Source organism: Schistocerca serialis, chromosome 3 (assembly GCF_023864345.2).
Source record: "Schistocerca serialis cubense isolate TAMUIC-IGC-003099 chromosome 3, iqSchSeri2.2, whole genome shotgun sequence".
NCBI classification, from domain to species: domain Eukaryota; kingdom Metazoa; phylum Arthropoda; class Insecta; order Orthoptera; family Acrididae; genus Schistocerca; species Schistocerca serialis.
Genome location: NC_064640.1, coordinates 181,696,460 through 181,768,548, shown reverse-complemented (window position 1 = coordinate 181,768,548; position 72,089 = coordinate 181,696,460).

The following is a 72,089-nucleotide window of genomic DNA, read 5'->3' as shown; positions in this document are numbered from 1 at the left end:
GTAGCGCCTAGAACCGCGCGTCCACTCCGGCCGGCGCGTATGGTATGACTGAGTACATTAGTTTTGACAAGATGAGTTTTACTTTAAAGTTTCGGTTAAATCTGGGAGTGGGTTCGCAGGTCAGTAAATAGATTCAGTTATAATATTGTGCTCAGACTTGATACTGTGTGTTGCCTGAATAATCTGGCATGAAGCTTCAAGTTTTATCTAAGTGATTCCAAGTTTTTTCTCTCTTGCGATAAATACTCTACTTCCATTTCCTGACTACTATGCTTTCAATATACAGATTCATTTACCACAAAAATTGTCAGCCCAGTCAGTTTCAATTTGTACGTCAATTTTTTCACCTTGTATCGTGTGGACACCACATCTTGTTACGATTGCTTCCAAAAATTATACGTTGCTTCGGTAGCTAATCAGGGTGAAGAGGATGCAAAGTCAACAAGGCTAACAAACTTTTATGAGTGAGTCAGGGAAGTTAGGTCTCAAATATGAAAATTTTTTGAAGTTATTATGTTGCTTTAAAATTCTTTGGTTTTGCTCTACGTTACTCCAGAAGAACACGTCTGTAAATTTGAAAGTAAGCAAACAATTATAAGAACGCTGCTCCAGAGCAGTAATGTCCATAGATAAACAGCTTCCAAATGGGAAGCAAACACAGATTATTCCACGAGCCACTACTTTTTGAAAAATGGGAATATTAATGCTAGCTATTAGCAGCTCTGAACGTTGCTTCAGAACAACAATACTTCAAGACAAATAGTGCAGAAATTTGAACCAAAAGCATACTTTGAGCCACCCCTCAATTTTTGGAAAAATAACCAAAAATCACGCAATTACAATGATACTGAATCATGTGGTAACTAAAGACCATTTAATGTAGGAGTTAAAAGGAAAAAATATTTTAGAGAACTACAGTCCTTGTTTAGATTATTCTAAAAAGGCAACTATCTGAATTATATCCTATCCGAAAACTAAGTGGAAGATATCATGTGCTTTCGATCAAAAAAAAAAAAAAAAAAGTTCAAATGTGTGTGAAATCTTATGGGACTTAACTGCTAAGGTCATCAGTCCCTAAGCTTACACACTACTTAACCATGCCCGAGGGAGGACTCGAACCTCCGCCGGGACCTATCGTTCAATTGACGTAAGTTACTCTCTCACTGACGTGGGTAAATTATCAATGTAAGAGCATGCGGGTATTACTACGTGCAGGTTATCAATTATCTATCATTATGTTTAATTTTTTACAGCTTTATATCATTTTTAATTCACTCATTTTTTAAATTGTTGTTTCTTCCTGTTTTCATAACTTAACAATTTTTTTCCTACTTCTTTGGCTTGATCATTTTAATTACGTATACTGTCAATCATTGTACAGTCCAGTCAGTTTCTTTCTTTAAGTTTTTTACATTTCTTCACATGATGACTATTTTCATCATTTGTATGTTTATGGATATACATTCCTCACTGGAATGGAATGATCATCATATGTGTAATGTTAAACGAAAAATGAAGAGTTTCCATTGTATACATTTTATCCCTTTGAAGAACTATGCAAATGAGTGCAGTAAAATGGCAACGACTGACTTCAGCTTGGAAAATACAACACACAATTAATGTTACTATAATCATTTACTTGCATCATAACTTCTAATTTTTATATTTTTGTCTGTTATTGGTAATGTTTTCTGAAAACCGTATCGTTTCCTTAATGCGTCTGTTTTAGCAAAACAAGAATTGTGGTGTCATGTTGGTGCACTGCTGTATTTACGCCCTGACGTAAAGACAAAAGACAGGATTGATCAAGTGACCTTCAATTACACGTGCTGGTTTCACATTGTTATAGTTAAATTCAAACCATTCATCACCAAATTTGATAATGGTGATATAATGCGCTAGTGAACTTACATTACAGCCCCCTCAATAATTTACTACACCCACCAAAGTGTACGTAGATCATATGAGAGTCTTACTGTGCGGGGAAGCTTTGACGCTCACTGTGACTTTAGTATCTCCTATGCACTCGACAAACATATACAGGCAGTATTTGAGGCTTACGCCGTCTTGTCCATTACAAGTGTGACGTATTGTTTACCTCTCTGTAGTACTGCTGAGCTTCTTGTTTTCCATATTAGCATTTGTTAATCGTATCAAAGTGTAATGATTTTAGTAGGTTGCCTTGGTACTATCTCCCTTACATCTGACACATTTTTGTCTTAGACACCCACATCACTCATCTTTAAAAATCTATTCAAACAAATTACAAATATTTTAATTGGCGTCATTGGTAGCTACCCTCGATATATTTCCTTTCTTAACTGGGCTTCAAATGTTAGCTAAGAGTCGTGCTCGTTCAGTGTCAACCTGTTTGCATGATCCCACTTTCACAAAAGGCTATACCAGCTTCATTGCATCTGACTGTGTGGTTTGAACTGTGTTCTGAAAGCTATCATAAGTACATACGGTGGTCTGTGACTGCACAATACTGTCAAATCCACAAGTATTAGTCGCAACAATTCATCGGTCTCTGTCCCTAATACACTCCAAAATATAATCATTCAGTGGAGCACAGGTACCGACCTTTATAGTTTTACAAGATGTGGCCATTCGTAAGTCAGGGCGAGGATGTAATTACGTAGGCTTCATTTTTTGGGGGACATTTTTATTGAGCCATTTGTGTTCAAGTGTTAACTCATGCGAGTTATCTATCAATGATTCTACTCCATCTTTAGTAACCGAGTTTCCAGGGTCTTCTGTTATCACCTCCGATGTCGTCACTTCAGTGTCCGCTCATTTTTTTCAACTGGTTCTGCAGCATTAAACGTTTGACAGGTCTGTACATTCAATAAAATTCTATGTGACGTTTCCACTATATGCAGTTTACATTATCCAGTAGTGGAATGCTCTGCGTTTGTTGAATCATTGTACACTTCTGTGGCCCAAGGTGGCTTGGAACGTCCTGAGAGAGATATCAAAGGACAGAGATCGTTAAATTCCCTCTCTACAGCGGACGAGGTGGCATTTGTAGTCCTAAATCAAAATTAGTAGGTGAACCTAATTCTTCGCCCTATAGCTGGTGCATAATAATGACTGACATCATCCTCCGTCTATGCCAAGTGCCCACATTCAGCTACTCTTAAGGATGAATTAACCGACGCAGTTGCCCATTCAACAATTCCGGATTCGCAATCGTTGTCGTTGTTATCATCTAAACACTCAAGTGTTTGAATCTCTTCATTTTTCATCGGTTCTTCTTTGATTTCCACTATTCTGGAGATTGCCAGTTCTCCTCTAGTTGCGTGGCGCAGTATCTTGAATGCTTTCTCAGCCAAACAGGGCAAGTCGTCTTTGTGAATACCATACACTTTGGCTGTTAGAAACTATGACAGCATATTTCATATATCTTGAAAATCATATGAACGTAATGAGAGAAATTCATTCGTAGAAAACACGATAGCAGTGCATTGGACGAGCCGAATAAACAACTCACACATAGTGATAAATAAGATTTTAGATCTCGACTGTCTCTAGACGCGAGCGGTTCTAGGCGCTACAGTCTGGAGCCGCGCGACCGCTACGGTCGCAGTTTCGAATCCTGCCTCGGGCATGGATGTGTGTGGTGTCCTTAGGTTAGTTAGGTTTAAGTAGTTCTAAGTTCAAGGGGACTGATGACCACAGTAGTTAAGTCCCATAGTGCCCAGAGCCATTTTGAACCATTTGTCTCCAAACGCCATTACAGTAGCAGCCAATTGTGCAGTGTCGAAATCGCAGATAGCGTGTTTTGTACTGGAAATTTTGTAATGTGCTTTCTACCGAAGTGAATAATTTCATGAGGCCAGTATTGCAGGGAATTTGTGATTTAAGACTCGCTCAACATTTGAAAGACGGTCAGTCAGGAAACTGGGTTATCTGTGACGATTTGACAAAGGTAGATGTGCGAACTGATTCCTCTGGTTACTTTCTTCGATGTTTTTACAAATGAACCTCTTCCCTCTATACAGATGTACTGCGAATACTTTATAAACACAGCAATTTGTTCTTGCGTACAATAATGGACATGAATTGAATGTAGAGTGATCGAGTGAATTTCACCGGCGTGACGTTCAATCTTCATGACTGTGAGGTTTTCAATCGGATTTCATCCAGTCACTCCAAAAATTGTATTTTGGAGCTCTTGTCTGGCCTTATGTGAAACTTAATTTTTTGGTAATTTTTGAAACTCAGGGTCTCCTAATTTCGTTAGTGTATTTTCCTCGATTTTGGGCAAGATACGAGGTAAGATACTGCGGTCTACCATTTTTGTTGGAACATCAGTTCTTCGTTTTTCTTTTAGTTGACGCTTCTTACTATACATAAAGGATCAATCGAAACAACAACTGCCGAAAAATTGCTTCCGCATGCTTCGCATATATCGTTGATCTTAAGTTACAGTCCAAACTCCAACGTTTTGTATCTCTTATTAGCGATAGGTCATAGTATCTCTCACAATTTCTCATACAGGGTATCTGCCCAGACTTTTAGCAATAGAACACTGGATTTTAATTTCGATGACTTGGAATTCAATAACTTTGGATTAGGTATTATTATAATTTTTGCAGAATTGTGTAAATATTTTTAGGGCTTATAAAAGTATTCCTACGGTAATTGCTCATTACAGCATTGATATTCAGGTTGTGGCTGAAATTACACATAGCGACGTATTACAATCTGCAAGAGACATTCCGGTTTCTTTCTCTTCGTATCATGCACAACTCGTAAACCGTTCGATTCAATAAGCTGGGTGCAGCTGCAAGACACAAGGAACATTGCGAAATGTTGGAACGACCTTCTATCAGTGCTAACTCGCAGGGAATCCAGAGGGAACAAACTAAACATACCACTAAACTTAGATACATTTGCTCAGCACTTCCTTACAGGAATTTCCTTCCCGAAAGTAATTAGTGGAACGAAATGTCGTCACTCATCTCCAACATTTGTGATGCTTTAAAATACTATTTTGGAAGAATACAGAGATAGACAGAAACTTTCGAACCACCACATACATGTTATTATCTATAGAGGAGAAAACCTTAACCTCTTTCACACATTATTAGTATTATTCTTAACAATTCAAAAATGCCCTTCAGGAGGCTGTTGAGAACTAGAGTAAGTCAGAAAAAACTTAGAAACTATAATTCTTCACAAAAAGGATAACCTAGTAAGAACAGCTAGATAGACACACAGCAAAGAGGAAAAGACAAAAGTGTAAAAATGGCAGTTGATAAAAAACAGTTTAATTTCTATTTCAGTACTATTCCTTTGCGGGATAGTACTTCTGGAGCAATGTTCCGAATGCATAGAGTAACTACAGGCACACTTTAAAACATCATATTTTCAAAAAGATAGGTCTGAGACAAAAATTTCTGTTGGTTACCAATTGTAAATTACTACCAAGCTGCCACGAAGTAACATTCAGTGTACAAAAAACCAACTTTCAATAAGAGTGTTCTGGTGGATGTTGTTCTAAAGTAACGTTCAGAGCAACTGGAGCAACTCAGAGGAGCCGAAAAACCAACTTTTACAAAATGGGGATGGTGGCGGAAAATATGTTTTAGCTTTCCATTTGAAACCTTTCTATGTGTGGACATTGTTTTCTGTAGAAATGCTACGGTCTAAACTAACGGAGGCTAGTGAGTATCCCACCGACCATCAGCTAGATGGATTGGACTCCTGATTGTATTCTACCACAAACTCAAAACAACAGATACAGAATGACTTACGTAGTAGATAGCAGGGATTACTATGTATGAAAACATCCATATCTTCACGGGAGTAAACGCTATCTCAAATTACTTTCATTGTATCCGTAATAAAATAATCTTCCTCACGTTATACATTCAGGCCATTACTACACAGAATATTGCCTCAGCTCCGAGAAATTATGATTTGCATCATCATTAAACCGAAACGCTCTCCTGACCGTCTACAATTTACCACTTCGTAGTTTCAGCTCCCTTTTCCATTGATCAGTTGCCTCGAATTAAAAAACTGCACCCATCTTTCTATGGAACATGTTTGCACCCAGACATGTATCTCTTCTTCCGGAGCAGATCGGCACTGATGAACATCTGCCTTCAGGATTCAGAAAATACGGAAATCACAAAGGGAGAGGTCGAGGTTGTAGGGAGGACGTGAAAGCGCACTAGAAATAACCTTGGCAACAAAACTCCCGTCCACATTCTGCTAGGCCTGTTACGAATACACCACGTAAATTTCTCTGGAAGATATTACACAACCTCCATACGATCACAATATCTCCCCACGTGATTTCCATGTTTTGGGAGGACAGAAGAAAGGCATTAGTGGCCATAGCTTTCCTTGGGACAAAGACGCGCACGACTTATTACAATCATGATACCATAGGCAACCGCAAACATTTTTCCATAAGGGCATTGACAGACTTGTCCAACAGCAGGATAAATGTTTTCACAGCTATGGCGATTACTCTTGAAATATCAAACAGTCTAATTACGTTTTTCCCAACTGTCTCGATTTCACTTCTGCCTCTTATACAAACGGCAGATTATTACTGATACCATTTTGAGTATAAACATCCTCAGGGAGGTCTGGTCCATTTATTGCTATTAGATACAATATATTTCCATCTCGAGTGGGCTTGCGAACCATTTAAGGTACGTACCTTGTAGAAAAGGTATTTAGCAATGATAAACGAGGTGTCTTACCACGAGCAACACTAAGAAACGTATAATTATTCCTGTTCATATCTGTATCATTAGACGCTTCTCCATTGACGACAGTATGAACGGCGGAAAATTTTTAGCGAGAGGAGTGTGCGTTTAATATTTTCGGTCACATCTCGGAGTGAGTCCGTTGGTTAATAGATAGTACTGCGCCATTGAGACATTTACTGAGACCCTACAGCTTTCGAAAATACAGCGCATAACTATGAACTCCCACCCCTGTCCAGCTTGTCAAACAATCCTCGTAGTCTCTGGTTCACGTTACCCACTGGTCTCAGAGCAAGAGGTCCCCTATCTGTTCTGCAGAGAATGTTGTACATTGTAAGCTTTGTTGAAATTCCGCGAATAATGGCGTGGCATAAGACCTCTGGAGCACTTACTTATCAGATAATTTTATTCAGTTTAGCTTCCTACTCGGCACGACACTCACTACTCCACAAACGACATGCGCATTTTTCATGGTAAACCGCTGTCAGTTGTGTTTGTTGCTTATGATTCCGTCAGTGTATGGTAGTCGCTGTATGAATTTACTGACCTTCACTTTGAGTTGGAATGCAGGGTTAAAATGTCGTTCATCGTACATGACATGAGCTTGTCGATGACCAACAGCCGTTGGCTAAACCGTAGGAGAATACTATATCATCAAATTCCCGTGTGAAATAATAGGACTTCATTTCACCGTCCTCTTAGTTCACACTTCACAGCAATCACGAATAGTGCTCTGATCCCATCACAAACGCAAAATGGGAAAGAGGGAATGGCTTATGTAGCAGGCAGCAGAAACGTGTTCAAAGGAATAAACTCAAAGATAAGCCGATATGATGTGAGTAATGAATGACAACACCACTGACTATATATTGTTCTCGACACAACAAATGTTTTGCATTTTTTAAAACAATGATAATTTAACATGCAGTCGAAATACATAACACTGATAAACTATTAATAATGGAATACTCGCTGCACTAGAGCTGAACCTCCGTTTAATATTACTGGATATAGGTCACTGTCAATGAACACTCACGAAATGCCTCCACCAACCCTGCCACTGTTTCCCCAAAGTAATTCAATACTACACAAACACTTTCATATAACCCGCATGCGGCTTGCCTCACTTCTTTTCTTGACTATGACAGATGACTTGATTCCACACACCCATGTACACACACAACCACACAAAACAGTTACAAATATAGAATCGTTGTAGTATTGTATCCATTAAGATAGATAAATAACTCATCTGTTTAGACGACTTTTCATAAGGAGAGCATAGAATTTATAAATTAATACGAAATATTAAAAAAAAATGAGCAATATGATTTAGAATGACAATGACAATGGAACTTGGGTCATGAAACGTTTATCGAAAGTTAAAATCTGCAGAGTATGGAACCATCTTATTTAAGACCAGTTTCGATGATACAGTATGATGTGAAGTGATAAAATAAACGAATTTCAATAAACAAACTTATATTTGCAAATTTCTAATGGCAGTTGATAGAGACAGTAATGAGTCATTTTACACTTTGCACTTTGCTCTCATCTATGCATATTTCATTGCTTCACTTAAATAGTAGAGTAAAGCATTTGTCTGCGATAAATGTATGCAAATTTGTGAAAAAGCAAGTTTATTTGAATTTATCCTTTGTCACTGATACCAATTTGAGAATAAACTTTCTCAAACACGTATAGTCAATTTATTGCCATTGAATCCAATACATTACCATCACGAGTGGGATTCCGAACTATCTACAGTAGGTACTTTATAGAAAAGGCACTTAGCAATGTTTTGTTAGGTCTCTTACCATTACCAACACCAAAGGTTTAATTATTCTTATCGGTATCTGTACGAATAAAATCTTCTTCAATGTGGACAGTATGAATGCTGAACATACATTTTAGTGAGATAAGTTCGTCTTTAAAGTTTTCGATTACATCTAGGTGGGAGTCCGTGGTTAATAGTTAGATCCTGTTCTAACATTATGCATTCACTTGATACTGAGTTTTGCCCAAATAATCTGGCATGCAGCTTCAATTTGTACCTCAGCTGGCTCGAATTTGCTGTCTCTTGGGATAAATATAAAAGTTTCATCTCCTAAACGCTTTCACTTTGGATATACTTTTTCATTTTAAAAAAATTCTCATGTATGTCATTTTCGATTATTACCTAAATTTCCTTAGCGTGTATAATGTGAACACCACTACTTTTACGAGCGCTTCCAATCATTGTAAGTTGCTGTCCGTGCTTCGGCAGCTAATCTGGGTGAAGTGGATGAAAAGTCGTCTAGACTAAAAAACCCTCGTAAGTATCCAACACAGCATCACCTGGATGGCTCGGATCTCGGTTTGTAGAGTGCTAGTGACCCATTTATGGACACCCTACAGTATTCGACCCTACAGCGCTAATCTCGGCACTCCCAGTCCTGTCCAGCTAGTCGCGAACTTTTCGAAGTCGCTCGTTCATGCCACCTACTCGTCTCAGAACAAGGGGTAAGCGATCATATCTGTGGAGAATTGTGCATATTGTGAGCTTCGATGGGATTCCGTGAGCAAGGGCGTGAATTAAGGCTTCGATTGCTCCTATTCATCAAATACTTTTTTTGAATTTCGACCTCTACTCGGTACAACCTTCACTGCTCCATAAACGACATGCTCTTTCTGCGAGATAAAACGAAATCACTTGTGATTGTTGCTTATGATTCCGTAAGTGTCTGCAAGTCTCTGGATGAACCACTCTGAGATGCTATGTGGGGTTTAAGTGTCGTTAGTCGTTCATGAGACGTGCTTGTCGATAAATGTCGTTGGCTAAACTGTAGGAAAATTGTATGTCATGAAATTCCCGTGCAAAATAATAGGACTTCATTTCACCATTCACTTGGTTCAAAGTCCACAGCAATCACAAATTCTGTTCTGATTTCATCATGACTCAAGACGACAAATAAGAAATGGTGTACCCAGGAAGCTGCAGTAACTGCTATGTATGGGGACAGAAAGATGTTCAGAGGAATAAACTCAAAACTAATCCGATAAGATGTGAGCACTGAACGTCTACATCACAGAATATAGACCGTTCTCGACATAACTAAAACATTACACACCTTAAAACAGTAACAATTTAACATGTTGTATGAATACTCAACACTGCCAAAATTATTAATACTGGAACCCTCGGTGTAGTTCTACTGGTGCACACTTCAATTTTGCTAACATACACGTGGCTAGGCTCCCTTCTGTTCTCGACTGTGCCACATGACTCAGTTCGACCCACGCATATGCACGCATAATCATATAATGCAGGTACAAATATAGAATCGCAGTAGTATTTATGTACCTATTTAGATAGATGAATAATTTCTCTTTTTCGACGACTGAAGTGCTGTGTACAACACAGTATGCTTCATTTTTCATAAGGAAAGCTAAGAATTTATAAATTAATACGAAATATTCAAGAATATTGAGCAATCTAATTTAAAATAACAATCATAAAGTAACTTGGGGCGTGAAATGATTATTGAAAGTTACAACTGCCGAGTCTGGAATAATGTCAGGTGAGTTTACGTTAATAATACAGTTCGATGTGAAGTGATAAAATAAACTAATTTTACAAAACAACCTTAAATTCCCCAAATTCTTATTGCAGCGGATGGAATCTGTAAAGATTCATTGTACACTTCCATCTCTAGTAGGCATGATTTTGCTGCTTCACCGAAATACTCGGATAAAGCACTTTACTGTGAGAAAATTTTGCGTCTTAGCGAAAAATCATATTTATATGGGGTTCTTGTTCTTGTTTTCAAGCAAGTGATTCAGTTTAATTAATCTTTATTGTCATTTATCTCTACGTGAAGTTTGCTACATAATGTTTTCCTCGAATGTAAATAGCCACTGATGTGTCGAAAATAATGGCTGCCAGTATGGAAATGTATGTGGTCCCTCAACTGAGATGTATCTTCTGCAGCAGCTGAGTATTGCAGGAGTCTTAGTAAATAATATGTCCACGGGAGGACGATAAGTTGACAGTGGGTCGTATCGATAATCAAGTAATACAACAACAAAAAAATGCTGTTAATTCACGCTGTTGCTCTTGTGTATCGTCGGGCTTTGTAAAGTTCGCTGATAAGAATTGTATTTCTGTCAACCTTCTGTTTCTATAGTTAAGATAACGTTTTTATCTGTTGAGTTCGCAGTCTCTGTTCGGGCAGCGTATATTCTCGTTTCGTGGTGACGATTCATACCTTCTCACACTTTCGAGTTCTGGAAACATCGACAGAAGGAACAGAAGATTGTCTGGACGACCTTCTGCTCCATCTTCAGTTAGTGAAACCTGTTTCATAAGTCTGCTTTACTGGTATCTTCTCTTCTCCGTTGAGAATTTGGTAAAAATCGTGTCTGTCCTTAAAATGCGCTATTTCAATGCGATGGCGCTGCTGTGATATTTAGCTGGACAGTTCTTCTTTTCACCCGTCACTGCACTATCAACCTTCTTCTTTTGTCATCGTACTGCATTTCTCTTCATCACGTTACGCATTCCAACTACGCACTGTACGGATTATTCACTCCCACAAAATCATCTATTTCCTAACTGGTAAACCGACACCCACGTCTGCCCGTCTTTAAATTGGTACATCCCAACTTAAAGTGCGTTTTTAGTTCATAACTTGCCTCGTAATAAAAAATTGGATAGATTTGTCTAAGAGTCGCGTTTTTACCCACGCCTGCATCTCTTCGTCCGGAGTATATCGACGGACACGAATATCTTCCTTAAGGGCTCCGAAGATTTGGAAAACGCAAGGTGAAAGATTGGGCTTAACGATAAAATTCTTCAGCATATTGAAAGAAGCTTGGAATAAAATGCCCATCCATTTAATGCCAAGTATGTCGTTTGAGGACTGAAGGAAGACATTCGTGATCATCGATTTGCTTCGGACGAAGAGGAGCACGCCTTGGTACAATCATGGTACCATAGGCAACCGCAAACATTTATCTCTAAGGACATTGACAGGCTTATCCCACAGCAGGGTAAAAGATTTACTAGTTATGCTAATTTCTCTTGGAATAATAAACAATTAACTTACGTTTTTCATAACGGCGTCGTTTTCACGGGCTGCCTCTAATACAACTGCCATTAGATGACTGATATCAGTTTGAGTATGAACGTCCTCAGAGAAATCTGTTCTGTTTATTTCCAATACATGTAATATATTTCCACCACGAGCTGGCTTCCGATCTATCTGATCTAGGTACATCTTAGAGAAGGTAGTTAGCTATGTTCAGCAAGGTTTCTTACAATGAACACATACAAAAAGGTAATTATTCCTATCGATATCAGTATGATTAAAATGTTCTCCAATGTTGACAGTGTGATTTGGGAACACACATTTTTGCGGGATCAGATTTTCGTTAGAGTTTTTCTTTGCACATGAGCGTGCGTTCGTGTGTCAATAGATAGCACCAGTTATAAGATTATGCCCACGCTTGATACTGAGTGTTGCCCGAATAATCTATCATGCAGCTTCAATTTGTGGGTCAGTGGATCCGAGTTTGTTGTCTCTTGCGACAAATACTCCACTGTCATTTCACATGCGCTTATGTTTCGAGATACCCTTTCATAGACAAAAATTCTCACCGAGGTCCATTCTGATTTTTACCTATATTTCTGTACCCTGAATTGTGTGAACTTAACATTTTTTTTACGAATGCTTCGAATTCCTATACGATGTTGTGAATGCTTCGGTAGCTGATCAGAGTGATGTGGACGGAATGTCGCTTAGGCTAAAGACCTATCCTGAGTGCCTCAGGGAAGTTAGGCACCAACATTGAAAACTTTCTGAAGTTCTGTTGTGTCTTTGGTTTTTATGGGCTTCCGCTACGTTGCTCCAGAAGCACACACCTATAAATCTGAATGCAAGCAATGAATTATGATGAAGGTGCTCAGGAACAACAATGTCCTCTCACAAACCGTTTCCGAACAGGAAGCAAAAAGAGATTATCCGGTGAGCCACCACTTTTCGAAAAACCGGAAGAGCTATGGATGCTCTCAGTTTCTGTAATTTGTCTGAACCACACTTAATGACAACAATACTTGCGGACTAATAGTGTTTAAATGGGAACCAAATCCCTATTTTCCATCAGCCCTCAAATTTGGAAAATTAGCCATAGCATGTGTTCAGATTTGCTTCAATTGCTGTGGACAACAACATCAGGAAATGAATGATACTGACTGAGGAGGTGACAAAAGTAAGAGAATTAATGTTTGAGTTAAACGGGAAGAGTACTTGAGAAAGCTACAATCGTGGTTTCGATTATTCGAAAAAGGAAACTTTCTAAATTAAATAGTAACCGATAAGTAGCTGGGAGATGTAGTGAGCTTTCATTCACTTAACATGGGAATATTATCAGAGTAAGAACATGTAGGAAGGACTACGTGCAGGTTGTGAATTACCTTCCTCTCTTTGTAATTTTTTACAGCTCTATCCTTTCTTTCAGTGTATATTTCTATTTGTTTCCTTTCATTATGTTCTTTACATTTTTTCACATGTTGAAAATTTTCACCTTTTTGTGTTTGTAGGGATACATATTTCCCTTGAATACAGTCATCACCATATCTTTAAGGTTAAACAAAAAGGGAGGCTTTCCAGTTTGTGCATTTTATGCTTTTGAAATACTGTTCAAATTAGTTTAAGAAAAATGTAATGATTGACTTCAGTTGCTATATTATAATCTACAATTAATGTTTCTATAATTATTTACCTACATCGCCATTGTTAGTCTCCATACTTTTTTCTGTTGTTGGTAATGTTTTCTGAAAGGCGTATTGCTTTCTTAATGTGACGGTTTTACTAAAACAAGAATTACCGCATAATGTGTTATACTGTTTTTTAGTCCTGACGTAAAGACAAAATACCGGATTGACCAAGTGTTCTTCAACTATACGTGTCGGTTTCACATTGTTATCGTTAATTTCAAACGCTTCAACAGTAATTTTAGTAATGGTGATATAATCCGCTTCGGGCCTTACATTACGGTCTCCGTAATGATTAAAGATATGTACCAAAGAGTACGAAGATATTATTAGAGTCATAGCCTGGGGGCAATGTTTTGATGCTCACTGTGACGCTAGTACCTCGTATACCCTCGACAAATAATTGCGGGAGGTATTTGTCGTTAACTTCGATCTGTCCTCTACAAATGGGACATAATTTTGGCCTCACTGTAGTATCGCTGAGCTCGATAGCCAGCATTTCATATTCGTGCTTGTTAATCGCGTCAAAATCCAACGAGACTAGTAGTTTGCCCTTACCTCTCTCTCTCTCTCTCTCTCTCTCTTATATCTCACACTTTTTTCTCCCACATCCCCATTGCACTCATCTTTAAAAACCCATTGTAATAAATTACAAATATTTTAATTGGCATCATTGGTAGTTACCCCCGATGTATTTCCTTGCCTGACTAGGCTTGAAATGCTAATTAAAAGTCGTGCTCGTTGAGTGTAAACCTGTTTGCGTGATCCCATTTTCACAAAAAACTTTACAATATTGACAGCATCTGACGATGCGGTTTGGAATGTATTTTGAAATCTATCATAAGTAAATGCGGTGGCCGTTAACTGTACAGTACCGCCATATTCACAAGCATTGGTCACAACAATTCATCGGTCTTTGACCCTGATACACTCCAAAATATTATCATTCAGTAGAACACTGGTACCGACCTTTCTAGTTTTACTAGATCTGGCCATCTGTAACTCTCGACGTAGATGTAATTATGTACACCTCACTTTTTGGGGGCCATTTTTATTGAGCAATTTGTGTTCAAGTGTTAACTCATGCGAGTTATCTGTCGAAGGATCTACTCCACCTTCAGAAACACGGTTTCCTGAGTGTATTGTTATCACCTCCGACTTCTTCACTTCTGTGTCCGCTCAATATTTCCACGGATTCTGCAGCAATAAACTTCTGACAGTTCTCTACATTCGATAAAATACTGTCTGACGTTTCTTCTTCATGCTCTTTAAAGGTGACCAGTAGCGGAATGTTCAGCGTTTATTGAATCACTTTTGACTTCTTCGGCCCAAGCTAGTTAGTGACGTCCTGATAAACACGAAAAATGATTAGTTACGAATCTGTCAACTTACACTGGCAGAATCGCATTTCATAACTAGCGATGTTTCAAATCGTTAATGTCCCCTCTAGTGCCCATTTCTGGCATTTCAAGTTCCAAATCCCAATATGTGAACCATTACAACTGAATAAAGGGGAAAGTAGCGCAACATTGCTTTGATGCGTCGGCCTACAGCTGGTGGTTAATAATGATTGATGTCATCCTCTGTCTGTGCTAAGTGTCGACATTCTGCTTCGCTTAAGGTCTCATGAACTGAGGTAGCTGCCCATGCAACAATTCTGGATTCGCCATCATTCCTGTTGTCTTTACGACCGAAACACTCATTTTTCGCCGGCCGTTGTGACCGAGCGGTTCTAGGGTCTTCAGTCTGGAACCGCGTGACCGCTACGGTCGCAGGTTCGAATCCTGCCTCGGGCATGAATGTGTGTGATGTCCTTAGGTTAGTTAGGTTTACGTAGTTCTAAGTTCTAGGGGGCTGATGACCTCAGATGTTAAGTCCCATAGTGCTCAGAGCCATTTCAGCCCTCATTTTTCATTTTACTTTCTTCGGTTTCCACTGTTTTGGAGACGTCCTATTCTCCTCTCGTTATGCGGCGCAGTTTTTTAAACGCTTCCTCAGCCAAAATTGCGACAGTCGTCTTTGGGGTTACCACACGTTTGGCTGTTACTGTATTATATTTTGCGTAAGGATTAGTGTATAATTTATCTCCCAGAACTAGTTATCTTAGATTCTAATGAGTGCTCTAACGTCTTTGAAACGTCAGTTATAGCACTGAAGATCCGTTTACAAGCGTTGGGGGCTCTCCCCTGTGTCATTGTGAACATATTGCTTGACATTGATACACGTTTCCCCACACATTTAAAGCAATGTATTGCTGTTGTCATGTTATCTTTCATATGTGTTCCTAGATTTTGTGTATATTTGGCGTTCACACAACTTGTGGGGCGGCGGGTTAGTGGTAATAATAATAATATATAATCCGTAACAAATAATACGAGAAAATATTTGAAATATTAGAATATTGTTGAATTGCTTTAAATATTGGAAAATTGTTCGCCTGGAAACTATTTCTGTGGTCACCCACTAAGTGATGGAGAACATACTGACCGTAGTTCCCAGTCTGCTAGTCCACATTCTTGTCCAGCCCACTGAAAGAAATGTTTCTGTTCTCTATTATAAACACTGATCTAAGGTATATTAACACTTAGCTGAAGAGGATGCTCCAGACACCCGCAGAACCTCACATAAGTATTGTTCCAGTTGATGCTGCTCATAGGTCGGGATACACTAGACATGGCCTGCATCTAAATATGAAGGGGAGAGATAAGTTAGCTTCTCTATTACCAGATATCGTAAGGCGGGCCACAGTCACACAAGCGATGATCCGTGTGGTTAACGGGACCAGGCCGACAGGTTTTTTGGGTTAAAGCCAAACCTCAGGCAGACAACAATCAAAACAAATAGTATAAATGTATCTTCGTGTACAATAAATAGGGATAAAGCTATAGGTAATAAGATTTTGCGTCATAAAAATATCAGGGCAATAAAAAATTAAGTAGATGAGCTGTTAGTGTGTTTAGATGATGTCAAAAATAAAAATGAGATTAATATGTGCACAAGATATGTCGCCTCTGTTGGGTGATTTTCTCTTTTGTGGGGTGTGCTTGATCCTTCTCAGTTACTGCAGACTGTGTTTTTCCAAATCTCATATAGTGTTTTATACAGCGCGGTATGGATAGGAAACGTGCTTGTCGTGTGCGGACGCAAGGAAATTGGCCACTGTCCATAAACACCTGGAAGTTGTGTTGGCCACAGTTAGCTGGCTTCTGGCTACTGCTCATAGATGGGGTGACATCGCAGCTCTTGAGACGCGGCCTGTGATACATTTGGTGATGCTGGAATCCACTTGCGGCACAGTTGTCGTTGCGAACTCGGATAAGCAACACCTGAAGAGGCTGTCTTCTATCAAGAGTGAGTGACGGTCAGTGGTAAGTTTCTGCGTCTCAGGGCGGAAGGCGAAATTGGAAACGGGCAGCACGGCTGACTGCTTACGTCTTAGCAATGTATACGAGGTGCTACCTAGTGTTAATAAAACATCTCAGCCACAACAGGACATCCCTTCTGTTGGACCTTCGCCGTTTTTCCTACCCAGTCAAGGCAGGAGCATGGGCAGATATGCCAGTCATCGCAGCTCCAGTATTAGGCAGGTAATGGAACCCCTCAGACAAATAGCATGCGGGGCGAGAAAGAATGCCATTGTGCACTCAGTATGTTTGAAAGAGGTCTCATACGAGACATGGAAGGGGTGCTGTCGGTGGCTATGAAGAGCTCCATTTGCTACTAACTGCAAATCGTGAAGCCTGCCGTTCCGGATCTGAAGACATCCTCAGGTTCTAAAGACGGATGGCTGGTTTGGTCATGCCAGATAACATCACACTTGGGGTGAAGGTTAAAATCACTAGTTATAACATGGTACACAGAGTGATGTTCTAAACCTGTAACTCAGACGATACTGCGACGATATTGGATGCAAGTTCTTCGACGTCCATTATCGGATGGAGAGTTGTAGGGTTCCCCTTAATAGGTCAGAAGTGCAGTAAATGCAGGCTTCGGTACAGGCTACGTGCAGCGTCCACATGGACACTTTTTTAAGATAGAGGAACCCTCCTCTCCCTTGGGATGACGATTCATTGCCTACCGAAGTAGTGGAAACATCAGCCACACTCACTTCAGAGAATGGTTGTCCCCACAGATTGGAGGCAGAGTAGGTTAAAATGATACCAGCAACCTGCAGGATCATCTATAGTAAAGATTCAGAATTAATACGGCTTATTAAAAGCAATAATGTCTAGACAGTATTAGGAACAGAAATTTGGTTGAAACCGCAGGAAAATAGAATCGAAATCCCAAATACAGACTGCAATGTTGATAATAAAGACAGGTCAGACGCTAAAGAGGACGGTCTACTTAGTGTTGTAAATAATTCGGGAACATCTGGCGACGTTGTTACTGATTCAGAATGTGTATTAACTGCATGAAGTTAAGCATCAATGGTAGGTTTAAATGGTAATCGGATGCTTTTACTAACACCTACGTCAGGAAATGTACAGGTCGACTGAATTGCAGAATTTCATGAATAAGATTCCTAATCAAGCTATAGAAACAGGGCGTGATGACGGCTTGCGAGGATTAATATAAGAGGGTCGTGGAATAAAAACAGATGCCACTTGCCGATAGAATATTGTTTCGTGGTGCTGTTATCACTGTGCAGCCGTCAGTCTGTCTCTGACAGGTATGCAATGATCATACATTAAGTTCGTCAGTACAGCTCTGTGTATCTGGTATGTGTTCTGTATTTCTTAACTGTCGATATCTGCGTGATGCGCCACACCAGCGCTTCTGCTTTTACCAAATGACTATATGTCTTCTGTTTTACAGATGTCTTTCACTGTGATACCCGGAAATGTCTAATGTTGAAGTCATTCACTAACCAGCTAATAACGTTATATTAATTGACCTATTCAGCATTTGCGAGGTTCTGTTGCAGTTATTCTGAACGTCATTTCCGAAAATTACATAGAGCAGACCGTTAGAGATCCAACTCGCCTTAGACCTCCTAGCAACAAATGGACCTGAATGGCTTCAATGTGGAGATGCGTAGCATAGGGAGGGATCAGGCTGTATCTGTTGATAATAAATTAATGGTACTATAATTACGTTAATTCACATCATTCGAAGTCCATTTGTTAATAAGAAAATAAATTTAGTTGATCTTCGTAATTCGAGTCACTAAATGAGATCACATTCGGACAGATATTTAGTACCCTCATTTTTCACTATTTTACGTATTTTTTCATGTTTTTCGTTTATGTTCATGTTTACTACAATTTGCGTAAAACAGAGATTTTCGTAACTTTCCCAAATTTTAAATAGTTTTATCCAAATTTTGGGTTGTGGCTCACTGCAACTGACGTGACGTCAACATCGCGTCGCATGGACGTTATGATGATGCTCTCAGCCAAACACAATAAATCAGTCTGTGTCCAAAAGTATCCGAATATTATTTATCACTTCAAATCCACCATCAAATTACTAGATTGTGTGTGTGGCGTCATAGTGTATGTGTTACAAAAGAACACATATCCCCCATTGGCAGAAATAATGACGTCTGAACGTATTAATGACATCATAGCAAAAACCATAAGTACTGTTATTTTACTGATTCCCAACCAAAAGATTGCATATATAATAGATATACCACACCACAATAGATAAAGCCTTGTGAAGCCACCACTATATTACTCTTTTGTAATGTAATACTTTATGTTTTAGAAAGAGCGTGTTGTTAACAAAAATATAATAATAATATTACTAATGTAACGAAAAATACTGTGTATATAGCAAATAGCACAGCGTTACAAAATGCCCACCTGGAGGGGTGACCAATATCTCCAGCAAAAGGTATCATGCCTTTACGTTTGGCAACATCTCCAAGGTCGGCGTGTGGAGTACAGCTGCGACATCGAACACTATCTTAGCAATGACGGAGAAATTTGTAATATTATTTTAAGTGCGATCGTTTCCGACCTGGCTGCTGATGGAAACAGTACTATTACGAAGTCAGGCAGAGCCATCAAGCCCACGGCAAGCAGATTCCAAGACTTCACTGGAAATATGTAGACTATACTGCAAATAGCCCCAGGCCTCAACCTCCCTCCGTTCTCCCTGGACGACTGGGAATGATGCTTTCAAAACTAGCGTTTATGTGTGGACTACGTCAGTCTCGGTCAGCCAGCTACCAGGTAGAAGGAAAAACCGTGTAACCCGCAATAAATTATAACGTTATTAGAAGAGCGTGTTTGACATGTACTCGTACCTAATACCGAAAAACATATACTTAAGAGAGATACCTATCCTCCCGTGCCCATCATATTGGTAAGTACAATCTAGAGTTTCCTTCAAACGTCGGTGGACAAATTTTACTCCGTAATGGAGAATAAATCGGGAAGGAGATGAGATACAGCAAAATGTCTTAGATAAAAGTTGTAGGTGGCAAAGAGGGTCACGAATTGCTACTAATGACCGTGGACTAGAACGTGATTTTCACGGTGTTTTGGAGCTTAAAGTGATTCTTATAAAATGGGGATCCTATTTTTTGATTTAAGATTTGAAAATAGCGTCAAATTTTGCGTATAAAATGATACATATTCAAGATCATGGCTAGTTCAGTGAAGTTCAAATAAGCAAAAGTAGTTTTACTTCAACAGTGGAGGGATGAAGCCTGGAAATGCCGGATGATTGTTGACTGTCTATTCAGGCAATGCACGCCTGAAAACCAGAAGTTTCAGCACTTCCACGACTGTATAGGAGACCAGTGGATTGATAACGAGCATATGACAAGAGATATGTGGAACTGCAATTGAAGACGCCATTGCACTAACTACATCCTTGAAGGAGAAATACATGAATATGGAAAACTGATCCAAACGTTTACTGATAACTAAATAAATCTGGAGAATACGCGGAATATCACGGCCATCAGTTTGACTTTTTAGTGTCAAATCTCCGTGGGAAAAGAATTCAGCAATTAAGAGTGACGAGACTATTAAAAATACTTTAGAAGGACCTCAAATTCGCGGCAACTCAGAATCATTTCTTACTTGTGTGGCCTACAAAGACAAGTCACAGTAAAAGAGTAACGTCACACACGTTTGAAATTATGTAAATATCGAAACGTAATTTAAGTTACTACGTATTCATCTCTACTACACTACCTCTTTGTGGGGATCTCAAGAAGCGACATAAGGTTTGCTAAATCTCTCATCCAATTTGTGAAATACGCGCTAATGAAGACCGACATGAGTACCTCAAAGACAGTGCGTTTTCTAGGGAATCATTGCGACATTTCCACAGAGAGATTCTTGTAATCAAAACCTGTATCGATCGACGCTGAATATCAAATTGTTAACAGCGGAAACGCAGCAAACAACATGGAGCTAAATTCATTTATTCTCCCTCTCAAAAGTGTAACTTGTTTTACCAAATGAAATACATCTATTAAATATTTCTTTATTCATGCTGATAGATGTTTCAGTCATTCACATATGTGATTGCTGTTGTTGTAGTTGTTTCTGTTGTAAGCTGAAATTGACAAGAATTCTATTTCACCAAGTTCCTGTCTGAAATAAAACGAATCCATTTCACTGTCCACTTGGTTCACACTCCACTGCAATCATGAATCCTGTTCTAATTCGATCGCAAACTCAAAGCGACAAGTACGGAATGGCTTATGTAGGATCCAGCAGTAACTGCTATGTATGAAGGCAGAAACATGTTCAGACGAATAAACTCGGAGGTAACCCGATAAGATGTGAGCAATGAAGGTCAACACCGCTGAGTATAGACCGTTCTCGACACAACTACTTTAGTGAGTACTAATTTAACACGATGCAAATATTAAATTATTATAATGCTACTGGAGCACACTTTAATGTTACTGATAGATCTCACTGTCAATGCTCACTCGCGAAATTGTGCCACCAAACCGGTTTCTTTTTCGTCAAAATAATTCAGTACTTAACAAATACTTTCGCATTCTTAGACGTAGTTTGCCTCCCTTGTGCTCTTGCATATGAGGTATGACTTCATTCGACACACGCATATACACACGTAATCACATAAAGCAGGCACAGATATAGATTCGTAATAGTATTTATGTAGCTATTTAGATAGATAAAAAATTTCTCTGTTTCAATGACTGAAGTGCTGTGTGTCGCCACATTTTGCTTTATTTTTCATAACGAGAGATAAGAATGTATAAATTAATACAGATTATTTGCAAGATAAAATTAATTATTGATAAATATTGAGCAATCTGATTTCAAACGACAATCAAGATGACTTTTGCGATATGAACGGTTCATCGAAAGTTTATGGCTGCAGACTATGAAATCGTGTTAGTTAAGTTCAGTTCTGACAATAAAATTTGGCTTGAAGTGATAATATTAACGAATTTTGCAATACAAACTTAAATATCCAATTAGCTTATGTCAGCTGATGGAAACAGTAATGATTCATTTCACACTTAGCTTTCAAGTAAGCATGATTTCACTGCTTCATTTAAACAGTGCGAAAAATTATTTGACTGCTTAAAAGTGTGCATCTTAATGAATAAACGACTTTATTTGAATTTATTGCTCTTGTTCTGATACAACTTATCCGGTTTCATTATTGTTCACTGTCATTTAACTCTACGTGAGATCTGCTACGTAACGCTTCCTCGAATGTAAATAGTCACAGATGTAGCCAAGTTAATGGCCTCCAGTAGGGAATCGTAGTAGCTCCCTCAAATGGGTTGCATATTCTGCAGCAGCTGAATGTCGCGGGAACCATAATAAATCAGATATCCACGAGAGGACGATAAGTTGACGATGGGGCGTACCGAAAAGGAAAAAAAAAACAATTCAGAAATGAGGTATGTGGTGAAATTGCGGGCTAAAGGAATATCGTCTCAGTTATGTGACCGGATCTGTAGTTTCATGTCATAGAGGTCACCGTTCATAGTCGCTGACGGAAAGTCAATGTAGCGTTATACTGCCTCAGCTGATCCTTATCTATCTGAACGACTTATGAAACAATGTGACCAGCCGTCATAGATTGTTTGCAGATGACGCTGTTGCTAATCGTCTAGTAAACTCATCAAAGGATAAAAACAATTTGCAAAACGATTTGGAAAGGATATCTGAATAGTGCGAAAATTGGCAATTGAAAAGATAATGTCATCTAGTTGAGTGCTAAAAGCAATCAATTAAAGTATGGTTACACGATGAATCAGTCAGAACTACAGCCGTGAATTCGGCAACTTACCAAGGAACTAAAATTACGGACTATTTAAATAGAAGAGATCACAAGTTAAAGACTACCATTTATTGCGTGAACTCATAGAAAATGTAACAGATGTACTAAAGAAACTATATACACTACGCGTGTTCGTCCTCTTTTCTAGTACTGCTGCTCTATCTGGGATCATTACCAGACAGCATTAACGGAGTGCACCGAGAAAGTTCAAAGAAGAGCAGCACTTTCAGTTTTATTGAGAAATATGGGACCCAGTATCACAGAGATGATGCAGGATTTGGGATGGACACAATTAAATAACAGGCGTTTATTTGCAGCGACAGATTATTCACACGAAAAATCGTTCACCATCTTTCTCCTCCGAGAGCGAAAATTTTTTGTTGACTCTAACCTACACATGGAGAAACAATCATCGTAATAAAATATGGGAAATCAGAGTCCACACGGAAAGATATAAGTGTTCGTTTTTTCCGTGCGCTCTTCGAGAGTGGAATTATAGAGAACTGTTGTGAAGGTAGTTCGATGAGCCCTCTGCCAACAATTAAGTGTGATTTAAAGAGTATCCATGTAGATGTAGCTGTAGACAAATGCTATTAATACACATTGTTGCTCTTGTGCATTATCTGCCTTTGTAAAGTTCGCTGGTAATAATTATAGTTTCGTCAACTTCCTGTTTCCATAGTTAGATTAACGTGTTTATCTGTTTCGTACTTCGTATAGAGTCTCTGTTGGTGCAGCGTGTATTCTGATTTTGCGATGACGATTGGTCCCTTCTCGCACTGTCGATGTCTGGAATGTTCGACGCAGGAAACAAAAGAATATCGAAACCATGTTCTCCTGAATCTTCAATCTCCTCTCTTACGTCTGCTTACTCTGATGTGATCTCTTCTGTGGTGATAATTCTGAAAAAAATTGAGTTTCTTCGTAACATTGGCTATTTCAGTCACGATGATAATTATCTGGAAACTTGTTTGTTTTACCCGTCTCTATATACTCAAACTACTTTCATTGTGATCGTACTGCGTTTCCCTTCTCCACATTACATATTCCTGCAATTTACTACGCAGAGTACTACGTGATTTCTTCAAAATTACCGCTTTCTTCACTAATAAACTGACATATCCCTCTGCCCGGCTTCAATCTTCCACGTACCACCTTCAAATGGCATTTTCATTTATCACTTGCCTCGTAATAAAAAAAAATGCACAGACGTGCCTAAGGAGTCACGCTTGATCCCAAGCCCGTATCTCCACGTACGGAGCAACTGTACGACAGCAAATATCGTTCTTCAGGGCCCCAAATATACACTACTGGCCATTAAAATTGCAACACCACGAAGATGACGTGCTATAGATGCGAAAGAAGGAAGACAGGTGTTGTGATATGCAAATGATTAGCTTTTCAGAGCATTCACTCAAGGTTGGCGCCGGTGGCAACACCAATAACGTGCTGACATGAGGAAAGTTTCCAACCGATTTCTCATACACAAACAGCAGTTGACCGGCGTTGCCTGGTGAAACGTTGTTGTCATTCCTCGTGTAAGGAGTAGAAATGCGTACCATCACGACTGCGACTTCGATAAAGGTCGGATTGTAGCTTATCGCGATTGCGGTTTATCGTATCGCGACTTTGCTGCTCGCGTTGGCCGAGATCTAATGACTGTTAGCAGAATATGGAATCTGTGGGTTCAGGAGGGCAATACGGAACGCCGTGCTGGATCCCAACGGCATCGTATCACTAGCAGTCGAGATGACAGGCATCTTATCCGCATGGCTGTATCGGATCGTGGAGCCACGTCTCGATCCCTGAGTCAACAGATGGGGACGTTTGCAAGACAACAGCCATCTGCACGAACAGTTCGACGACGTTTGCAGCAGCATGAAATATCATCTCTGAGACCATGGCTGCGGTTACCCTTGATGCTGCATCACAGACAGGAGCGCCTGCGATGGTGTACTCAACGACGAACCTGGGTGCACGAATGGCAAAACGTCATTTTTTCGGATGAATCCAGGTTATGTTTACAGCATCATGATGGTCGTACCCGTGTTTGGCGACATCGCGGTGAACGCATATTGGAAGCGTGTATTCGTCATCGTCATACTGGCGTATCACCAGGTGTAATGGTATGGGGTGATATTGGTTATGCGTCTGGCTCACCTCTTGTTCGCATTGACGGCAGTTTGAACAGTGGACGTTACATTTCAGATGTGTTACTGCCCGTGGCTATACCCTTCATTCGATCCCTACGAAACCCTACATTTCAGCAGGATAATGCACGACTGCATGTTGCAGGTCCTGTACGGGCCTTTCTGGATACAGACAAACGTTCGACTGCTGCCCTGTCCACCATTCTCCAGATCTCTCACCAATTGAAAACGTCTGGACAATTGTGGCCGAGCAGCTGGCTCGTCACAATACGCCAGTCACTACTCTTGATGAACTGTGGTATCGTGTTGAAGCTGCATGGGCAGCTAGCCCTGTATACGCCATCCACGCTCTGTTTGACTCAATGCCCAGGCGTATCAAGGCCGTTATTACGTCCAGTGGTGGTTGTTCTGGGTACTGATTGCACCAAAATTGCGTGAAAAGGTAATCACATAGCAGTTCTAGGATAATATATTTGCCCAATGAATACCCGTTTATCATCTGCGTTTCTTCTTGGAGTAGCAACTTTAATGGCCAGTAGTGTATGAAGAGCGCAATGGCAGAGTTCGGGGAGATGTGGGACATGTGTAAGGGCGTACAAAGATATTTCTTCAGCGCACTCTTATTACTACAACCGAAAAGTTGATAATACAATACTCTACTACGGTTTAGATAACGACAGATATCAACACGCACTAGTCATGGAGGATAAAAGATATTTTATCGCACGCGTTCCATCTCAAAGTAAAGTTCAGCAGGTTCATTCAGCAATTTGCCTACAACAACTAAACATAAACAACAAACATAAGTGACAGCTTTTTACCTCCAAGAATGGGCATGTCATTTATGGAACAGTGAGGGTTGTGTCGTGTAGAATACCAAATTGAAAAAAAGAATATTTGATGAATGTGAGATGCAGAAGTCTTAATCCACCCACTTGCTCATGGGGTTTCTACGAAGTTTAAAATATGCAGCATTTTCCGAAGAAGTGATAGCGAAAGCCATGTTCTGAGACGAGTAGTGTATTTATCGCAAGAGACAACAAACTCTTATCAGCTGAGATATAAATTGAAGCTGCATGCCATGTCATTTCGGCAACACTCAGTACACAGTATGGGCAAAATTTAATAACTGCAATGATCTATTTATCACCGGACTCACGAAAAATTGTAACCGGAAACTTCAAAGAGAAACTGAATTCGCTACAATGCATGCTCCTCATTCACACTGTCATGACTGTAGATCATTTTAATCACAAAGATATGGATAGGAATTGTTAAACATTTGTGAGAGTAGATCACGGTAAGACACCACGCTCAAAATTACCAGATGTCTTTTCTAAAAAGTACATAGTTTAGTTAGTTCGTGAGCCTACTTGTGATGAATAATTATTGGATCTCATGGCAATAAATGGATAGACTGTCTGGGGGATGTTGGTAGTCAGAATGGTATCAGTGACTCTGCGGCGGTTGTAAGAGAGATTGCCCAGGAAAGCAAGGATGTTGCGGAAACTGTTTCTAATCTCCTTATTATTTCAAGAGTATTTGGCATAACGGTTAACACATGCCTCCTACTGTGAGATGAGACTTTCAACGCCAGTATGGACAAATGATTGTGGTGTCAATCGTACTATTATTGTAGCAAGGCGTATTCCGTATCGTGAAAAGCAAATCAGTGGCCACCAATTTCTCTCTTTAGTACTCCAAAAACATGGCAATCGCGTCGGGAGCGATCGGGATCGTATTTAGAGTGTGCAAGGGCTTCCAGCAAAACTTCTGCAGCGTATTCAAGAAAGCTCAGCAATATGTGGACGGGCATTTAGTTGCGAAAGTTATTTCGACTACACCGAAGAAGTTCTTTCTCAGCCCTTACACATCCTCCATGAAGACCCGAAATCTTCCCATTAGATTTACATATTTTTGGATCCCTGAAGGAAGATATTCGTGGCCATAGATTTTCTCCACACGTATAGATGCAGGCCTGGGTAAAGTCATTATCAGTTAGGCAAATCTGCACAAATTTTTAATACGAGGCAAGTGGTAAATGAGAATGGCAGTTGAAACATGGCAATGGAAGTTTAAGTATGTCAAGGGTCGTGTCGGTTCGTTAGTGAAGAAAGTGATTATCTACAGAAATACGATAATCTTCTGTAAAGTAACTAATTGCAATGTGTAACATGAAGAAGAGAACTGCTGTACTTGTGTTTGTAGCCTATGGGTGCGCGTGGGACTACAAGTCGCTGGATGAACCTTCTGAACTTTACTTTCAAGTGGAATGCTAGTTTAAAATGTCATTCTTCGCACATGACAAGTGCTTGTCGATCAGTGCCGTTGGCTACACCGTTGTAGAATACTACGTCATTAAATTGCCGTGTGAAATAGTAGGATTCCATTTTACTGTGCAATTGATTCACACTCCACAGCAGTCACGAATCCTTCTTCTGATTCCAGCACAAACTCAAAACGACAAATGATGGGAGGGCTTTCGTACGTAGCAGCAGTAATTACTATGTAGGAAAGCAGAATCAGAGAACTAATCACTGACAAACCGACAAGATGTGAACAATGAACGTTAACATCACTGAGAACAGACTGTTCTCAATACAACAAAAGTGGTGCTTATCTTAGTAACTTACAACTGTAATAATTTAATATGTCGTCGGAATACATAACACAAATAAAAATATTATTATTGGAACACTGGTGTAGTACTTCTTAGGTACACTTTAATATCAGTGGATACAGGATATTGTTAACGAATTCTCATAAAATACCTCCAACAACCACATTAGTGTTTCGCCAAAACGATTCGTTTCGAAACAAAAAGTTTGACCTTGACTACACGTGGCTACCTTTCCTTCTGCTCTTGACTATGGCATATGACTTGATAACGCAAGAATTTATACACATAATCATATAAAGCAGGTACAGATACAGAATCGTAGTAGTATTTAGGTAGCAATTTAGATAGACAAATAATATCTCTGATTCGACGACTGAAGTAATCTGTGTCAACACCATTCGCTTCATTTTCTATAAAGAGAGTTAATGATTCATAAACTAATACGAATTGTTGAAAAAATGGAGCAATATGATTTCAAATTACGATCAGAATGAAATTGCGACATGAAAAATTTATCGAAAATTTTTGTTTGCACAACATGAAACCATGTAGGTTAAGTTCACTGTTGATAAGACAATTTGATGTGAAGTGACTATATAAACGAATTTTAGAAAAACAAATTTAAATTTCCAAATTGCTTATGACAGCCGATAGAAACAGTAAAGATTCATTTAACATTTTGCTCTCAGGTAAGCACGATTTCACTGCTTTATTTAAATGGTGAGATAAAGCACCTGACTGCGAGAAAAAAAGCGTCAGAGTTTAAAATCGAATATAGTTCAGTTTATGGTTCTTGTTGGTATTATTTGTTCAGTTTAATTGTTTTTCATTGCCATTTAGCTCTACAATAAGTCAGTTTGATTCGAATGTAAACAGCCACTGATATCTCGAAAAGAATGACGTCCAGAAGCGAAATGGATTTGCTCCCTCACGTGAGATGTATTTTCTGCAGCACTGGAATTACGTAGGTCTCATAATAAATCAGATGTCCACGGCAGGACGATAAGCTGAAGTGGGTGGTATCGAAAAAGAACAAATTAATACAGAAAATTCGTACTGTTCCCGTTGTGCATTGTCTTGCGTTGTAAAGATCGCTAATAAGGATTATAGTCCAGTCAACCTAATGCTTCCTTCGTTAGAATAACGAGTATATCTTTTTCGTACACTTTCCCGATTGGTGCAGCAATTATTCTCATTTTCTGAGATCAGTTGGTCCCTTCTCACACTTTCAATGTTCGGAACCTCTGGCGCAAGAAATAGAGGATCATGGAGAAGATGTTCTGCTGAATCTTCAGTTCGTAAATTTTATCTCTTACGTCTGCTTTTTCTTTTGTCTTTTCTCCTCTTCTGATAACTCTGGAGAAATCGTACCTTCTCTGAATATTTGCTATCTCACTGCACTCCATTATCAGATGGAGAGTTGTAGGGCTCCCCTTAATAGGTCAGAAATTCAGTAAATGCAGGCTTCGGTAACAGACTAGGTGCACCGTGCACATGGGGGCTTTTTTAGGATAGAGGAACCCTCCTCTCCCTTGGATTGAAGATGAATTTCCTACCGCAACAGGGGACACATCAGCCACACTCTCCTCCGAGAATGCTCGTCCCCACAAACTGGAAGTAGAGAAGGCTAATACAATAACAGCAAACTGCAGGAGCATCTGTCATCTGTAGTGAGGGTTCACAATTAATACCGCTTTTTAAAAGTAAAAATGACTAGACAGTACAAGGAATAGAAATATGGTTGAAACCGGAGGAAATAGAAACGAAATTCTAAATACAGATTGCAATGTTGATCATAAGGATAGGTGAGACGCTAAATAGCGCGGTATATTTATTGTTGTAAGGAATTCGGTAAAATCTGGCGACGTTGTTACAGATTCCGAATATGTATTAACTGCATGAAGTTAATCATCAAAGTTGGGTTTATATGGTAATCGAATTCTTTTATATATACCAACGTCATGAAATGTACAGGTTGGGTGAATTGCAGAATTTAGTAAATAAGATTCCTGATCAAGCTATAGTAACAGTGCGTGGTGACGGCTTGCGAGGAATAATATATGAGCCTCGTGCGATAAAAAACCGGTGACACTTGCCCATAGAATTTTGTTTCGTGGTGGTGTTATCACTCTGCAATCGTCAGTCTGTCTCTGACAGGAATGCAGTTATCATATCTTCAGCTCGTCAGTACAGCTCGCTGTATTTGGCATGTGTGCTGTATTTTTACCCGTCGATATCTGCGTGATTCGCAACGGCAGGGCTTCTGCTTTTACTAAGTGACTAAATGTCTTCTGATTCACAGATGCCTTACCATGTGTTTTCCCGAAAGGCCTAATGTTAAAGTCATTTATTCACCAGATAATAACGTTTTATTAAGTGATCTATTCATCATTTGTGCAGTTCTGTTGCAATTAATCTGAACGCCTTTTCTGAAAATTACATAGAGCAGAAAGTTACAGAAGCAACTCCCCTTACACCTCCTAGCAACAAAAGGACCTGAATGGCTTCAATGTGGAGATGCGCAGCATAGCGAGGGCTCAGGCTATATCTGTTTGTTGGTAGTTACTTAATGGTACTATAATTACGTTAATTCACATCACCTTATGTTCAATTGTTAATAATAAATTAAATTTAGTTTATCTTCGTAATTCGAGGTACTAACAGAGACCACATCCGGACAAATATTTAGTACTCTCATTTTTCACTATTTTACGTATTTTTTCATGGTTTTCGTGCATGTTCATATATGCTACAATTTGCGTATTTTACAAATTTTCATATCTTTCCCAAATTTTAAGTACTTTTATGCAAATGACGAGTTGTACCCACTGTCCCCGACGTGAAGTCAATATCGCGTCGAATGGATGTTATGATGATGCTCTTAGTCAAACACAACAAATCAGTATGTGCCAAAAAGTATCCGAATATTATTTATCACTGCTAATCCACCACCAAATTACTAGACTGTGTGCGTGGCGTCATAGTGTATGTGTTACAAAAGAACACACCCCCCCCACTGGTTGAAATAATGACGTCTGGGCGTATTAATGACATCATAGAAAAAACCATAAGCCCTGCTATTTTACTGATTTCCAAACAAAGATAGCATTTATATACGATATACCACACCACGATAAGTAATGCCATGCTAAGCCATCACTACATTACTAATTTTGTAATGTTATACTTTATGTTTTAGAAAGGGCATGTTAATTATAATAATATACTACTGAGAATAATAATAATATTGTAACAGCAAAATTCTGTTGCTTCCAACCAAAGATACTGAGTGTATAAGAAATAGCACAGCGTTACAAAATGCCCAACTAGAGAGGTGACCAGTATCTCCATCAAAAGGTATCATGCCTTAAGATTTGGCAACATCTCTAAGGTCAGCGTGTGGAGTACAGCTGCGACATCGAACCCCATGTTAGCAGTGGCCGAGATATCTGCAATATTATGTTCGGTGCAATCGTATCCGACCTAGCTGTTGATGGAAACAGTACTATTACGAAGGCAGGCAGAGCCATCAAGCCCAAGGCAAGCATATCCCAACACTTCGCTGGAAATGTGTAGACTGCATTGCAAATAGGCACCAGGCATTAACCTCCCTCCGTTCTCTCTGGACGACTGGGAATGATGCTTTCAAAACTTTTCGGTCAGCCAGAGCTCCCTGGTAGAAGGAAAATCCGTGTAACACGCAATAAATTATTACGGATGTACTCGTAAATCACTACAGGAAAAAAATATAAATAAATAAATAAATAAGCAAAATAAAAGGTAAAAAAAAGAGAGATACCAATCACTTCATGCCAATCACAATGGCAAGCAATATCTAGAGTTTCCTTCAAACGAGGGTGGACAAACTTTAATCCATAATGGAGGAAAAATCGGAATGGAGATGAGGTACAGGAAAATGTCTTGGATAAAAGTTGTAGGTGGCAAAGAGGGTTAGGAATTGTTACTAATGACCGCGAGCTTGAACATGAGTTTCACGGTGTTTTGGAGCTTACAGTGATATTGTTTTAAATGGGGACCCTATTTTTTGATTTAAGAGTTGAAAACAGCAAATTTTACGTATACGATGATACATTATTCAAGATCATGGCTAGTCCAGCGAAGGTCAAATAAGCAAATATGGTTTTACTTCAACAGAGGAGAGATAAAGCCTGGAAATGCAGGATGATTGTTGGCTGTCTATTCAGGCGATGCATGTCAGAAAACCAGTAGTTTCAGCACTTCCACGACTGTATAGTGGACCAGTGGATCGATAACGAGCATATGCCAAGAGATATGTGGAAATACAATGGAAGACACCATTAGCACAGACTACATCCCTCTAGGAGATACACATTAATATTGAAAACTTATCCAAACGTTTACTCATCAGTAAATAAATCTTCGAGAATACGAGGAATATCACGGCCATCAGTTTGAACTATTAGTGTCAAATCTCCGTGGGAAAAGAAGTCGGCAATTAAGACAGTCGAGACTATTAAAAAGGCTTTAAAAGGACCCCAAATTCGCGGCAACTCAGAATTATTTCTTATTTGTGTGGCATACAAAGTAGTCACAGTAAAGGAGGAAACGTCACACACGTTTGAAAGTATGTAATTATCGAAACGTAATTTAAGGTACGACATATTCGTCTCCAACCTTTTAAATAATATAGATCCTGCAAATATATTTAATGCGGGACGAAAAGAGATTACCTCTTGGTGAAATTCCCAGGAAACGACATAAGGTTTGCTAAATCTCTCATCCAATTTGTGAAATATGCGCTAACGAAGACCGACATGAGTACCTCAAAGGCCGTGTGTTTTCTAGGGAATCACTGCGACATTTCCACAGAGAGATTCTTGTAATCAAAACTTGTGTCGATCGACGCTGAATAGAAAATTGTTACAGCGGAAACACAACAAACAACATGGAGCTAAATTCATTTACTCTCCTTCTCATAAATGTAACTTATTTTAACAAATGAAATACATCTATTTAATATTTCTTTTTTCATGCTGACGGATGTTTCGGTCATTTACATATGTGGTTCCTCTTGTTGTAGTTCTTGCTGCTGTTGTAAGTTGCCATTGGCACAAACGTACAAGAATACTATGTCACCAAGGTCCCATGTGAAATAAAATGACTTCATTTCACTGTTCACTTGGTACACACTCCACAGCAATCACGAATCCTGTTCTAATTCCATCACAAACTCAAATCGACAAATACAGAATGGCTTATGTAGGATCCAGGGATAACTGCTATGTATGGAGCCAGAAACATGTTCACAGAAAACCGACAAGATGGCAGAAACGAAGGTCAACACCACTGACTATAGCCCGTTCTCGACACAACTACATTGATGGATACATGACAAAATACTAATTTAACATTCTGCACATTTAAAATTATCGTAGTACTACTGGAGCACACTTTAACATCAGTGACAGAGTTCACTGTTAATGCTCAATCACAAAATGCTACCACTAAACCTGTTTCTGTTTCGCCAATATAATTCAGTACTTAATAAATACTTTCGCCTTACCTAGACGTAGCTTGCCTCCCTTATGCTCTTGAGTATGACGTATGACTTCATTCGACACATGCATATACGCACATAACCACATAAAGCAGGCACAGATATATATTCGTAGTAGTGTTTATGTAGCTATTTACATAGATACACTCCTGGAAATGGAAAAAAGAACACATTGACACCGGTGTGTCAGACCCACCATACTTGCTCCGGACACTGCGAGAGGGCTGTACAAGCAATGATCACACGCACGGCACAGCGGACATACCAGGAACCGCGGTGTTGGCCGTCGAATGGCGCTAGCTGCGCAGCATTTGTGCACCACCGCCGTCAGTGTCAGCCAGTTTGCCGTGGCATACGGAGCTCCATCGCAGTCTTTAACACTGGTAGCATGCCGCGACAGCGTGGACGTGAACCGTATGTGCAGTTGACGGAATTTGAGCGAGAGCGTATAGTGGGTATGCGGGAGGCCGGGTGGACGTACCGCCGAATTGCTCAACACGTGGGGCGTGAGGTCTCCACAGTACATCGATGTTGTCGCCAGTGGTCGGCGGAAGGTGCACGTGCCCGTCGACCTGGGACCGGACCGCAGCGACGCACGGATGCACGCCAAGACCGTAGGATCCTACGCAGTGCCGTACGGGACCGCACCGCCACTTCCCAGCAAATTAGGGACACTGTTGCTCCTGGGGTATCGGCGAGGACCATTCGCAACCGTCTCCATGAAGCTGGGCTACGGTCCCGCACACCGTTAGGCCGTCTTCCGCTCACGCCCCAACATCGTGCAGCCCGCCTCCAGTGGTGTCGCGACAGGCGTGAATGGAGGGACGAATGGAGACGTGTCGTCTTCAGCGATGAGAGTCGCTTCTGCCTTGGTGCCAATGATGGTCGTATGCGTGTTTGGCGCCGTGCAGGTGAGCGCCACAATCAGGATTGCATACGACCGAGGCACACAGGGCCAACACCTGGCATCATGGTGTGGGGAGCAATCTCCTACACTGGCCGTACACCACTGGTGATCGTCGAGGGGACACTGAATAGTGCACGGTACATCCAAACCATCATCGAACCCATCGTTCTACCATTCCTAGACCGTCAAGGGAACTTGCTGTTCCAACAGGACAATGCACGTCCGCATGTATCCCGTGCCACCCAACGTGCTCTAGAAGGTGTAAGTCAACTACCCTGGCCAGCAAGATCTCCGGATCTGTCCCCCATTGAGCATGTTTGGGACTGGATGAAGCGTCGTCTCACGCGGTCTGCACGTCCAGCACGAACGCTGGTCCAACTGAGGCGCCAGGTGGAAATGGCATGGCAAGCCGTTCCACAGGACTACATCCAGCATCTCTACGATCGTCTCCATGGGAGAATAGCAGCCTGCATTGGTGCTAAAGATGGATATACACTGTACTAGTGCCGACATTGTGCATGCTCTGTTGCCTGTGTCTATGTGCCTGTGGTTCTGTCAGTGTGATCATGTGATGTATCTGACCCCAGTAATGATTCAATAAAGTTTCCCCTTCCTGGGACAATGAATTCACGGTGTTCTTATTTCAATTTCCAGGAGTGTATAAATTTCTCTGTTTCAATTATTAAAGTGCTGTATGACGCCACATTTTGCTTTATTTTTCATAAGGAGGGTTAAAATTTTATAAAATAATACAAATTATTTGCAAGAATAATATTAATTATTGATAAATATTGGGCAATCTGATTACAAATGACAATCAAAATGAATGTTGCGACATGAAATGTTTATCGATAGTTTATGGCTGCAGACTATGCAATCGTGTTAGTTAAGTTCAGTCTTGATAATAAAATTTGGCTTGAAGTGATAAGATTAACGAATTTTACAATATAAATTCAAATATCCGAATTGCTTATGTCAGCTGACGGAAAAAGTAATAATTCATTTCACACTTAGCTTTCAAGTAAACATTTTTTCATTGTTTCATTTAAATAGTGGGACAAATCATTTGACTGCGATAACATTGTGTGTCTTAGTGAACAATCGAATTTATTTGAATTTATTGTTGTTGTTGTGGTACTACTTATCCAGTTGCATTATTGTTCACTGTCATTTATCTCTAGGTAACGTTTCCTCGAATGTAGGCACAGATGAAGCGAAGTTAATGGCTTCCAGTAAGCGAACGTAGTTGCTCACGCAAATCGGTTGCATATTCTGCAGCTGCTGAATGTCGCCGGAACCATAATAAATCAGACTTCCAAGGAGGAAGATAAGTTGACGATGGGTCCTGCCGAAAAGGAATAAATTAATTCAGGTAAGAGGTATGCGGTGAAATTGCGGGCTTATGGTCTATCGTCTCAGGTATGTGGCTGGATTCGCAGTTTCATGTCAGAGAAATTACAGTTCACAGTCACTGACGGAAAGTAATCGGGTAAATGAAAACTTGTTTCTGGCGTTCCCCAAGGTAGAGTTGCACTGCCTCTGCTGTTCATAATCTATATGAACGATTTAGCAAACAATCTGACCAGCCGTCTTAGATTGTTTGCAGATGATGCTGTAGCTAATCGTCTAGTAAAGTCATCAAGTATCAAAACAAATTGCAAAACGATTCGGAAAGGGTATCTGAATAGTACGAAAATTGGCAATAGAAACAATTAGGTCATTCACTTGAGTAACAAAAGGAATCAATTAAAGTTCGGCTACACGATAAATCAGTCAAATCTAAAGGCTGTAAATTCAGTTACATACCTAGGATCTACGCCGGCCGGGGTGGCCGAGCGGTTCTAGGCGCTCCAGTCTGGAACCGCCCGACCGCTACGGTCGCAGGTTCGAATCCTGCCTCGGGCATGGATGTGTGTGATGTCCTTAGGTTAGTTAGGTTTAAGTAGTTCTAAGTTCTAGGGGACTGATGAGCTCAGATGTTAAGTCCCATAGTGCTCAGAGCCATTTGAACCATTTGAAGCCGGCCGCGGTGGCCGTGCGGTTCTGGCGCTGCAGTCCAGAACCGCGGGACTGCTACGGTCGCAGGTTCGAATCCTGCCTCGGGCATGGGTGTGTGTGATGTCCTTAGGTTAGTTAGGTTTAAGTCGTTATAGGTTCTAGGGGACTGATGACCTCAGATGTTGAGTCCCATAGTGCTCAGAGCCATTTGAACCATTTGAACACATTGTTGCTCTTGTGCATTATCTTCCCTTGCAAAGTTTGCTGATAAGAATTACACTTTAGTCAGCCTCCTGTTTCCATAGTTAAAATCACGTGTTTATCTGTTTCGTAAAAATTTTCTGTTGGTGCACCGTACATTCTGGTTTCGTGATGACGATTGGTCCCTTCTCGCACTGTCGATGTCTGGAATCTTCAGGCCAGGAAACAGAAGAATATCGAGAAGAAGTTCTGCATCTTCAGTTCTTCAATCTTCTCTCTTATGTCTGCTTACTCTCATGTGATCTCTTCTGTGCTGAAAACTCCGAAAAAATTGTGTTTCCTCGTAACATTGGCTGCTTCACTGCACGATGGTAATTAGCTGGAAACTTTTTCGTTTCACCCGTCTCTATATGCTCGAACTACTTCCAATGTGATCGTACTGCGGTCACATTCTCCACGCTACACATTCCAGTTATTTACTACACAGAATTCTATGTCATTTCTGCAAAATTACCGCTTTCTTCACTAATAAACCAACACATTCCTCTGCCCAGCTTAGCTTCAACTGGCATTTTCATTTATCACTTGCTTCGTGATACAAAAATGCGCAGACGTACCTAAGGAATCACGTTTCTGCCCAAGCCGGTATCTCCACTTATCAAGGAAATGTACGGCAACAAATATCTTCCTTCAGGGCCCCAAATATACGGAAACCACAATGTCAGAGTTCGGGTATATGTGGAGGACATCTAAGGGTTTACCAAGAAATTTCTTCAGCGTACCCTTATTACTACGCACGGAAATTTGATACCATGATATTCTACTACGGTTTAGCCAACGACAAACGATAGGTTCATTCAGCGATTTGCAGACAATGACTAATCATAAACAACAAACATAGGTGACAACTCTTTACGTCCTAGAATGGGCAAATGGTTCAAATGGCTGTAAGCACTATGGGACTTAACATCTGAGGTCATCAGTCCATTAGACTTAGAACTACTTAAAGCTAACTAACCTAAGGACATCACACATCTATGCCCGAGGGAGGATTTGAACCTGCGACTGTAGCAGCAGGGCGGTTCCAGGCGGAAGCGCCTAGAACCTCTCGGCTAAATGGGCATGTCATTTATGGAACAGTGAGGGTTGTGTCGTGTAGAATACGAAATTAAAAAAAAAATTGATGAGTGGGAGTTGCAGAAGTCTTAATCCACCCGCTTGCTCATGGGGTTTCTACGAAGTTTAAAATATGCAGCATTTTCCGAAGAAGTGATAGCGAAAGCCATGTTCTGAGACGAGTGGGTGGTGTGAGCCAGAGACCGAGAAGATTCTGTGACAAGCTGCACAATATTCTGTAATAGCACTGTACGTTCGAAAACTCTACGATCTCCGCAAATGGCCCAGTAACGCATTAAAAGCAGAGATTAGATCCATCTGGCTGCTAGTGTGTGGGATATTCAGAATTTTTTATGCTAGGGGCATTCTACCCACTTGACTCTGATCAGCTGCCGAAGCATTCACAAGAACGTACGAGGATTGGGAGCGGAGTTCTAGCGCTACAAGGGATATAAAATTGGGTAAAAATCTAAACTAACTGCGGTGAGAATTTTGTAAATGCAAGTGTACATCCGAAGCATAAGCGTATGGGTAATGGAAGTAGTGTATTTATCGCAAGAGACAACAAACTCTCACCAGCTCAGATAAAAATTGAAGCTGCAGGCCAGATTATTTGGGCTACACTCAGTATAAAGTGTATGCATATTTTAATAACTCCATCTATCTAATTATCACCGGAGTCATGCAAAATTGTAACCGGAAACTTCAAAGAGAAACTGAACTCGCTAAAATGCATGTTCTTCAGTCACACTCATAATTGCAGATGATTTTAATCATAAAGATGTGGATAGGAATTATAGAATATTTAAGAGATTGGTCACGGTAAGAAACCACGCTCATATTTGCTTAACACCTTTCCTAAAAGGTAAATAGTTTAGATAGTTCGTAGACCTACTTGTGAGGAAGATTTATTGGATCTAATGGCAATAAATGGATAGACTGTCTGAGGTTGTTCATACTCAAAATGGTATCAGTGACTTTGAGGCGGTTGTAAGAGAGATTGCCCAGGAAAACCAGACGGTTGCGGAAACTGTTTGTAATCTCTTCATAATTTCAAGAGTATATGGCATAACTGTTAAAACATGTATCCTGCTGTGAGATGAGACTTTCAACGCCATTATGGAAAAATGCTTGTGGTAGCAATCGTACCATCCTAGTAGCAAGGCGTACTTCTCATCGTGAAAAGCAAATCAGTGGCCACAAATTTCTTTCTTCAGTCCTCCAAAAACATGGAAATCGCATGGGGAGGGATCGGGATCGTATGGAGAGTGTGTAAGGACTTCCACCAAAATTTCTGCAGCGAATTTAAAAAAGTTTAGCAATATGTGGACGCGCATTTAGTTGCGAAAGTTATTTCGACTAAGGCGAAGAAGTCCTTTCTGAGCCCTTACACATCCTCCATAAAGACTCGAAATCTCCCCATCCCATTTATACATTTTTGGACCCCTGAAGGAAGATATTCGTGGCCGTAGATTTGCTACAGACGTCTAGATGCAGGTCTGGGTAAAGTAGTGATTAGTTAGGCAAATCTGAACAAGTTTGTATGACGAGGCAAGTGGTAAATGAGAATGGCAGTTGAACAGGCAATGGCAGTTAAAAGATTTCAGAGGGTCGTGTCGGTCCGCTGGTGAAAAGAATGCTTATTAGCCGAAATGAGATAATATTCTGAGACGTAAATAATTGTAATGTGTAACATGAAGAAGAGAACTGCAGTACTTAGTTTGTTTCCTGTGAGTGCGTGTGTGTCTGCAAGTCGCTAGATGAACCTGCGGAACTTAAAAGGTCGTTTGTCGTACATGACAAGTGCTTGTTGATACGTGCCGTTGGCTACACCGTTGTAGAATACTACGTCATTAAATTGCCGTGTGAAATAGTAGGAATCCATTTTACTGTGCACTTTGTTCACACTCCACAACAGACACGAATCTTCCTTCTGATTCCAGCACAAACTCAAAAAGTAGGAGGCAGCAGTAATTACTATGTACGAAAGCAGAATCATGTTCAGAGAACCAAATTCACGGACAAACCGACAAGACGTGAACAATGAACGTTAACAGCACTGAGAACAGACTGTCCTCAACACAACAAAAGTGCTGCTTATCTTAGTACCTTACAAGTGTAATGATTTAACATGTCGTCGGAATACATAACACGGATAAAAATATTATTACTGGAACACTGGCTGTAGTACTTCCTAGTTACACTTTAATATCAGTGGATAGAGGATACTGTTAATGGATTTTCATAAAATGCCCCCAACAACCACGTTAGTGTTTCGCCAAAACGATTCGTTACCAAGCAAATAGTTTGGCCTTGACTACACGTGGCTGCCTTTCCTGCTGCTCTTGACTATGGCATATGACTTGAAAACGCAAGTATTTATACACATAATCATATAAAGCAGGTACAGATACAGAATCGTATTAGTACTTAGGTAGCTATTTAGACAGATAAATAACATCTCTGTTTCGACGACTGAAGTACTCTGCGTCGACACCATTCGCTCATTTTCCATAAGGAGAGTTAAGATTTCATAAATTAATAAGTTATTGAAAAACATGGAGCACTATGATTTCAAATTACGATCAGAATGATAGTTGCGACATGAAAAATTATCGAAAATGAAAGACTGCAGAATATGGAACCATGTTACTTAAGTTCACTTTTGATAATACAATTTCATTTGAAGTGATAAAATAAACTAATTTTATCAAATCAAATTTAAATTACCAAATTACTTATGGCAGCTGAGAGAAATACTAAAGATTCATTTTACATTTTGCTCTCAGGTAAGCACCATTTCACTGCTTTATTTAAACAGTGAGATAAAGCATCTGAGTGCGAGCAAATCAAGGGGCAGAGTGAAAAATCGAATATAGTTCAGTTTATGGATCTTGTTCTCAAATGATTTATTCAGTTTCATTATTTTTCATTGTCATTTAGCTCTACGTGAAGTCCGTTTGGTTCGAATATCAATAGCCACTAATGTGTCGAAGAGAATCACGTCCAGTAGGGAAATGTAGTTGCTCCCTCACGTGAGGTGTATCTTTTGCGGTAGCGGAATAAAACATGTGCTATAGTAAATCAGATGTCCTCTGTAGGTCGAAAAGCTGAAGATGGGTGGTATCGGAAACGAACAAAACATTCAGAAAAATGTTATTAATTCATACTGTTCCTGTTGTGCATCTCCTGGCATTGCAAAGGTCGCTGATAAGAATTGTTGTCCAGTCAACCTAATGCTTCCTTCTTTAAAATAACGAGTATATCTTTTTCGTACACTTTCCCGGTTGGTGCAGCATATATTCTCGTTTTTTGAGATGGATTGGCCCCTTCTCACACCTTCGATGTCCGGAACCTTCGACGCAAGAAATAGAGGGTTATGGAGCTGATGTACTGCTGAATATTCAGTTCGTGAATGTTACCTCTTCCGTCTGCTTTATCTTTTGTCTTTTCTTCTCTTCCGATAACTTTTATCATATCGTGTCTTCTCTGGATATCTGCTATTTCACTGCACCGATGCTGCAATAATAATTAACTGGAAATTTCTCCGCTTCACCCGTCTCGGCGGGCTCAGTGCTTCCATGATCACCGTACTGCAATTTTCTTCCGCACGTTACATAGTCCATTTATTTACTACACAGATTACTACCTCATTTCTTTAAAATTGTCACTTTCTTTACTAACAAAAAGACACGTTCTATGGCCCGTCTTTAAACTTCCACTTTCGTGCTTGTATTACCTTTATCAGTTATCACTTGCCTCGTAACAAAAATTTGAGTAAATGTGTCTAAGGAATCACGTTTCTATCCAGGCGTGTATCTCTAGGTATTGAACAAATCTACGGCCACGAATATCATCTTTCAGGGTCCAGAAAATATGGAAATCGCAAGGCCAGATGATAGGGCTGTATTGAGTATGTGTAAGGTACTACCAAGAAACTCCATAAGGACACTCGAAATAACCTTCCCAACGTAATGCTCGTCCACATATTGTTAAGGTTCTTCTGAATACGCTGCAAAAGTTCAGCTGGAAGCCCTTCTACATACGCCATTCAATCCCGACCTTTACCCACGTGATTTCCGCGTTTTTGAAATACTGAAATAAGGCATCCGTGGTCGTCGATTTGCATCGGACGTAGAGGAGCAGGCCTTGGTACAATCATGCTACCATAGGCTACCGCGATCATATTTTAGTAAGGGCAATGACAGTCTTGTCTCACAGGAGGCAAATGTTTGAACAATTATGGCAATTACTCTTGAAATAATAAACGGTTTTGTTACGTTTTCCCCAGTAACTAGGTTTCACTGGCTCCCTCTTATATAACCGCCTCAATACCACTGCTACGACTTTGAGCGTAAACATCCTCCTACAAGTGTAGTTAGTTTATTGGCATTAGATCGAATATATTTCCGTCACGAGTGGGCTTCCGAACTAACTAACTAAACTAGATACTGTTAGGAAAGTCATTTAGCAATGTTCAGTGAGGGGTCTTACCATGACCAACACTTATAAATTTTTAATTATTCCTATCGGTACATCTATGATTAAAATCTTCTCGCCGGCCGCGGTGGTCTAGCGGTTCTAGGCGCGCAGTCCGGAACCGCGCGACTGCTACGGTCGCTGGTTTGAATCCTGCCTCGGGCATGGATGTGTGTGATGTCCTTAGGTTAGTTAGGTTTAAGTAGTTCTAAGTTCTAGGGGACTGATGACCACAGATGTTAAGTCCCATAGTGCTCAGAGAGCCAAAATCTTCTCCAAACAAATCAGTATGAGTATGGAACATACACTTCAGCGACATGAGTTAGGCTTTTAATGTTTTCGGTTACATCTGGGAGTGAGCCCGTTGTTAATAGCTAGATCCTGTTCTGAGATTATGCAATCACTTGACACTGAATCTTGCCCAAATAATCTGGCATGCTCATTCAATTTGTAAATCAGCTGGCTCGAATTTGCTGTCTCTTGCAATAAATATACAAATTTCATGTCCTACACGCTTTCTCTCTGGATATCCTTTTTCAGTTACCACAAAAATTCTCATGTGACACTTTCGATTTTTTCCTACACTTCTGTAGCGTGTATTATGTGAACTCCACACCTTTTTACGAGTGCTTCCAATCATTGTACTTTGTTTTCAATGCTTCGGCAGCTAATCTGGGTGAAGTGGATGAAAAGCTGTCTAAACTGGAAAACCCTCGCGAGTATCCAACACAGCATCAGCTGGAGGGCTCTAATCTCGCTTTGTAGAGTGCCACATTTATGAACATCCTACAGTAATCGACCTTACAGAGCTAATCTAGGAACTTCCAGTCCTGTCCAGCTACTCACGAAATAATCGAAGTATCTATTTCACGCCGCCCACTCGTCTCAGAACAAGGGGTCCGCTATCATATCTGCGGATAATTATTCATATTGCGAGCATCGATGGGATTCCGAAAGCGAGGGCAGGGATTAAGGCTTCTTCTCCTATTCATCAAGTACTTGTTGTCAATTTCGACCTCTACTCGGTACAACCTTCACTGTTCCATAAACGGCATGCTGCTTCTGCGAGGTAAACCGAAATCACTTCTGATTGTTGCTTATGATTCCGTAAGTGTCTGCAAGTCACTGGACGAACCGCTGAACGTTACTTCGAGATGTTATGTGGGGTTCAAATGTCGTTCGTCATTCATGTGACGTGCTTGTCGATAAATGCCTTTGGCTAAACCGCAGGAGAATTGTATGTTACGAAATTCCTGTGGTAGATAATTGGACCTCATTTCACCATTCACTTGGTTCACACTCCACAGCAATCACAAATTTGTTCTGAATCCATCATAACTCAAAACGACAAATACGGAATGGTGTACGCAGAATACAGCAGTGACTGCTATGTATGGATACAGGAAGATGTTCGGAGGAATAAACTCAAAGATAATCCGATAAGATATAAGCACTGTACGTCACCATCACAGAGTATAGACCGTTCTCGACACAACTAAAGCGTTGCACATCTTAAAAGAGTAACAATTTGGCATACTGTCTGAATACATAACACTGAAAAAATTATTAATATTGGAACACTCGCTGTAGTTCTACTGATGCACACTTCAATATTACTAACATACACGTGGCTAGTCTCGCTTCTGGACTTGACTCTGCCACATGACTCTATTCGACACACGCATATACACACATAACCATATAATGCGGGAACCAATATAGAATCGTAGTAGTATTAGTGTAGCTGTTTAGATAGATGAATAATTTCTCTGTTTCGACGACTGAAGTGCTGTGTGCAACACAATATGCTTCATTTTTCATAAGGAAACCTAAGAATTTATAAATTAATACGAATTATTCAAGAAAATTACTTCAGCATTTCGTCTTTACACCCGTCACTGCACGATAAATCTTCTTCTATTGTCACCGCACTGCCGTTCTCTTCTCCATGTTACCCATTCCAACAATGTACTACACGGATTACTCATTTCCTCAAAATCCTCTCATTCGGCAATGGTAAACCGAAACCCCCTCTGCCCATCTTTAAATTGGAACATCCCAACCTCAAATGCGATTTTGGTTCATAACTTGCCTCGTAATAAAAGTTTGTACAGATTTGTCTAAGAATCACGTTTCTACCCACGCCTGCATCTCTTCGTCCGGAGTATATCGATGGACACGAATATCTTCCTCAAGGGTTCCGAAGATTTGGAAAACGCAAGGGGAAAGATTGGACTTATCGAGAACACTCTTCAGCATATTGAAATAAGTTTGGAACAAAACACCCGTCTATTTACTGCCAAGCATGTTGTTTGAGGACTGAAGGAAGACATTCGTGGCCATCGATTTGCTTCGGACGAAGAGGAGCACGCCTTGGTAAAATCATGGCACCATAGGTAACCGCAAATATTTGTCTATAAGGACATTGACAGTCTGCCTCGTGATGACTGGGTGTTGTGTGATGTCCTTAGGTTAGTTAGGTTTAAGTAGTGTTAAGTTCTAGGGGACTGATGACCACAGATGTGCTCAGAGCCGTTTGAACCTTTTTTTTTTTTTTTTTTTTTTTTTTGCTGTATATCGGCAAATGAATGATACTGACTTAGGAGGTAACAAAAGTAAGATAATTAATGTATGAGTTAAAAGGGAAGAGTACTTAAGAAAAATATTTATATTTTTTTCACATGTTAAACATTTTCACCCTTTTTGTGTTTGTAGGGATACATATTTGCTTTGAATACAGTCATCACCATACCTTTAAGGTTATGCGAAAAGTGAGGCTTCCCAGTTTATGCCTTTTATGCTTTTGAAATACTATTCAAACTAGTTTCAGAAAAATGGAATGACTGACTTCAGTTGCTATATTATAATCCACAACTAATGTTTCTATAATTATTTACCTACATCGTCATTGCTAATTTCCATATTTTTTCTGTTACTGGTAATGATTTCTGGGAGCCGTACAGCTTTCTTAAGGTGTTAGTTTTAGTAAAACAACAATTACCGCAAAATGTTAATGTTAAGCTGTATTATCGTCCTGACGTATAGACAAAAGACCGGATTGATCAAGTGTTCTTAAATTATACGTCTCGGTTTCACATTGTTATCACTAATTTCAAACTCTTCAACACCAAATTTAGTAATGTTGGTATAATGCGCTATTGACCTTACATTACGGTCTCCGTAATAAATATGGATACCTACCAAAGTGTTCGTAGATGCGCTTAGAGTCATAGCCTGGAGGGAAATGTTTTGATGCACACTGTGACGCTAGTACCTCGTATACCCTCGACAAACAATTGCGGGCGGTATTTGACGCTTACTTCGAACTGTCCTCTACTACAACTGAGACATAATTTTGGCGTCTCTCTGGTATCGCTGAGCTCGATAGCCAGCTTTTCATATCCGTACTTGTTAATCGTGTCAAAGTCTAATGAGACTAGTAGTTTGCCCTTAGTACTCTCTCTCTCTCTCTCTCTCTCTCTCTCTCTCTCTCTCTCTCTGTCTCTCTCTTACATCTGACACATTTTTCTCGCAGATACCCACTGCACTCATCTTTAAAAATCCCTGGTACCAACGTTTCACGTAAGTCACATGCAACGAAAATCTGTAACGCAACCATCTGTGTGTGGCGTGTTTATAATTATGTGTTATTTATATTTTAGGACAATTAATCTGTAAAAACACACCACATGTCATAAAGAAAGCGTGTAAACCGTCTGAGGATAAATCACAACGAATCGAAACCGATAACGGTATCCTTTGAATAAAGGAACTGAAAGTAAATTTGTGGCTGGTTGTTGTCCTAACACCGTCAACATTTGACTTCAAACAACAGCCACGGTCTCCATCATGTCATCATATGACAAAATTATAAATATTTTAATTGGAATCACTGGTAGTTACCCTCGATGTATTCCCTTGCCTGACTAGGCTTGAAATGCTAGTTAAAAGTTGTGCTCGTTCAGTGTAAACCTGTTTGCGTGATCTCACTTCCACAAAAGATTTACAGCCCTGAAAGCATCTGACAATGTGGTATGAACTGTCTTTTGAAATCTATCATAAGTACTTGCGGTGGCTGGTAACTGCACAGTACTTTCAACTCCACAAGTATTGGTCACAATAATTCATCGGCCTTTGCCCCTGATAGCCTCCAAAATATTATAATTCAGAAGAACACTGGTACCGACCTTTCTAGTTTTACTAGATCTGGCCATTTGTAACTCTTAACGTAGATGTAATAATGTACACTTCACATTTTGGGGGCCATTTTTATTGAGCCATTTGTGTTCAAGTGTTAACTCATGCAAGTTATCTGTCGATGATGCTACTCCACCTTTAGAAACACAGTTTCCTGGGTGTACCGTTATCACCTCCGACTTTTTCACTACAGTGTCCGCTCAATTTTTCCACGGATTCTGCAGCAATAAGCCTTTGACAATTCTCTACATTCGTTAAAATACTGTCTGACGTTTCTGTTTCATGCTGTTTATGGTAACCAGTAGCGAAATGTTCAGTGTTTATTGAATTACTTCTGACTCCTTTGTCCCAAGCTAGCTTGCAACGTCCTGACAAAGACGTCAAATGATTAGGTACGAATCTGTCAACTTACACTGGCCGCATCTCATTTCATAACAAGCGATGTTTCAAATCTTTAATGTCCCCCTCAATTGCGGATGAGGTGGCATTTGAAGTCCCAGATCCCAAAATGTGGACCATACCAACTGAACAAAGGGGAAAATAGCGCTACATTGCTTTGATGCGTCGCCCTACTGGTGCATATTAAGGATTGATGTCATCCTCTTTCTGTGCTAAGTGTCCACATTCTGCTTCGCTTAAGGACTCATGAACTAAAGTAGCTGCCCATGCAACAATTCCGGATTCGCAATCATTCCTGTTGTCGTTACGATCGAAACACTAATTTTTCATTTTACTTTCTTCGGTTTCCACTGTTTTGAGACGTCCTGTTCTACTCTCGTTATGCGGTGCAGTTTTTTTTAAACGCTTCCGCAACCAAACTGGGATAGACGTCTTTGTGCTTACCATACGTTTGGCTGTTACTGTATTATATTTTGCGTAAGGATTAGTGTATAATTTACCTCACAGAACTAGTTATCTCAGATTCTATGGCTCTGAGCACTATGGGACTCAACTTCTGAGGTCATCAGTCCCCTAGAACTTAGAAACACTTAAACTTAACTAAACTGAGGACATCACACACATCCATGCCCGAGGCAGGATTCGAACCTGCGACCGTAGCGGTCGCGCGGTTCCAGACTGTAGCGCGTAGAACCGCTCGGGCACTCCAGCCGGCTCAGATTCTAATGAGCGCACCAACGTCTTTGAAATGTCAGTTATAGCAATGAAGTTCCGTTTACAAGCGTTGAGGGCTCTCTCATGTATCACTGTGAACGTATTGCTTTGCAATGATACATGTTTCACAATTCATTTAATGCAATGTATGGCTATTGTCATGCTATCTTTCATATGAATTCCTAGATTTTCTGTATATTTCGCATTCACACATCTTGTGGGGCGGCGGGTTAATGATAATAATAGTATTAGTATAGTGTTAATAATAATAATAATGAGTGATAAAAAAATGGTTCAAATGGCTCTGAGCACTATGGGACTCAACTTCTGAGGTCATTAGTCCCCTAGAACTTAGAACTAGTTAAACCTAACTAACCTAAGGACATCACAAACATCCATGCCCGAGGCAGGATTCGAACCTGCGACCGTAGCGGTCTTGCGGTTCCAGACTGCAGCGCCTTTCACCGCACGGCCACTTCGGCTGGCCAATAATGAGTCATAAGTAATAGGAGAAAATATTTGAAATTTTAGAATAACGTGGAATTTCTGTAAATATTGGAATAATGTTCGCCGTCTTTTACGAGAGCCTGGAAACAATTTCTGTAGTCAGCCACAAATCGAAGGAGAACATACTGACTATAGTTCCCAGTCTGCAAGTCCATATTCTTATCCAGCCCACTGTAATATATTGATTATTCCTTGCTACTATAGTGGTATCTTGTAGCTGTGAGAGGCGGCCGCTGTGGCCGAGCGGTTGTAGACGCTTCGGTCTGGAACCGCGCGACAGCTAAGTTCGCTCGTTTGAATCCTGCCTCGGGCATAGGTGTGTGTGATGTCCTTGGAATAGTTAGGTTTAAGTAGTTCTAAGTTCTAGGGGACTGATGACCTCAGAAGTTAAGTTCCATAGTGCTCAGAGCCATTTGAACCATTTATCCTAAGCAGGACTATGAGTTGTTCAGAGGCGATCTCTACGGTAAGTACCTATAAAATTGTCTTTCGCTCAGACATCTGATAATCAAAATAATTGCTCGCCACAAAAGTGGAAAATAATGTAGATCACATGCCACGCGGATTTGTTAACATTACGGGCGTCACACTAACAGTTACTTCTGCGAAATCTACGCGATCCAGGACGGTGTACAGTCCTCGCGAGTTCACTTTCTATTCTTACCGAAAATATGCGTTTGGTAACATCCTGCCTCTGACGTCATCCGAGGCAGGGCGCACTCCGGCGTTTGACTGCCGCAGATCGTACAGTGGCTGGGTGCGAAGTGAAGCCTAGTATTGCCTCTCGTGCTGTATTTACATACGTGGCGCAGCGGACAGCCAAAGGAACACCTAATATCATTCGCCCTATGCCCACGGTTGCTGCGTCTATTCGAGTTAGCGATGCCGACGGAAGCAGATGCGTTACTCGCGCGACCGGTGCGCATACGCCGGCAGTGCCCGCGCCGGCCGGCCGCGGTGCGGTTGGGCTTGCCCCTCCGTCTGCCCCGCCATCAGTTGGCGCATCTACAACGACCCGATCCGCCGTGGAGGGAAGTAATAGTACCCTCGTTGCGGAGCTGTCTTCGGAGGCCGAGATGGACTTCACCTCGGACGTCGATGCGGACAGCATTGCAGTAGAGCGTATTACGTGCCGATTAGAGGACGAGAGCGACAGGAGACCTCGCGATCGTACGCCTGATAGGCTCTTCACGAGGGATGAGCCCACTGACGGTTTCCAGAAACCACCTGCGAAGAAACAGGCACGGCTGAAGCAGCTCGTCGTCGCCCGAGAACTGGACGTATCACGTCGACTCCAGCCACTGTAGGGAATGGGTACCACCTCGGATGAAGCCATATCATCCCTGGAAAATCAACAGCGAGACCGCGCCGTACAACAGCGTAATCTCGAAACAGAAAAACGCTGCGAGGACCAAGCTGATGATTCCTCTACGCCAGCACAGGCGCCACAACCTACAGCTCCACGAAAAATACCGGCAATCGTCCTACAGTTCAAGCAGAACTATAAGAAACTCCGCAACTGGCTCAAGGACAATTGTCAGCAATCATTCACTATCAAACAGATAAGAGAAGATCTGCTGAAGGTTAACCTGTCGTCTATGGCGGATTATGTACTGGTCATGAACACGCTTTGAAGGCAAGGGATCCCCAATTAAATGTTTCAACCGGAAAGACTGCCGACCATCAAGGCGTTATTTAGAGGAATTCCGAGGAGACTCCCCCATGAAGACGTCCAGTTAGAACTTGAAGAGATGGGGTACGTCGCCACAAAAGTTGACTACCACCGATTGCCTGACACAAATGAACTCACCGGCCATCGTGTCATAATTCTGCAGGACACCCCACAACACTGCAGTATCTTCAGCGTTACACACATCTACTACCTTATGGTCACTGCGGCGAAGTTTTACAAGACCGGTGGCACCATACAATGCTTCCGCTGCCAGAGCTTTAACCATGGAGCCCGCCTCTGCACAATGCCGCTGATGTGTGTGAAATGTGGAGGTGCACACGACAGCCACACTGGAACCCTTGTGAACGACAAGATGTCTACCTGTGAGCTCTGAGGTGGCCCTCACATGGCCAACTTCCAGTCCTGTCCGAAGCACAAAGAAGACAGTTGGAAACGGAGAAGACTTCCGTCAACCTCCATTGCCACCGCCGCCTCTTACTGACGGGCGCTCCTGGCCTTCACTGGAAGCATTCAACGCAGCCCATGCACGGCCTGTTATGATGCACGCCGCAGTAGCAGCGTCACTGCAGTCAGTGGCTCAGCATCGACAGGTCGTCCTGCTGCCCAGGCCCGAAAACCAGCGTCTCAGAGGACTCGTCACCAGCCACCCACGGCTCTGCAGAACGATGGCGACATCATGGCTCTCCTCACGTTCATCGTCACCACGTTAGTAGGCGTGAAGACGAAGTTGACCCAGCCACCAGACACCATCGCAGTGCAATCGGCGGTCTCCAGAGCTGTCAAGGCAGCCACTGAAGTCACCACTGTACCAAACCGTGGCTAGAGCGCCCAAGCTGGATGAATTGAGAAATTTCGCCTACAATGCGAACAGGTTCACATACGAAGTCGCCAAGCTGCAGCAGTTCATTTTCGACTTTAAGATCGACATTTGCCTCGTCAGTGAGACTTTCCTGAAGCTTTTCCTGAAGCAGTAACTTTGCCAACTTCATTGCTTCAGGACAGACCGACTAACACATGGAGGGAGCACCGTAATTTTCGTTCGCAGTTCTATCCGCCATCATGAAGTTCAACCGCCACTCACTGATCATATCAAGGCGACAGCTGTGGTTGTATCGATGCAAACCGGACCCGTCACCTTTGTCGCTGTCTGTCGCAGTCAACAGAGGACATTTCACCTTGAAGATGGTCGCTCGCTCCACCTTGTCCCTGTGAAATTGTTCATGGCTGGCCACCTGAATTCAAAACACGCATAATGGAACTCAGCTGTCATCAACTGGAGTGGTCGCATCCTTCTCCAAGGGCTCGAAGAAGCCATCTCTCGAGTCTGGCGCATCAACGTATGGGTTCCCCAGGGATTGGTCGTTGGACTGGTCCTCTACAGGACCTACACCTTGGACATGCCCACGGTAACTCGAGTGGAGAAGGTAATATATGCGGACGACACCAGCAGATGCCGAGAAGTCCTCAATCTACGGCTGCATAGTTACCTCAACCGACTTGAAGACTGGGTAGCCCGCTGGAGGTTTGGTTTTATCCCCAGCAAAACGCAGGCCATCATCTTTACCTGGAAGCGCACCATGCCACAACGACGACTGCTTCTCTACGGGACGGAGGTTCCTTGGCTCTCTATTGTCCGGAACTTCAAGGAGTCCTCATGGATAAACGTCTTACATGTCGCCTCCACATCGCTGACGTCCGTAAGAAGATTAATCAACGATTGGGGGCACTGTACCATATACTTAATGAGCGCTCGGAAATATTCATTCCTAACGGTCTTCTTGTCTACCGTCTGTACATTCGCCCGCTCTTCGATTACGCTTATGAAGTGTGGGGAAGTGAGGCGATGACACACATCCAGCGCCTGCAGTCACTCCAAAATAGAATAATTCGTCGGGTATACCATGTCCACCGCCAGTTCCCGCATGAATACCTACCTGCATGCCGTGACTGAAGAAAGCGAAGTCCTTCAACGTCATCAGAACATAACGCGACGTTTCTACGAGAGGACGCACGCGTCCATCACCGCCCACATCCAGGACCTGGGAGCACCACATCGCCCTCGAGAACGTCACCAACGCCCCGTTACGCTGCTAGGCCGTTGAAGCACAGCAACCTTAAGAAGACGGTGAACTGACGTGACAAGAAACTCACAATAAATTAAGTTCCTAAACCCGTCACATACACTTTCCGGTATTACACACCAAAATAAAGTTTGACACATTTCCCAACCCTCTGAAGGTGAAGGAAATGCCTACTGGTAAATCCTTCACTCACCAGCTGTACACAGCCTGAAGAAGTGGAAGTATGTAGCAACCTCTATACAGCCGCTTTCTCGGATTCATAATATTTTATAACCCTGTTGTGTATTAATTTAGAATCTTTGTAACTTTTTATACATGCAGTTAAGTTGGTTAAAAACACAGAAAAAGATTTAGCTCGCCTGTATTTAACCTTTGCATCTAGAATTTTCAGAACGGAACTGACAGTAGAACCTGACCTCTGAACTACAACTTTAAGAGACCTTGTAGTTGTTATTATTTATTTACAGGCTTTCAAACTTGTTATGGCTCCATTATTTAATAGGTTTCATCACGTGCTGCAACCAAAACTTTCTAGCATTAATAGGACAGCTACTTAATCCACTACAAATAAGGATGTTTTAGTTCCAAATTTACTTTTCTGTAAATTACTCGAAAACTATTAGAGGTAGCTCAATGGGATTACATAATTAATGTTTTTATGTTGATCTGAAGCTTCATACAAATTTTCATATCTCTAAGTGTAATATTAAACGCCTTCAATTTTCTTAAAAACGCGGATTCTGACCAAAATATTCCTTTAATCACGTTGAGACTTGTACCAGTTAATTTTGACATACATCTGCACATAATGACCAATTTTTGGGTTTCTAGCTTTATTATTTAGCGCCACTTATTATTTCTTAAAACGATGTATTTAGCGAAAAATATTGACCTGATCATTCTGAGATTTGACAGTTTACAAATTAATGTACTAGAATACATGCTAACAAAGTTTGGAAAAGCAACTTTAACTTTTAATTCCATTCTGAAATTACTGTACAATACTTGTGTGCTACGCACAGAAGCGTTGTGGTGACGTGGCGCTACTAGCAGTGAACTGGTGTAAGTCCCGACACACTCGCTCGCCTCTATATCTCTCCAATGATACAGCGCTTGTTTCGCCACAAACTGAACTTATTTTTATTGCATTGGTATTTTTTCCATTTTGTAACTGATCTGATGATGGCTGTAATCCGAAATTTGTGATAGTGAACTGTATAGCATGTGTGATCAAGACAGAGTTTTCTGAATAAAGTCCTCACTGTTCTTAGAAGTTATTTTTCATGCATTTGCAGTTCTTCTAGAACTAGCCTTTCACCCGTTGAGCGGTTACGCGCCACGCTCAGGAATGTTCTGGGTCCTCTGCAACAGTGTCACTCACATCAAAACAAACATTTTCTAGAAGCGTAACTGTTCTCAGAATTTATCACACCCGTGGAGTTTTGTAATTGGTATTTTAGTTCACGCTGCGAAAAAAGTGAAACGTCCCCTTTCAACAATTATACATGACTGTGCTTAAACTGACACACAATATTTTGTTAGCGCAACGCAATCTGACTTTCAAAATTCCCTACAAAAGAATGGCCCTGACTAACATTAAACTATACCTTTCACAAATCACTTACCTCACAAAAATCTTCGCTGCTCAAGCTACTGCAATACAGCGAGCGCCACTACTGCCAGCTAAATTAAAGATTCAAACTATGGAAGGCACTAACTACTGATAGGGATAGTTAGCAAATGAAAGATATTAATAGAGATCAAACAATGTATTTACCTTGATATCATCATGTATAAATATAGCAGTTCATGACAAATTACAAATCTCCGCCATCTCTCTCCCCACATCCACCACTGCTGGCGGCTCACCTCCAACTGCGCAACGCTACGCGCTGTTCACATCCAGCTGCCGCTGCCCAACACTACAATGGCAGACAACAATGCAAACGAGCCACAGACTGCACACAGCACAGCCAGTGATTTTCATATTGAGCGCTACGTAACGTTGCCAATAAGAAAACATAAACAGCCTACTTACAGAAGGTGTAACAAGTGTAGGTGGTTTTCGTTCTTTGTAAACTTTATTGGAGTCGGTGGATAATATCCGTTTTGCTACCTTCAGCTGTCGTGTCCTCTTTTCTTCAACGGATATAGGGCGTCCAGTTCTCTCTTTAGTTTTGTGACACGAGCAGGTGGCATAACACGATAACAACGACTATGTCTTTTGTTTTTCAAATGGCTCTGAGGACTATAGGACTTAACACCAGAGGTCATCAGTCCCGTACAATTTAGAACTACTTAAACCTAACTAACCTAAGGACATCACACACACCCATGCCCGAGGCAGGATTCCAACCTGCGACCGTAGCGGTCTCGCGGTTCCAGACTGAAGTGCCTAGAATCTCTCGGCCACACCGGCCGGCTGTCTTATGTAGTCCCTGAGAAGACACTAAATATCACCTACTCCCAGCTTAGCCTTTACACATTAAGATAGTGAGGCATTAATGTTGGCTCGCATTTATAGCAGCACAAAGGATTTCTTGTATGCAACACGGATCAAGCATACCTTAAGACATTCCGGTGAATCAAAAGGTATTATAAAGGGATCCATTTCCTCTGGTTCGCCATTGACCCTTTTAATTAAATATATTTTCTATGCAGCAGGCGTTTCCAGCTATCAATTCTTCATATCGCTGATTCCCATCGACACTACGTTGTGCCAAGGCTCGATAAGTTTAGTGAAAAGAATAGTGCTGTGTATTTTGACCATGACAAAGTATTCACCTTTAATTTTAAGCTTCAGAAGGGTCTCTACTTGCTGATGTGTTGATTGTTGATGTCTCTATGTCTTTTTTTTTGGGTGAGGGGTTAGGCGACTCTCCATCCAATCCAGATATCAATGGCTGTAGGACACTCACACATATCGGTATAAGACGCGAAGAAATTCGTCCCGCAGGTGAGAGTATTAAAATCCTGGTGTTAACTGTCGAAGCATTCTCAACAAAGTGCCGATGTTTGAAGCGCTGCTAGAAAGCCATGAAGCTCACATAATATTTGACACAGAAATTTGGTGAAACCCTGAGTTTGACGGTAGTAAGATTTTGAAGGGAAATTTAAACATGTAGTGAAAGGGTAGGGAAGCGTGTATTTGTCGCACTAGACGTGAAACTGAAGTTCAACGAGGAAGAAATTGAAACTGCATGTGAGATGCTTTTACCAAACTCAGTCTCAAGGAAGAACATAAAATAATAAAAGGGTACTTCTGTCGACCACTAGACTCACTTCCTGATGTATCCAAAAATTTAAGAGACAATTTCAGTTTGCTTGTAATTAAGTTCCATAATCATACTGTAATCGTTGGAGGAGACTGTAATCATCCATGAACGAATTTGGATAATTATAGTTTCATTAGTGGTGGGCATGATAATAAATCCTGTGGAACATTGCTAAATGCCTTCTCTGAAAACTGCTCAGAAAGTTAGCTCAGAACCCCAGCTTGCCGGGGTGGCCGAGCGGTTCCAAGCCCTATAGTCTGGAACCGAGTGACCGCTACGGTCGCAGGTTCGAATCCTGACTCGGGCATGGGTGTGTGTGTTGTCCTTAGGTTAGCTAGGTTTAAGTAGTTCTAAGTTCTAGGGGACTGATGACCTCAGAAGTTAAGTCCCATAGTGCTCAGAGCCATTTGAACTATTTTTTTTTAATCAGAACCCCACTCGTGGCGGAAATACTTTAGATCCATTGGCAACAAACAGATTTTACCAGTTTGAGGTAGTCCACATCGTTAATGGTATCAGTGATCACGAGGCAATTATATCAACAATGAAGACCTAAGTAGACATGGGAACTAAAACAAGCAGACTGATCTAAATTTTCAGCAAACCAGACGGCGAAGCAGTATTGTTATATCTCGATGACGAACTTGAAGCTTTAAACTCAGAGGAGGGGCATGTACAGGAACTACAGCTTAAGTTGAGCTGACAATGCACTGGACAGAAATGTACCCACTAGAACAGTTCATGATAGGACAGGTCCTCTATGGCATACAGTCACTGTAAAGAAACAACTAGAGAAACGAATACTACTGCATAACAGGTATAAAGCAAAGTATAGTTCAATAAGTAGAGAGATGCGGAATAAAATGAGTTTGACAGTCAAGAGAGTAATGGGTGGAGCCTTCAATGACTACTGTAACAGAATATTTCATAAGATATTTCAGAAACCCCAATGAAATTCTCGGCCGTATGCAGTCGCTGTTAGTGTCACATGAGTTAGTGTCTAGTCACTCATGGACAAGGCTGGATATGAAGTTTAGAGTAGCAAAGCAAAAGCAGAAATGCTTAACTCTGTTTTCAAATGTTCCTTTTCGAAGGAAAACTCAGGAGTACTGCCGGAATTTATATCCCGTACCACTAGATGAGTGACATAGATATTTGTGTCAGTGGCGTTGAGAAACAACTGAAATATTTAAAATTGGCGCAAAGGCCCAGAGCCACAAGGTCTGATGGAATCCCTACGAGATTCGGAACCCAATTTGCGGCTGAGTTAACCTCTCTGTTAACCATAATCTGTTGCGGACCCCTCGAACAAAAAGGCAAGTCCAGTTGGTGAAAGAAAGCAAAGATCACGTACGTATAAAATAAGGATAGCAGAAGGGGTCCACAAAACTACCTTCCACTGTCCTTGACACCCATTTCTTGTTGAATCTCTGAACATCTTATGAGCTGAGGCATAATGAGTTATCTCGAACGGATAAAGGCAGAGAGGTAGAAGAAGTATTTATCGATTTCCGAAAAGCATTGGAATCAGCACCGTGCGCACGTTTATTATCAAAGGAGTAAGAAAATCAAGACCAAATGTGTGACTGAACTGAGGATTGCTATGTAGGGAGAACGCACCGTGTTTCTTTGATGGAGAGACATCCATAGATGTAGAAATAAATTCGTATGTACCACAGGTAATTATGTAGGGTCCCTTGCTGTTCATGTCGTACAGAAATGATCTTGTGGACAATATTAATAGCAGTTTTCGAAGATGATGCAGTTATGTACAAGGAAATACAGTCTGCACGAAGGTGGACAAATATTCAGTCAGACCAAGATAAGAAATCAAAGTATTGCAGTGACCACCAGTTCACTTTCAATGTTCAAAAATGCAGAACTGTGCATCTCAAAAAACGAAAAAAGGTAGTAATATAGGAACGTAATGTCAATGAGTCGCAGTTGTACTCCGTAAATTCGTACAAATACTTGGGTATTACGATTAGAAGGCAAGTGAAAAGTCGCGGGCAAATCAGGTTGCAGACATTTCTTAATTGGTAAATTATGAGGGAAATGCAGTCAATCTACAAAGGACATTGCTTAAAAATCCTCTGTGTGACCCATCCTCGGACATTGCTCAAGTATATGTGACACGTACCAAATAGGACTAATAGGATACATTGAACGTCTACAGTTAAAGGCAACACAAATTGTTACAGGTTTGTTTGACACATGAGAGAGTGTCACTGAGATGTTGAAAAACAGGAATTGGCAGACTCTTAAAGACATACGGAAACTGACCTGAGAAAGTCTAACAGAAAAGTTTCAAGAACCGCCTTTAAATTCTGACTGTAGGATAAATGTTATACCCACTTACACATAGCTCCCCTAGGGATCGTGAGGATAAGACTAGATTAGTTACAGCGTGCACAGAGGCATGTAACCAATCATTTTTCCCTCACTCCATACTTGAATGCAATGGAAAAAGCCTAAATAACTCGCAAAGTCGTATGTAGCCTCTTTCATACACTTCACAATGGTTTACATGGTATAGATGTGGATGCAGATGTAGAAGGGTGCGACTACGAAACCTTAGACTGAAATTTAGAAATCATGTCACAGAACCGGACATTTTCTAATGTGTACTCTCATCTCATCCTTTCACATCTCAAAATATAATTGTGTTCTAATAAGATTTATATTTCTAGAATGCAATTAATTCACTCTGGTGGGGTACCCACGTAAGTCCTTTTGTTGGTTGTTCGTGATTGTTCACTCTTGGGCTGTATTAACAACAAGTGTTTCATATAGATTTAGATATTTCCATTTTGGTCTCTTGAGGCGCTAGATAAGCTAAAATTCACCAAGGCAGATGCCCACACAGAAGTTCAAAGCAATTGATGTGTTGTATGTGCCCGACAGTTCGCTAGCTAGTAACTGCCTGGATCAGCAGTCATCCACCCAATGAGCCTGTAGCATAGCTTTAGGCTGAGAGTTTGATACAATCCCTGCAGAATGATTAAGCCATAACCCCAGTTCGCTATGGCACGTAACATCCCACCGCATGCAGCACGGTGCTCCCTGAAGCTCGCACAGAATTGTTAGCATACTATGATATAGGTAACAATTTAGCTAACATTCTATGGCCTTTGTAACATTTTTGCGTGTCTTACATACTATTTTAAGATTAAAAGGCTGTATGTCTGTGCTCCAACAAGTACGCCTGCATGCTCTATAAGGTACAGTCCACAGTAATTGTATTTATTGGAGGCGTTTTTAACACAACATAAAATACCTTTTCAGCTTATGACATAACAGTACTGCATTTTGACTTTTATCTTATGTTTTTCCCATCATAATTTAAAACGGATTTTTTAGGTCTGGTTTTTCAACCAAGGATTAAATACTGTTACCTATGCAATACCCTTTGCCATAGTTCATGGTTAATTTGACTTGACTTAACTTGTTCTGCCTGTGCTCCAGCAAGTACGCCTGCATGCTCTATTAGGTACAGTTAACAGTAATTGTATTTGTTGGAGGCGTTTTTAATACAACATAAAATATCTTTTCAGCTTATGACATAACAGCACTGCATTTTGACTATTATCTTATGTTTTTCCCATCATAATTTAAAACTGATTTTTTATGTCTGGTTTTTCAACCAAGGATTAAATACTGTTACCTAGGCAATACCCTTTGCCATAGTTCATGGTTAATTTGAATTGACATAACTTGTTTCGTAATAAATAGGTATTTCCTGTTTATGTACTATAGCACATATTATATCCTACTGTGTTACATGTAGTTCTCCTGTCACGAGATTATATTTGTCATATACTAACACATATGTTGAATTTGCTGGCTACTGTTACCTCAACAACGCTCCAGAAAATCATTATAATCTCAGGTTTCTCTGTTGCGTTGGCAACTAATTACTTCATATGTTAAAGGAAATTAATAAGTCATTTAGCTGAACGTATCTGGAACACGGGATGAATTGGATGACGTTTGTAAGCAGCTATAAATCGCCGTAATGGCTGTGTGGTGCTAGCCCTGGGCACCCTGTATAGGGGAGACAGGCACAAGGGAGAACTCAAGGTGTTATATCGATCACCCTAACTAAAAAGTTAGAAGAGCTGTGTGCAATGGAGACCAAACGGTGCCAGCAAGACTTACTTCTCCAGCTGGATAACCTTCTATATCTTGTGTCAAGAAGAGGTAAACATGAAAGGGTAGCTGTCTAGTCATTTTTGGATATTCAAACGTATGGCGGGTAATTTAACCCCTTAACGAAATAGTAGCAAAGGATGGTAGGGGACACTCAGTGCATATGCCTGGGGACTCGTTAAAAACGCTGAAGACACTATTCCGGCTGTCACCGGGGGAACAGGGATACAGCTAACTGATGAATGCGGTTTGTTTTAGAATAGGTGACACTCCAAACCGTCCAAATAACGATAGCTGTAGGGGACGTAGAAATGGCATTAGAAGATCGAAAGAAATGGTGCCTACAGGTGAGCATTTTAAAGCCCTAGTGATTAATTACCGGTACCTGAGCAACAAAGTACCACGTTCTGAAGTGCTCCTAGAAAGCTGTGGATCACAAGCTATAGTACGTAGGGAAAGCTGATGGAAACCTAAAATTGATAGCAGTGAGATATTTGTGAAAAATTTAAGCATGTATCAAGGAATACGCAGTTGCAAATCGGGTGATGTATTTATTCCAATAGAAAAATAAATTAAATTTACTGAGATAGGAATTGAAAATAAGTGTGGGATTGTGAAATTTTAAGCGTATATCGAAGGAATAGGCATATTGTAAATAGGGTAATGTGCTCGTAATTTTAGTTTGGGATGGCCTGTAACCAATGGAAAAGCTGACAGTCGCGGAACACTACGAGAGTGAACTGCAGACTGAGACTTTTCGGGAGAAGGGCACAAGGGAGCGATTGTGGACTCTGCATGTCGAGGGCTGGAAAAAGGCAGACCTGCCTATGGTGACGTGCGTGATTCAGTAGTACAGGTGATTGATTCTGAGCAGTGAACGGTTATTACAGTAGTTTTGAAGGGACTTAATACTTCGAAAGGTCTGAATGTGCTCCAGAGTAGGATTCTAATATTTTCCACTTGTGTTAAGGAACCGAGAATAGACACAGTACGTCTTACTATTCTTTGTATCGCGTGCGTTAATCATCATGTTGAACTCGGAAATGTTTTGGGCTGGAGAATATTTCCGTCGCAACACCATCCATTTCCCTTCTCAAATTTTTTAATCTCTCTACCCGATTAAGCGATCTTATGTTCCACTGTCCGATCCATAGAATTCCAGTTTTGCTTCTCGTAATGACAAAATCCTCCTGATATTAAAACCAATGCCTAGTAATACATGTCGTAGGCTACAGAACACTGTGCTACACTGTTAGACAGGTAACAATTTTATAGTGTGCTTCTACGCTACCTGCGAGAAGCAGTCTATAGAGCAAGATGCCTAGGCTCCGCACTAGTGATACTCCGCAGAAGTGTTGCAATTCTCATTTCGGCACCGTGTTCTATTCAGTAATGGTCGTTCGCGACAGAAAAATAAATACGGCCAGTCATTACCAACTGGAATACCACGCGTCTGGACATTCACCGACAGATGTTAACAAGGACTCAGCGCTGCAGTTGACCATATCTACACCTACGAAAATAATAGGGCACATTATTTGTTGATCAGACGTTGAAAACACTGCAGTTAAATACACTAGTTCAAAAGTGGCCCTGCTCCATCAGAAAAAGTGCATACGGCAATTAACATCTCCAGCATGCCATATTGCAATGACCAGCTGCGGTACTTCGTTCGATCAACGGTATCTGAATTCATCAGCTGATGGTCTAATGTTATCTTGCAAGGTACTAGTTTGAGCTTGTGTCCATCTCTGTGAGCTGATGTAAGTGACACAAGAATTTGAGATGCTAAATAGCGCGAAGATGTTTCGGGATTCGTTACAAGGTCGCTCCTAACGCTTCTGGTGGATTGTCGGTTAAAATCGATACGCCGATTGCCCGAGCTTCCGATCGACGGGTGGGAGCGTCAGCCTGTCTGTGGGGGGTACTGCTTTCGCAAATCGCCGGAGAAAGCGCAAACGTTCTACGTAAAACTACCGGTAATAGAGAAACTTCGGGTACATCAAGAACGCTTACTTGTAGCAATCACAAGTGTCTCCACGGATATCACTAATGCTTTCATCAGTACACGGATGGTAGTCAACGCTATGGTGCCTAGAAACAGCATCACACATAGAGTAGCTCATTAACAGAGATCAAGGACTCCTTATGCGGACGATATACTAACAAAATAAACTAGTGCAAATGGAGGGCAAATAGGAACGGCACTAGACAACAGACAAAAACAGGAAAAACATTTTTCGACTCTATATCCATATATAAGCCCAGTGGATAAAAACGAATCACCACTGCCCGAGACGAAAGAATACGCCACGTGATCGAAAGTATCCGGACATTAACTAATGGACATTAGTATGGGTTGTGTCCATCCTCGGCCTTTATGAAAGCTTGAATTCTGCTCGGGACACATTCAATGAAGTGTCTGCACGTCTGTATGTGGGTAAACCAGTCCATTTCAGGAATATTATTTTCCACAAATTATTGCCTCACACATACCGCTCTATGAAAGAGTGCATTGACATGCTGATACAAACGATCGCAGTCTTCAAGCTGTTCCTGCGCTGTGCGTAGTACACAATGCTGTAAAATGTGCGTATGCTTCCGTATTTACTGTTGTTTTAAACTCAATAAGGTGACCACACATTAAAGACGAAAAGTGCCTCCATACCGTAACACCGCCTCCTCTGTACATCACTGTAGACACTACACATCATGTCATAACGTTCTCCAAGTATCTGCCAAATCCAGACCCTTCCTTGGCGTTGTCACGTGATTTAGCGTGATTCTTCACTTTATAGATCACTCGCTTTCAGTCATCCACTGCCCAGTGTCGTTTTTCATGCCGTCTTAAGAATCGCTTAACACTGACTACAGAAATGCGTAGGTTGTGAGGAAATGCTGGACCTTTTGTGTGGTGTCACCGCCAGACACCACACTTGCTAGGTGGTAGCTTAAATCGGCCGCGGTCCATTTAGTACATGTCGGACCCGCGTGTCGCCACTGTGTGATCGCAGACCTAGCGCCACCACAAGGCAGGTCTCGAGATACGGACGAGCACTCGCCCCAGTTGTACGACGACATTGCTAGTGACAATACGGACGAAGCCTTCCTCTCATTTGCCGAGAGACAGTTAGAATAGCCTTCTGCAAAGTCCATGGCTATGACCTAGCAAGGCGCCATTAGCCTTACCTAGTTTGAGAGTTATCGTATAAATGTCTCAAGAAGAACGCTGTATTCATCAAAGAATAAAAGTTAAGTATAAAGCAACTACCTACTTTTCTTGCTACCATTCAATAGTTATCCTGTTCCAGACTTGACGCCAGTCGGCGTGTGTGTACGCGTGCCTTTCTTTCAGCTCCCTTCCCAGTGTGACGTAGCAAGCTTGTTACGCCACAACAGATTGGCGACGAAAGGGTCTTGTTCTTTCTGATTGCTTACATTTATTTGTGTCATGGCTTCGCCACAATCTCCAGATGTACTGTCCGAATTTTATCGCTTGCAGAATCAGCAGACGCAGGCGTTATTGGATGCCCTTGGACAGCTCGTCCAGGGTCAACGTGCCATTCACACCGATGCGGCAGCCGCCGCTTCACCGCTACCGCAGCCACAACTCGCAGTTGCACCGCCTTTTAGGCACTACGACCCGGCGCACGAATCGTGGACGGAATGGTCCCGCCAGTTTGCCTTTCATATAGCCGCCCACAGAATTCAAGGTAGTGAGCGGCAGCCGTTTTTGCTTTCTTGTGTCGGTGTGTCCACCTACCGTGTGATAGTGAAATTGTTTCCCCGACGCGACGTAGCAACTCTGTCCTACGATGAAATTTTGTCTGCTTTAGATGCCTATTTCAAAGAAACAGTTAATGTGGTTGCAAAACGGTATACGTTTTTTCGTACAAAACGTACGGCCAGTCAAACTAATCGTCAGTGGGTAGCAACATAGCAAGGACTTACTAGGGACTGTGCCTTTGAATGTGACTGTGGCCTTTCTTATTCAGATACAATGGTGCGTGATGCAATTGCACAGAACGTTTCTGATGTTCACATACGGGAACAGATTTTGAAACTCGTTAATCCCTCCCTTCAACAAGTGATAGACATATTGGATAGACAAGACACACTTGACTGTGCTCAGGAATCTTTTGAAACTTCGCCAGCCGTGTGTAACATTAACCGGCCCGCCGGGCGAGCTGCGCGGCCCGGTAAATTGCCCTCGCGCACGTCGACGCAGCTGCTACCATGCTCTAAACCAGGTGTGCCGCGCCAGCACACAAATGCAGTGAAATCATGCCCGCGGTGTGCTATTAGACATTCGCGTGAACATTGCCCGTCACGCCAAGCTATTTGCTTTTTCTGTAATAGGAAAGGACATGTTCAATGTGTTTGCCAGAAAAAGCTCAGATCAGACAATCACAATCATTCCAGGCCCTTTGCTTCGCGCCGGAATCGAACCATGGACACTCAGGATCGTGGACCTTCGCCCATGGACATTCATGTAGTTAATTCCACTTAGTCCAGTGACACTTTCTCTAACGGTGACTGTGTTCATCCCCAGGTGTTACCGACGATGCCTTCCATTTTGCCCCATGGCGACGCGCCGCCGCAGCAGCCGCCGCCGCCGCCGCCGCCGCCGCCTGTTCTCCCGCCGGCGCCGCCCGCATTCGACGCTTCGCTGCAGCCGCCAAGCGCCTCCCTGGGTCATGCGCCGCCGATCGCTTCCCGCGACCAGCCGTCCTCCGCCAGGGACCTCTTGCCCGCTCCGGACCACATGACGTCATCGCGCGTCGGGTACCCCGACGCAATGGAGGTCGACCCTTCGGCCCCTCCTGTCTCTTTACGGGTGCCAACACCGCATGTTGACGTGCACCCTGGACTAGGTTTTCAGGCGTTTCCTAGCTCCCCTCGGACCGAATGGCCGGGTGCGGGTGGCACAGCCTCGCCTGTTGTTAGGCTCCCCACCTCATCACATACGTCAACATGGGGTCCTCCCCACGGCGGGCGGAAGCCTTATAACACGACCGTTCGCCGATTTGCGGGGGAGGAATGTGGCGTCACCGCCAGACACCACACTTGCTAGGTGGTAGCTTAAATCGGCCGCGGTCCATTTAGTACATGTCGGACCCGCGTGTCGCCACTGTGTGATCGCAGACCTAGCGCCACCACAAGGCAGGTCTCGAGATACGGACGAGCACTCGCCCCAGTTGTACGACGACATTGCTAGCGACAATACAGACGAAGCCTTCCTCTCATTTGCCGAGAGACAGTTAGAATAGCCTTCTGCTAAGTCCATGGCTATGACCTAGCAAGGCGCCATTAGCCTTACCTAGTTTGAGAGTTATCATATAAATGTCTCAAGAAGAATGCTGTATTCATCAAAGAATAAAAGTTAAGTATAAAGCAGCTACGTACTTTTCTTGCTACCATTCAATAGTTATCCTGTTCCAGACTTGACGCCAGTCGGCGTGTGTGTACGCGTGCCTTTCTTTCGGCTCCCTTCCCAGTGTGGCGTAGCAAGCTTGTTACGCCACAACACTTTGTACGCCATTAATTTAACTCCCTACGTCATTTATCTACCTGGACTACTGGTAGCATCTTGGAACTCACTACTGATTCTTCGGCTGAATTCATTCAGCTTTGTACAGCCACCTTCTGTAATTATCGACGCTCCCTCTCCGTCGGTTCGTGAGGATTCCTAGGTATTTGTTTAGCAATGATTATTCCTTTGCGTTTCCACGTCTTAATTACATCAACATCCGATTATTTCCATTATAAACGGTTTTCTTGAAATCCTGCGACTGTGGAAACAATAGGGTTCTTTTTATGAATAACTATCTGCTATCAGTCACGATTTTATTTTATTCCAAGTTTTATGCAATGCTTTTCGGGAAATGATTCACATTACCAAATATGTATTTCTTAGTCTTACGCCATTTTTTCGTATTTTTCCCGTGTGTGAGGTTCTGCTTTGTTTTGTTGACATTGCCGCAATATATAAAATACACGCAGATTTTAGTTTGTTATCGATTTTTATATGTAGTTAGAGGCGAAATTTGGAAGAACTTGTACTTATAGTTTTCTTATGGTTAATTTTTGCAGAGGCTCAAACATGTTAAACATCACTCACAACTTCCAGTGCACAGTGCATATGGAAAATAACTAACATAGATAGAGAATATCCAAAGAAGAGCGGCACGTTTCGTCACCGGGTTATTTGGTGACCGTGATAGCATTACGGAGATGTTTAATAAACTCAAGTGGCAGACTCTGCAAGAGAGGCGCTCTGCATCGCGGTGTAGCTTGCTCGCCAGGTTTCGAGAGGGTGCGTTCCTGGATGTGGTATCGAATATATTGCTTCCCCCTACTTATACCTCCCGAGGAGACCACGAATGTAAAATTAGAGAGATTAGAGCGCGCACGGAGGCTTTCAGACAGTAGTTCATCCCGCGAACCATACGCGACTGGAACAGGAAAGGGAGGTAATGACAGTGGCACGTAAAGTGCCCTCCGCCACACACCGTTGGGTGACTTGCGGAGTATCAATGTAGATGTAGATGTAGAAGTAACCAAACAGTTACAAAGCCATTTTTAGATGTGGCTGACACAGATATTGTTACAGGTCCTCCAGAGATATGCTTTTTTACAGAAGGTATTTATGTTAACAATATGGATTTGCTTACATCTATTTTATTATGGGATTTATTTCTACGTGTTAGTACTTTTATTTAAGTAAATTGTCAAAGCATCTGAAGAAATTAACCGATTCACTTTCAAATCCCTCGTTTAGCATTTTGTCTTCATATTTTCTGTAACGTGTATACATTTCAGTTCTCTAAAAAATCTGTTTCAAGCATTTTATTTAGTCGATGGCGTACTTTGACATTCTGCTCTACTGCTCTACTTTTCCAAATCGATGTAATGTATTGTGTATGTGTGTAGCTATTGCTGATGTTGTGTACCTGTTGTCTGTGTAGGCTTTAATGTGCTCTGTGTACCTGGTGTTGAAATTTCGGCCGGTTTTTTCTAGGTATAACATGGACTATTCCTGGCATATTGCTTTGTCTATTCCAGAGTCTAAATCATGATTGCAATTTATATTATGTAGTAGTTTTTGTTGTGGTTTATTTAATGTAGAAAACCCCAATTTTACTTTCTGATTTTTGGGAATATTTGTTTTCTTTTGTGATATATTGCCATATTGCCAGTGTATGGGCTGCTAGATACACACGTAATTTCATCTTTTTCTTCTGTCTTACACTTTGTGTTTGGGTCTCTCTTCACTTTATTTGGGACTGTGTTAATCATGGAAGCATCATAATCATTAGAAACTGCAATCTGTTTCACTATTTTTATCTGTTGTTGCATGTTTTCTTGGATCGGAGGCACTTTAGCTGCTACGTTACACGGATTTGTATGCTGCCTGTTTATGGATATCCGGGTGACATGAGGTTGCAGGGATTTTGGTGTCGCTCATTGTATTTTTCCTGTACATTTTGAATGTGCATGTGTTGTTATTTCTTGTAATATTTAGGTCGAGGTAACTGATGCTTTTTTTGTTCCTGTTCCACAGTAAATGTAATTATCTCATGCTGATTACTGATTCAGTTCAGAATGTCTGTTATGTCGATGTCGTCTTGTTTCCCTAACAGTAGTGTGTCATCTGCATGTCTCCCATGAAATTCAATTATCCTTAGATAGGGTTCCTGACTGCTAAATAACTTCTGTTCCAAGTGATATGTGTACAGGGTGGTCCACTGATCGTGACCGGGCCAAATACCTCACAAAATAAGAGTCAAACGAAAAAAATACAAAGACGAAACTAGTCTAGCTTGAAGTGGGAAACCAGATGGCGCTATGGTAGGCCAGCTAGATGGTGACGTCATGGGTCAAACGGATATCAACTTTTTTTTTTTTTGAAATAGGAACCCCAATTTTTATTACATATTCGTGTAGTATGTAGAGAAATATGAATGTTTTAGTTGGACCGCTTTTTTCGCTTAGTAATAGATGCCGCTGTCATAGTCACAAACATATGGCTCACAATTTTAGACCAACAATTGGTAACAGGTAGGTTTTTTAAATTAAAATACAGAACGTAGGTACGTTTGAACATTTTACTTCACTTATTCCAGTGTGGTACATGTACCTTTGTGAACTTATCAATTCTGAGAACGCATGCTGTTGAAGTGTGATTACCTGTAAATACCACATTAATGCAATAAATGCTCAAAATGATGTCCGTCAACCTCAGTGGATATGGCAATACGTGTAACGGCATTCCCCTCTACAACGAGTACTTCGCCTTCCGTAATGTTCGCACATGCATTGACAATGCGCTGACGCATGTTGTCAGGCGTTATCGGTGGATCACGACAGCAAATATCCTTCAACTTTCCCCACTGAAAGAAATCCGGGACGTCAGATCCGGTGAACGTGCGGGCCATGGTATGAAGCTTCGAGGACCAATCCACCTGTCATGAAATATGCTATTGAATAACGCTTCAACCACACGCGAGCTGTGTACCGGACATCCATCATGTAGGAAGTACACTGCCATTATGTCATGGAGTGAAACATCTTGTTGTGACATCAGTAGAACATCACGTACGAAATAAGCATACAATGCGCCATTTAATTTGCCATCGATAAAATGGGGGCCAATTATCCTTCCTCCAATAATGCCGCACCATACATTAACCCGCCATGGTCGCTGATGTTCCACTTGTCGCAGCCATCGTCGATTTTTCGTTACCCAATAGTGCATATTATGCCGGTTACGTTACCGCTGTTGGTGAATGACGCTTCGTCGCTAAATAGAATACGTGCAAAAAATCTGTCATCGCCCCGTAATTTCTCTTGTACCCAGTGGCAGAACTGTACACGACGTTCAGAGTCGTCGCACATGCAATTCCTGGTGCATAGAAATATGGTACGGGTGCATCTGATGTTGATGTAGCATTCTTAACACCGACGGTTTTGAGATTCCCGATTCTCGCGCAATTTGTCTGCTACTGATGTGCGGATTAGCCGCGACAGCAGCTAAAACACCTGCTTGGGCATCATCATTTGTTGCAGGTCGTGGTTGACGTTTCACATGTGGCTGTACACTTTCTGTTTCCTTAAATAACGTAACCATCCGACGAACGGTCCAGACACTTGGATGATGTCGTCCAGGGTACCGAGCAGCATACATAGCACACGCCCGTTGGGCATTTTGATCACAATAACCATACATTAACACGATATCGACCCTTTCTGCAATTGGTAAACGGTCCGTTTTAACACGGGTAGTGTATCACTAAGCAAATACCGTCCGCACTGGCGGAATGTTACGTGATACCACGTGCTTACACGTTTGTGACTATTACAGCGCCATTTATCACAAAGCGAAAAAAGTGGTCCAACTAAAACATTCATATTTCTTCACGTACTATACGAATATGTAATAAAAATGGGGGTTCCTATTTTTTAAAAAAACACAGTTTATATCCGTTTGACCTATGGCAGCGCCACCTATCGGCCCATCCATAGCGCCATCTGGTTTCTCCTTTCAAGCTAGACGAGTTTCGTTCTTTGTAGTTTTTTCGTTTGATGCTTATTTCGTGAGATATTTGCCCCGGTCATGATCAATGGACTACCCTGTACATGTCAACTATGATACCTGATATACATGATCCCATTGCTAGGCCATCTGGTTGCTCGTAAATGTCGTCATTAATGGTAACGCATTTGTAACTTAGCGGTAGCTGGAGTAGTTCCATAAATTCAGTGTTCTCTATCTATGCAAGTTTCTTGTTTCACAAGTTTCTTTATGATTACTGTTACACCTTCTTGTTTGAGGAATGGTTGTCAACATCTAATGATACGAACTGAGCATCTTTTTGGAGGTTTTTGCCATTTAGTTCTTCTGCCAGCATCATGCTATTTTTATATAATGTGTTGTTTCGTATGTATAATTTTTCTCAGTATGTTACTCTGTTTGTGTGACAGTTTGTACGCTGGGCTGTTTATAGAGACTACCACGGGACGTATCGGATTACCTTCTTTGTGAACATTTGGCTGTGCTCTTATGCGTCGTGCCTTTGGATTCATGATGGTAAGCCTTTTTTTTTAACTTTCTGTCAATAGGAAATGTGTGTCCTTTAGGTGTTCCTAAATGTAACATTGGCGTGTTATGTTCTTTTTTTTATGTGTTGAATATTATCAGGATTAAAGAAATCGTGTGTCTTGTCTATTTATTCATTTTGTTTCATGGCTACTAGTGTACTGCTTTTGTCTGATTTTGTGACTATGGAAGCATAATTTTTCAATTTATTATTTATGGATTTCAGGGTTATTGTGTCATTTATTGTACATTTAGATATAAATTTATCTTTCTTTATTTGTTTCTCAAGAAGCTTGTTACGTTGTGAAATACTGCTTTTTTTGTATTTGGACTTAATTTTGCAGTATCTGCTGCATTTTTAGTTGCAGCTCTTATCTGTTTTATGTTTTGGTGTTTGAGTTTAGTCTTAATCTTGTATTTTAGTCCGTTTTGGAGCCTCTCGGGATATTTGATGGTCAATACAGGGTTGTACAAATATAGGGTTTCACGAAATTTTCGATGAGATAATGTAAAGGAAACTGCAACTTTCATTAATCGAACTCGTGTGGCACGAAACGTCCGATTTACGAATCTATTTGTCATATATCTAACATGTTTGACGTCTGTGAGTGGATAACAAGCGATGACAAAACATAAAACTATTGTTGGTCACAACCATACAAATTCTAATTTAAGGGAAAAGACTATCAGAAACAAGATACTACTATACAGTTTGTAGCTCATTTAGATGTTATTTACTGTCTACTAGTTCACAAAAATTACGTTATCTGTGTGTCCTGAAACTTGAATAATATAGCAAAAAACAGGGAAATAACAAAAAAAGTGTGTAAAGAGAAAATTTTAAGCGACTCAGTTACTTTGTCCAGATATAAAAACCTGCTGTGGACTGAGGTTCAGTGAACGAGGAAATTACGTCAGAGGTCCATCGAACAGTATCAGCCGATCTGGCTTAGCAACATGTGACTGCCCTAGAATGTAAGGAAGGAAATGTTTTGATTTCTCCGGTCACCTTTTGACGAAAGTGATGCGGTTGTATTAACTGTTCCACCAGAAGCAGGTTATCTGCCACAAACGGACAACATGAGTGGTGTAGGATAAACCAGTTAATTTAGTGTTTCCATCGTTGGCACCCTGGTGCAAAATATGTCATTAAAAATGCTGAGTACATAAATAAACTATATTTTCTGGCTTGAAACTTCCTGGCAGATTAAAACTGTGTGCCGGACCGAGACTCGAAGTCGGGACCTTCGCCTTTCGCGGGCAAGTGCTCTACCAACTGAGCTACCCATGCATGACTCACGCCTCGTCCTCACAGCTTTACTTCTACCAGTATCTCGTCTCTTACCTTCCAAACTTTACAGAAGCTTTACCTTAAATACTTCCTCAACCAAACATAGATAGTAGTCTTTGTACCTACCATACGTTTCGCCGTTAGAAAATATGACAGCCAAATTCACTATTTCTCGAAAGTCACTGAAATCCCTGACCTTAGTGATAAAACCTGTTACCTTTATGGAAAAAGGTGCGCACAAGGGGATGGAGAGTTTTGAGCTGTTCCCACCTACAAATCATATGAACATAATGAGAAACATTCAGGCGTAGAAAACATGATGTCAGTGCATTCCACGAGCAGAACAACACATAACGATGAAAATTCTTGCAGATATCGACAGTCTTCAAACGCCATTAGTATAGCATCCATTAGTGCTTTGTCGAAAACTCTGACAACTTGTATTAGCACTAGATACTTTGCAATGTGCTTGCTACCCATGCGAACAATTTCATTAAGCAAGTGTTCTATGGAATTTGTGTTTTGAGACTCGCTCAACGTTTGAAAAACCGCCAGTCTGGAGACTGGGGCTCCTGTGACGACGTGATGACAAATGCGTGAACTCAGATCTACAGTCAGTTTCCTCAGTGTTTTTACTAATGAACCAGCTCCTTCTATACAAATGTATTGTAAATATTGTGTGAACACAGAAATTTTTTCTTGCATCCAGTAATGGACGTGAAACGGATCTAGACCAATGGAGTGAATTTCACCGGCGTTACATTCATACTTTATGACTGTGAGATTTTCAATCGGATTGCATCCAGTCAACCCATAAATTGAATTTTGCGGCTCTTGTTTTGTCTTACGTAAAACTGAATTTTTCTGCAATTGGGGAAGCTCAGGGTCCCCAAATTTCATTTGTTTATTTGGTTCAAATGTCTCTGAGCACTATGGGACTCAACTGCTGAGGTCATTAGTCCCCTAGAACTTAGAACTAGTTAAACCTAACTAACCTAAGGACATCACAAACATCCATGCCCGAGGTAGGATTCGAACCTGCGACCGTAGCGGTCTTGCGGTTCCAGACTGCCGCGCCTTTAACCGCACGGCCACTTCGGCCGGCATTTGTTTATTTGAATCGTTTCTGAGTCAGATGCGAGGTAAGATAATGCGGTCTACTATTTTTGTTGAAACGTCAATTCCTCGTTTTCCTTCTAACTGTGCATAAAAAACCCATCGGAATTATATAGTGCACACTCCATTATGACGTCACTTTCTGGTGCCGGATTCTTCACAATGATTCCTGCAAAACTGCTCCCGCATTCTACGCATCTACCCGTGATCATAAGATACATTTCCAACTCTGATTCTTAAATGAGATATCTCAAGGTATCGACGTTTTCTCCTCACACTGCGTATGTGTCGAGACTTTTTGCAATAGAAACAAGGACGGGCTTTCAGAGCTCTCTTTTTCCGAATACGATACCTCTGGTCACATGATAACCAATGTGTGATGTTGCGGAATCAGTTGAAACGGAATCTGACCTTTTGATATGAAATTTTCCGAAGTTACACTACTCTGGGATTCATTGTATCTATCACTGTTAGTTCTGATGCCTTGGAATTCTAGAACCCTGCACTAGATATTAAACGGATTTTATACAGATTCGTGCAAATTTCTTTAAGTCCTATAAATACATTCTTATCAGAATATCTGATTACACCACTGATCTTCAGGTAAACATCTGTGCTTGGTATCACTGGGCCGCCGGTTTGACGTAAAAGACGCTTGTAATTGGATGATAGTAGGCTAAGCGGGTCTCATGCTTCAGTTCAGTCCCTTATGATCAATATGGTGTGCCAGTTGAAGATAGCAAAAAGAAAGCCGAAGTTTTAAATTTCACGTTTAAGAAATCGTTGACGCTGGACAACCATACTGACATACTGTCATTAGACATCGGACAAACTCC